This window comes from Maylandia zebra, unplaced genomic scaffold (assembly GCF_041146795.1).
Source record: "Maylandia zebra isolate NMK-2024a unplaced genomic scaffold, Mzebra_GT3a scaffold11, whole genome shotgun sequence".
Taxonomy (NCBI): domain Eukaryota; kingdom Metazoa; phylum Chordata; class Actinopteri; order Cichliformes; family Cichlidae; genus Maylandia; species Maylandia zebra.
Window position 1 is genome coordinate 3,963,223 of NW_027490041.1, and position 72,089 is coordinate 4,035,311.

Here is a 72,089-nt window from a genome sequence, read left to right on the forward strand (position 1 = left end):
GGCCCCAATTTTATGCGATGAAGCGCAACCTTTTCTCTTCCCCACCACACAATACCTCACAGGAAAACAGAAGAGTAGTACAGAGACCTAGAGTCTCTATTCAAAGGCGTACTTACTCTTTACACACATACATTACGCGCTTAAAAAAACCTGCTTTTACTCAACACTCCATCCCTTATTAAAGTTTTTAGCGGGTGCGATCCACACAGGTGTCATGATTCGGCTGTGTGGCAGGCAGGAGAGGACCCAAACGCAAACTCACGGAGACAAAACGTAAACTCAAAAACACAGCTTTAATGCTGGCAAAAGGTGAAACACAAAAACAACACTGAACTAAACTGGGAAAGCTAAACATAAAGTATACCAGGAACCACGGGGAGAATCACACACAGCATGAGGGAGACTACGACACAGAACTGAGGGAGACGCAGACATAAATACACAGAGGGTTAACGAGGGAAGTGGGAGCACACGGGGAACACAGCTGACACAGATAATCATAACGAGACAGGGCAGGAGTGAACACAACATGACGCATACTGACGAGAGACTGTCAAAGTAAAACAGGAAGTACACAGAGGTTCAGACAGGAGGAGAGAGTACGGGGAGAACACAGACATAACAGGCTGGGGGAAACATGGAATAAAACACGAAAGGGGACAAGGGCTCATGAATACATAGAGGGGCACACAGGGGGTGAGAGTCACAAAGGGAAAGCACACAGGGAACAACATAACAGGGCAACTCAGGAAACAGAACCTAAACAGGGAACTGAATACAAAAACGCATGAGAAAACCAAGAACACTGGGCCAACATGGCCCAGGACCATGACAGTACCCCCCCCCCCTCAAGGGCTGGCTCCAGACAGCCCAAACACAGAAAAACCAAACCAAACAGAAAACAACCCAGGGCGGGCGGCGGGGGCCCAGGACGGAGGGCTCGGAACAGAAAACAAAAGAAGAGCACAGCAAACACCGGAGCCCAAGAAAACAACCCAAACATAGAGCAGTTCAGGGGACCGACCGTGCGGAAGGCAACGGCGGAGACGTGGAAACAGTTCAGGGGGCCGACCGTGCGCAAGACAACGGCGGAGACGTGGACACAGTTCAGGGGGCCGGCCGTGCGCAAGGCAACGGCGGCGACGTGGAAACAGCTCAGGGGGCCGACCGCGCGGAAGGCAGCGGCGGTGGCGACGTGGAAACAGTTCAGGGGGCCGGCCGTGCGGAAGGCGACGGCGTGGAAACAGTTCAGGGGGTCGGCCGTGCGGAAGGTGACAGCGGCGACCCAGGCGATGGCGTTCAGGGGGCCGGCCGTGCGGAAGGCGACGGCGGCGACTCAGGCGATGGCAATCCGGGGGCCGGCCGTGCGGAAGGCAGCGGCGGCGACGAAGGAGACCACGGAGCAGTTCAGGGGGCCAGCCGCGCGGAAGGCAGCGGCGGCTCCCAAGTTTCAGGCGTACCGGCCGAGGCTTGGAGGGCACAGGACCAGGCGACGCTGAAGCAGAGGCTGGCCCAGGCGACGCTGAAGCAGAGGCAGAGGCAGAGGCCGGACCAGGCGTAGCAGAAGCTGAGACCGGACCAGGCGTAGCAGAAGCAGAGGCCGGACCAGGCGAGGACGAAGACTCGGATGAAGCCGGACGAGACGAGGACGAAGACTTGGATGCAGCTGGACCAGGCGATGACGAAGACTCGGATGCAGCTGGACCAGGCGATGACGAAGATTCGGATGAAGCCGGACCAGGCGAAGCACAGGCTGAAGCTGGACCAGGCGAAGCACAGACTGAAGCTGGACCAGGCGAGGATGAAGACTCAGATGAGGCCGGACCAGGCGAAGCACAGGCCGAAACTGGACCAGGCGAGGATGAAGACTCAGATGAAGCTGGACCAGGCGACGACAAGGCGGCCGCAGGTGGCGGCTGGACAGGCTCCTCGGGCCCTCCAGCTGACACGGCATGAGGCTGAACGGACCCCTCGGACCCTCCAGCGGAGACAGGAGGCTGAACGGACCCCTCGGATCCTCCAGCGGAGACAGGAGGCTGAACGGACCCCTCGGACCCTCCAGCGGAGACAGGAGGCTGAACGGACCCCTCGGACCCTCCAGCGGAGACAGGAGGCTGAACGGACCCCTCGGACCCTCCAGCGGAGACGGGTGGCTGAACGGGCCCCTCGGACCCTCCAGCGGAGACAGGAGGCTGAACGGGCCCCTCGGACCCTCCAGCGGAGACGGGTGGCTGAACGGGCCCCTCGGACCCTCCAGCGGAGACGGGAGGCTGAACGGGCCCCTCGGACCCTCCAGCGGAGACGGGTGGCTGAACGGGCCCCTCGGACCCTCCAGCGGAGACGGGTGGCTGGACGGGCCCCTCGGACCCTCCAGCGGAGACAGGTTGCTGGACGGGCTCCTCGGGCCCTCCAGCTGACGAGGCATGAGGCTGGTGTGGTTCTCCGGAACCACCAGCTGATGAGGAAGGCTGCTGGACGGGCTCCTCGGGCCCTCCAGCTGACGTGGCATGACCAGTAGGTGCAGAGACCACCGGCTGAACAGAAGGCTGAGCAGGTGATGGAGCAAATGACTGAGCTGAACAATGGGGAGCTGGCTGAGGTGCACAGTGGGCCAAGGGCTGAGCTAACGGAAACACAGGAAAATGAACTATGGACTGGGCTGCTAACAGAGCTAATGACTGAGCTATAGACTGAAAAGCATGCAGTAGTGGTGGTGGTGTTGGTTGCGGACTGAACTCTCCTGAGCCCTCAGTAGAGACAGGGACGGGTGCAGGAGCATGCCGGACACTAGCCACTCCCACCCGAGGAGTAGGTACGGGTGCGGAGACGGGCTGTGTCCTGGCTGACCTCACCCTGGGGACCGGAACAGGCACCGGCAACGGCTGGGCAACTGCCCTTCCCACCCGAGGAGCTGGTACGGGTGCAGAAAGGGACAGAGCCTCAGCCGGCCTGGAAACCAGAGCAGGGACCAACTGGGCCTCAGCCTCCCCCACCCTAGGAACTGGTACGGGTGCAGAGGTACGCTGGGCCCGAGCTGCCCCGGGAGGAGAAACACGAGCAGGAAAAGGAGCAGGCTCAGAAAAAACAGTCTTAGAAACGGCAGGCTCAGGGTCGACAAAAATAGATCTATCAAAAATGAACCCGCCGTCCACTTCATGTTTTGCAGTCTTAGTATTAGCAGTCCTTGTTTTAATAGTTTTTGAAATCCTTGGGTTAACAGTTGTAGAGTGAGCTGACTTGGGGATGACTGAACCAGACTTAACAAAACCTGAACTGACAGAACCTGAACTGAGTGTTTGAGACCTGGTGACATTGCTCACAGTGTTTCCTTTAACAGCATTTACAGCCTTAGGCGAGTGCTTATTGTCTTTGATCTCTCCCCGTTCAGAGGGAGCGAAATGAAAAAACTTTTCCCAGTCTACGTCATCATCCAAAAGGGAGACTCCAACCGTGTCTGGGATGAGTTTATTGTCCTTTTCAGTTATGGCTTCAGGTGGGATGTGTGAAAAGCAGTCATTATAACTCACCACCGGGAGTTGCTCAGCAAATGAAAAGTGACGGCGGCGTGAGCGTCGCTTCCTCTGAGGAGAGGAAGCTGACGGGGCATACAGCTGAGCCTCTGACATGCGGGACGGCAATGCAGAGGCTGGAGCGTGAGCATCCGAAGCAAAACGGAGCACTCCCACCCGAAGCGGCCGAGGCTTGGGTGCGAGCGGGGCAACAGGCGGAGGCTTTTGGCAACTTCGGGGACCTCCAAAAGCCAGCCGAGTTCTGCGGAATAAGTGCTCATAATCCGGAGCGCGCCACGGCTTCCAGCGGAGCTCCTCCTCCAGCTGGGCGAGGGCTGCCTCCTGGCGCTCATACAGCTGAGAGCGGTTTGCTGGGTCCATGTAATGGTCGTAGTCTTCTGTCATGATTCGGCTGTGTGGCAGGCAGGAGAGGACCCAAACGCAAACTCACGGAGACAAAACGTAAACTCAAAAACACAGCTTTAATGCTGGCAAAAGGTGAAACACAAAAACAACACTGAACTAAACTGGGAAAGCTAAACATAAAGTATACCAGGAACCACGGGGAGAATCACACACAGCATGAGGGAGACTACGACACAGAACTGAGGGAGACGCAGACATAAATACACAGAGGGTTAACGAGGGAAGTGGGAGCACACGGGGAACACAGCTGACACAGATAATCATAACGAGACAGGGCAGGAGTGAACACAACATGACGCATACTGACGAGAGACTGTCAAAGTAAAACAGGAAGTACACAGAGGTTCAGACAGGAGGAGAGAGTACGGGGAGAACACAGACATAACAGGCTGGGGGAAACATGGAATAAAACACGAAAGGGGACAAGGGCTCATGAATACATAGAGGGGCACACAGGGGGTGAGAGTCACAAAGGGAAAGCACACAGGGAACAACATAACAGGGCAACTCAGGAAACAGAACCTAAACAGGGAACTGAATACAAAAACGCATGAGAAAACCAAGAACACTGGGCCAACATGGCCCAGGACCATGACAACAGGAAGTGCAATCCCATCTTATAGGTCACTTTCGAACCTTCGGCTCACACAGAACCTCCCCGAGTCCACACAGGACTCTACAGGTATGAGTGTCGTTGTAAAGTCGATTTATTTCAAACGCATGATGTTTATGACTGTGTTATATTCACCTTCAAAGTAGCGCTGTGTTCTTATCCGGTGTTATCGAGTCCTGTCGCCGTGAAGCCTGTGTAAGCACCGGCCAGCAGACGAATTTACGACTGGTCTTTCCTCGTCTTCCTGGAAGCGAGCGTTGCAGTGCAGGCGGTCACGACGTCAGGATCCGAAGACTCCGTCTGTGGACAGTTGGACTAATAATATCAGTCAACTATCCGGCTCGAAGGACCAATTAAATGTCAGTGGTTTTGTGACATTTTAAGTACAATGAAGGAATACAAGACAGTCAGAGAGTTTTCAAAGAACTACGTGCACGGGTGAGAGAATGGATCATACTCACACCGACGCGCTGCAGTCAGGCTTTATTTATACACAGAAGCAGTTTCATGACATTTCCTCTTTTTCAGACTTGAGTATATCTAAAGATAGTAAAGATGTATGTGTAAACATGTGTGTGTGTAGTCTCTCTCCTTCAGAGAACAGCAAAACGGCTTTTCCTGTTACCAAGGAGCCTCTTCCTCTATTCTACAATAAGAGCAGAGTTCATGTGTCTATGCGCATGTCATAACTGTGGGGGAGAGACATAAAAATATGTGAAGACTATGTGCTCCTTTAAGCTTTGCATTATATGAGTAAATAAACAGATTATATAGTAAAACGATAGAAATAATGCAAAATAATAAAATCTCATGACATTACTGTTTTGTTTTTGTTACTCATCATTGTAGCTTGCTGTTAATGTTGTGCTAACAGTAGCGATTAGCTAGATACATTAGCCGTTGACGTCAGTGCAATTTAGTATCCAACTGTTTTCCTAACAAAACCACTGTTATAATTAAGTGAAGCTGCTCCCAGCTAATCTGAATCTTTGGCTTCTAAAATATGAGGTTCAATTGCGTGCTGCGTACATAACCTAATGTCAGCTAGACCGAAATTAAAATTGAATATATTGTTAAACTCAGTAAAATGGCGCCGGAAGCCTGTTGTGACGTGATCTCTGTGTCTGCTCTAGAAACGCTGAAATTCTGTAGATCTGAGCCGTACATTAAATACTCACATGAACCTGTACTTTGAATTCTGTATGAGCTGTATAAAATACAGCTATGCATAAGTGTTTTGAATGAATAATTAGATTAGATAACTCTTTATTGTCTAATCTAATTATATAGAAATGAATAGAAATGTGACATGAGAAGGTGTCTTTGACTGTTCCTGCATAACTTAGTTTCGGACTAGTTGACAAGTTATGCTCCGGTCATTTGATGTTTCCAAGATAGATGTTCTTTTGTAATATAGTTAAATTTTCGTTGTATATTTCATTTATCCACCATCATACATACAAGCTAAGAAGAGGTCGTTATACTAAATGGTAAAGTAAATGGTAAATGGCCTGTATTTATATAGCGCTTTACTAGTCCCTAAGAACCCCAAAGCACTTTACATATCCAGTCATCCACCCATTCACACACCCATTCACACACTGGTGATGGCAAGCTACATTGTAGCCACAGCCACCCTGGGGCGCACTGACAGAGGCGAGGCTGCCGGACACTGGCGCCACCAGGCCCTCTGACCAAACTAACAAGAGGTATCAACGCTGGGCCAAAGTTCAGCACATGGTTAAAGTTTGTAATCCAGCCGGGGTCTAAATATCACTCAGCAGCCAGAGCTGAAGCAGGTAGCATCAACACATAAATCTACTCTACCCGGTGTAGAATAAGGAGGGGTACCCGCGTACAAAGTAAGAGATTTGGAGGCATTGGTTAAACAGCTTCCACCTATAACTGGAGGAGGAGCAAGGTGGTTGCGTGAATTACGCAGGCTAACAGAAGGAGAAGAGCTTGCTATTGGTGATTTTCGCACCATTTCTGCGCGATGTATGCTCGGTGGTGGGCTAGCAGATGTAGAGGCCATAGCTCGCACAACTCGCTATGCAAATGATTTGCCTTATCCTGAAGTGCAATGTGCCTTGTCTGACGCAGTCCGTGACAAGTACCCAACCCCCAATACAGGTGCCATACCTAAAATAATTTGGGACCCCCAAAACACACCTAGAGAATTTTTAGAAAAAGCCAGAGATCAGTGGTTGTTAGAAACAGGTACTCATCCGGGTAGAGAAGGTGAACATCAAGCGTGGTTTCGTGCAGCGGTGCTGGCAGGGCTGCCAAACCAGGTCATAGAAGATCTACAGAAAAATCCAGATTTTGCCGTAGCAGATTCGGTGCAGTGGGAAAGACACGTCTCACATCGTTTACAGCTGGAGCAGGACAGGGCGAACAAGCAGAAAAAAGAGTTGGAGGAGGCACAAGCGTCTCTGCTCAAACTACAGTTGGCGGAGGCCAGAAACAAAGCCGGCGAGAAGAAGAAAGAGGAATAAGAAAAAACAGAAAAAATGATGATAGTTGCGACCCAGCCTGGTCCTGGGCCCGAATGGCCAGATAGTGGCCCGGGTCCCTACACTAATGACGGATGGCCCGCCAATGCACCAAGGCAGAACAAACCCACAGGGAATTGGGGAACCGGTGGATCGTACAGAGGGCGTGGTGGCTCAGCGGGGGGAGTACAAAGAGCTCGTAACACGGGGAATCTCAGCGATGCGCCTTGGAATGTCTGTTGGAGGTGTGGAGCAGAGGGTCATTGGAGCAGAATTTGCCCAGAACCTCGTCAGAACTATCAAAGACGAAACTACCAATCCCAGGCACGCGGAGCTCCGAGAGCAAGTGATGGCTATAGGGGAGCATATCAGGCCCCAAATCCGAGTGCAGCACCAGCCGCGCAGTATCCAGTGGCTGACTGGGGGGAGGACCAGTACTGAAGGGACCCGGAGGGACCAAACAGCATGGGAATGGCAGATCCCATGCTGTCAATGACTGTAGAAGGGACAGAATTGCCCTTCTTAGTAGACACTGGAGCAACATATTCAACCTTGAGAGCAGCACCAGACAGTGCAACGTTGTCCTGCCACACAGTGAACATGGTGGGTTTTTCCAGGATCCCGATCACTCTGCCAGTGACTGACCCAGCTTTGACAAAGCTGGGCAAGCAGACTTTGAAACACAACTATGTGGTGTCATCGCAAGCGCCAGTAAATGAAAAAAGCATATAGTTAGGGCTGGACCAGGTGACCCTGAATCCTCCCTTAGTTATGCTGCAATAGATGTAGGCTGCCGGGGGATTCCCATGATGCATTGAGTTTTTCCTTTCCAGTCACCTTTCTCACTCACTATGTATTAATAGACCTCTCTGCATTGAATCATATCTGTTATTAACCTCTGTCTCTCTTCCACAGCATGTCTTTATCCTGTCTTCCTTCTCTCACCCCAACCGGTCGCAGCAGATGGCCGCCCCTCCCTGAGCCTGGTTCTGCCGGAGGTTTCTTCCTGTTAAAAGGGAGTTTTTCCTTCCCACTGTCGCCAAAGTGCTTGCTCATAGGGGGTCATATGATTGTTGGGTTTTTCTCTGTATCTATGAAGCGCCTTGAGGCGACTTTTGTTGTGATTTGGCGCTATATATAAATAAAATTGAATTGAATTGAATTGAATTGAATTGAATTAAATCTCATGGGCAGGGACCTGCTCGTGAAGTTGGGCGCCACAATCACATGTTCAGCAGATGGATTATCTGTGACTCTGCCAGGAGGACAGCATTTTCCGTGCCTGGGAACAAATACAAAGACTCAATATTTGCTTCAAGACTGTGAAAGAGAAAAAGTCGACATCTACTGGGAGAGATTAGTGAAAGAGGATGTTCTGAGGCAATTTCAGCTGTGGAGACCCTGGATAATGAGCTTGGCAGTTTACTCCCCTCCGCGCGACCCTTACCACGTTACCCTGTTTTATGATAAAGATAATGACGACACCTATCGTGAATTATTTCAGTCTGATCTTGAGGGTCAGACGTGGAATGTGCAGACACATGACATCTACATCGGACAAGAAGGTGTAGCCGCGGCTGTGAAATTAACTGATGAACAATTGCTTTGGTATAATGTGGGAGAAAATTCTGCACCCCACATTACATTGGCGGTCCACCAAGGTCATGGTGCAGGTGATCTAGGTCCAATGGTCAGGCGAGCACTGGACGACACAGGGCGGCAAAGAACCCAAATTCCTAACTTATGTTATGCTCCAAATTGTAAAACCTATCGCATAACCTGTGCCTGTGATGATACAGTGATCTTGGAACATAAAGAAATTTCAAAAACACATGCTGAGGAGTGTGTAGATCATCCTCACGCAGTTGCTGGACTGTCAAATCTGCCCAACAGTCTATGGTCAAAAGGGCCCACGGATGTTGGCCTAGCTGAGTGTCCTCCTGTCTTGTTCCAGCTCAAGTCAAACACACCAATCTATAGATCACAGTATAAACACAAACCTGAAGCAGAGGAAGGAATTACAGAAACAATAGAAGGCCTGTTAAGGGCCGGGGTGTTAGAGCCCTCTCACTCACTGTGGAACACACCAATTCTACCAGTGGAGAAACATGGAACAGGAAAATATCGCATGGCACATGATTTGAGAGCCATTAATGAAATATTGCTCTCTGCTACTGCACCTGTACCAAACCCGTACACAGCTTTATCAGCTATCACATGTGACCAAAAGTGGTTCACGTGCATTGATCTGGCAAATGCATTCTTTTGTCTTCCTCTGCATGAGTCACTCAGAGACATTTTTTTCATACACATACAGAGGCCAACAACTCAGATACACACGTTTGCCACAAGGCTTTGCACTTTCTCCAGGCATTTTTAATCAGGTGCTTAAAGAAGCCCTGTCGTCATGTAATTTGCCTGATGATTGTACATTAATACAATATGTTGATGATCTTCTCATTGCAGCCCCGTCAGCAGCAGATTGTACAGCAGCGTCGTTCGTTGTGTTGAATAGGTTGGCGGAATGCGGCTTTAAAGTAAGTAAAGAAAAGCTGCAGTTAGTTCGCCCTGAAGTGACCTTTTTGGGCCGGGTAATCGCACACAAATCAGTGGGTTTGATGAACACACACAGAGACCAAATTCTGACACACCCAAAACCGTGAACTGTGAGAGAAATGCTTTCTTTTCTTGGTTTAACAGGTTACAGCAGGCAGTTCATTCCGGATTACGCAGGGAAAACTGCCCCTTTAATTAAGGGGCCTAATGAAGCAAGTTGGCGTTCGAAACCTTAAGGCTGAATTGCCTTGGACGCCTGAAGCTGAAGCCACATTTATTAGGGTAAAACAGGATTTGTCAAGGGCCTCAGATTTAGCCACACCCAATTATGATGAGCCATTCTATTTGGATGTTTCTGAAACAAACTCAATTGTAAATGGAGTGTTGTTTCAGAAAAAAGGGGGGGGGGTAGATATGTGCTCATGTATGTAAGTGTAAAACTACATCCAACAGAAGCAAAGCATCCTACATGCACACAACATGCAGCAGGGGTCGCTAGAATTATCCAAAAAACAGCACATGTAGTGAGAGAACACCCACTAAAAATACTTACTACACATAGTAGAGTGGCATACGTGAATTCACAAGCATTTTGTATGTCACCACGGGCACAACAGAGACTGAGCAAAGTCTTAGAGGCCCCAAATTTGACATTCACACATGAAGGAATTAACATGGCAGATTAAATGGGAGTAGGGGAACCACATGACAGCGTTAAAAGAGCACAGATTGAGTAAAAGATTAGAGAGGACCTGAAGGCCGAACCCATACCGGGAGCTGAGGACTGGTTTACTGATGGATGTTGCCACCGAGATGAAGGAGGACTGAAAGCAGGGTATGCGGTGGTTTGCAGAGTAGAAGGAGATTATCAGGTCAGAGAGTCAGGAAGGATTGAGGGAAAGCAGTCGGCCCAGAGAGCTGAAGTGATAGCCCTAGCTCGAGCCTTGAGACTAGCCAAGAACAGGAGAGTGAACATCTACACCGATTCGGCATATGCATTTGGAGCAGCGCATGTGGAGCTGCCTCAGTGGAAAAGAGCAGGATTCAGAACAGCAACCAATGCACCTATTTCCCACAAACATGAAATGGAGGAACTGGCAAAGGCCTTGGCTGACCCAGAGGAGGTGAGCATCATAAAATGCAAAGCTCACTCCCAAGGAACCAGCATGGTGGAAAAAGGAAACCAGAGAGCAGACGAAGCCGCGAAGGAGGCCGCAGGCTACAAAGGACGGAGACAAATGATACAGGTAACTCCAGAAGAGGAGATATCTGTTGACCTGATTGAGGAAGTTAAACAGGCCCAGGAGGAGGCATCCCCAGAGGAAAAGGGGGTGTGGAAAAACAAAGGAGCCTGGCAGGATGGATATTTGTGGAGGGGCCCAGACGGGCGCCCCGTGCTGACAGCCAAAATGGCAGAACAGAAGGTGGATGAGGCCCACGGACTTGCCCACGTGGGGATAGCCCAGATGGAAAGAAACTTGTGTCATTGGTGGCATCCTGAGCTGCGAGCAATGATAAGAGAAAAGGCCAGGATGTGCTTAATCTGTGGGGCACACAATCCTAAGCCAGCAGTAAAACCGGAAGTGGGTAAGTTTCGGCCCCCTGAGAGGCCGGGAGAGGAGATTGTTATTGATTTCACTGATATGATTGATTCCGGGCCTGGCGGTGTAAGATATTTGTTGGTGTGTGTAGATGCTCTGACCGGCTGGCCAGAGGCGTGGGCTACAAAAAAGGAGGATGCTAAGACTGTCATTAAGTGTTTAATTAATCATTACATTCCCCGTCATGGGTTCCCCAAAAGAATTAGATCAGATAATGGAACCCATTTTAAAAATCAAGATTTGGCAAAAGTAGAAAAAATGTTGGGCGTCCAGCATAAATTTGGAACGGTCTATCATCCTCAGTCTCAGGGAAAAATAGAAAGAACTAGAAAAATTTGCATTTCCTGCGAAAATGCAGTGTGGATGCTTAAAGCTGAAGCTGCATGCAAAAAGTAGCTGAAAAAGCTGAAAAGTTGCAGAAATTGTAAAAACTTTGCAGAAGCAAAAGAACTTTGCTAAAATGGAATAACTTAGCAGAACTGCAATATCTTAAAGGAAACATAATACTTGGCAGAAATACAATAGCATAACAGAAATATTGTAACTTACCAGAAACATGATAACTTCTCAAAAATACAAGAATTTAGGAGAAATAGTATAAGATAACAGAAAGAATATATTTAGCCAAAAATACTTAAACATTACAGAAACACTGTGATTTAGAGAAATAGTACAACATAGCAGAAATATTGTGATTTACCAGAGACACTGTGATGAACTATGAATATTGTAATTTTAAATTAAGACTATGTTTTAGCACAAATATTATAATTTGGCAGAAATACTATATTAAGCACAAATCCTATAAAAAGCAGAAATGGTATGATTAAGCATAAATACTACATTTAGTAGAAATACTATGTTTTAGCACAAATCCTATAAAAAGCAGAAATACTATAATTTAGCAGAAATACTATATTAAGCACAAATCCTATAAAAAGCAGAAATAGTATATTAAGCACAAATCCTATAAAAAGCAGAATTTGTATATTAAGCCGAAATCTTATGAAATAGCAGAAACAGTATGATTTAGCACAATAGTAATAACTTAAACAGAAAAACTGGAAAAGCAAAATGGACAGCTGAAAAAAATGCTGAACATGCTGAAGGTCCCTCAACTATACTTGTTAAATGAAAAAAATTAGCAAAAAAATCTATAACAGCCACACAATCACAAATATGTACACATAAGGAAACACACATGCACAGAGAGACACACTACCAAGATCAAATTCAGTCACCCAGTCTAAATATATTAAATTAGAATCTTAGAATGAGATTATCCCATAAAAAGGCTCTGGATCTCTGTCTCTCTCTCTCTCTGTCTCACACACACACACACAGAGAGAGAGAGAGAGAGAGAGAGAAACAGGATTTTTGCAGTCTTTTTACTGGTCTGTGACAGTGTATTAATTTGTAGGGAAAAAAACATATTGACCAAGGTGGAATCGAACCGGCGACCTTTGGTTTGCAGACCCGTGTCATTACCAACTGCGCCACTGGGAAAGAGGGCGGGCGCCTTGAAAAACAGGGTGATGAGCAGTCAGAATTAGATCGCGGTGAGAGGCGAAAAACGCCGTTTTTTGGAGTTACAAAACGTTGTGTAACTCAAAAACTAGGTGGACTAGAAGCATAATTCTTCTACTGGCTGAATCAGCGGACCTTGGTGTACTTTGACTGCGATTTTCATTGCTCTATGTACAACCGTCGCTGAGATATGACGAGAGAGGAAACGGGAGACCTCAGATATGATTGATGCACAGAGAGACACACTACCAAGATCAAATTCAGTCACCCAGTCTAAATATATTAAATTAGAATCTTAGAATGAGATCATCCCATTAAAAGTCTCTCTCTCTCTCTCTCTCTCTCTCTCTCTCTCTCTCTCTCTCTCTCTGTCACACACACACTTCTCTCTCCCTGCGTGTCTGTAAGTTTCTAGGTCAGCCTGGGAGCTGCTGAATTTGAATCCACCAATCAGAGTGGCTGTTTACGTTTTCCCGCCAAAACAGGTGCACCTTTTTACACACGCAGGCACAGAGAGGCACAGGATTATTGCAGCCTATTTCTCATAGTGACGACTCCCCTCAAACAAATGACCATAATTTCCTAACCGTAGGGGCTAGAGCGGTCATTCTTACACCGTTTTGTTCAGAAGAGATGGGGGAATCTTCCAGTGTTTACAATTTATCATTACAATATGAATTATTAAAGATATTTGACTTCTAATGCACCATAACTGAGTAGAGCGAAGCAAAAACTGTCTTGACTTGCCCTCAAACAACGCTTTGTAACTCGAAATCTGTTTGGAGTATCGATATCATTCTTTCACCGTAAGAGACAGCAGGCTTTGGTGAACAGTCATGGAAATTTTCAGGTCTCTGTGGAAATCCAACAAAAAGATATGACGAGAGAAAAAAGTGGTTCATTTCCACAGTTTGAAATCTGAAGAAATCTGAGCGAAGGATGAATTTCCTACCCTCAAACAAGTCCAACTCATTTCAGAACGGTAATAGGTGAGAAAGAAATTCTTGAATTGTGAGCGTCAGGGGTGTCTGAAGATATTCGGGGACAAGCCTCATGTCTTAACCTTGCTTCGTTAAGGAGATATGACGATTCGAATATGCCTCTCATTACAGAAATCCAGCGGTGATTTTGAACAAGCTCTCCAATCACTTTATATGGAGAGTTTTCTGACATTGTGTTAGTCTGAGGAGATTTGCGAAAATTCTATAAATCCCACAACAATGATAGTGACATTTTCTGAAAGCCAGCAAAAATACCTACGTTTTGATGTATAATTTGTGGAAGTTGAGTGAAAATTGAGCAAGTAGCAAACAGTTGTTCGGACATGAAGTGAAAATTGCAAAACCTTCAGTGACACACTGGAAGGCAACAGCATAGCAACCATAACAACACATGTATTTTGTGAAAAATCACAATTTTGCAACTCAAAACTTTAAGAGGCATAAAAGTAAAACAGTAAAAGATTTGAAAAAGCTGAATTATACCTGAATAGTCCAATAATTTGAGAACATTTTAAAGTTTGAATGGTTGTTCTACGTGAAAATATGAGGAAGTAGTTAAGTTTCAGAAACAAGCAAATTTTAGCCGAATTGCAGAAGTTTCCCATTCATTTCAATGGGACAAATTAAGCTTAATATTTTAAAACGTATAATAGTGAAAAATACCAAAAGACATAGCAGGAATTAGCAGAAATAGCAGAATATTTTAAAATTTGAACGGTGAAAATCGGCTGAAAATTGCGGAAGTAGTTAAGTGCCAAAAAGTGTACAGAAGTCCCAAGAGGAACTCAATAGTGTGGATGCTTAAAGCATCCACACAATGAACCTAAATTTGAAAAACAAATTGGCAAAAATTTGTGCGCAAACAGGGCTAAATTGGGTCGCAGCCCTGCCGGTTGCGTTGATGAACATAAGATGTTCTGTTAATCAATCCACAGGTTTTACACCATACGAGCTGCAAACCGGGAGACAGTTTCCGGCACCTTGGACGGTGGGCTCGGTTGAACGGGACAAAAAGGGGAACCGGTCCCACGCAGAATACTGGAACGAGTTAAAGGCGCTCGTGTCCAGTTTCACAAAACAGGCGGCTTGTAAAGGGCCCACAGGAGAAGGAGAGGTCCCAGACGCGAAGGCAGTGTGGCTGAGAGTCATCAAACGCAAGTGGAAGGAACCCCGCTGGATTGGTCCATATGAGGTGTCGGCTTGGATGGCGACAGCAGTCCAACTGAAGGGGAAAGGCGACACCTGGTATCACTGGACGCAGTGCACGGCCGCGCACGAGGGCTTGGTGGGGAAGGATTAATCTCCACCCAACACAGGTGAAATAGAGAGGCAGAATAAACCCTCACACCTGTGCAACGGGCCGACCGGTGGTCTACCCGGAAGGTCGAAGAAAGAAGAGCAGCCTAGGAGGAGATCGCCGCGCCAACGAAAAGGAGCGGTACCACACTGAACACCTAGAACAAGAGAGAGGCTCTGATAAAGGGCTTTGAACTTTTTACTACACCATAATATTCACATACCACCATGCCATCACAACAATCAGATACTGGTGATGAAAGAAGAGTTTTAAAAGCCATCACAATGTTTAAAATTATTATGAGTTTGATGTCAATTATGTTGCTAATCATGGCTATTTGTTTTTTGATTTGTTTGTTGCAGACCGACCCGGGACACCAGTCTGAGCACGGAGGTCATGCCAGTCCGGCGTTGTTTGATACACCAATTACATCACGCGTGATCCATAGTGATTTGAAACTGCGGGCAAGAGTGAAGCGTGAGGTCTCTGGTAAAAAGGATGAGTGTCTCAGCACATATGGTGGTTTAGAATTAGATTATGTTATTGGCTCCACAACTTCTTTCACGTTTGATCTGTGTGATGTTGTTAATTGCAGGGACGTCGGCAGTGCCTGGAGGGGATATAATGTGTGGGTCTGTTGGGATTATTCAGTGAGTACGCACTGCGAGAGGGGAAATCGTCCATATGACAGCTGGTGCCGTAATTGGGACCAGGTAAGGGGTTACACTGGGCAAAATTGGGAACCGTTAGAATCAGGATCCGAAAATGAGCTTAAACTACAGAGGGATTTCAGCCCCTCTGGAAACGCGTTAACCTTATCATTGGGGAATTGGCATCGTAAACAATCTATGTATTTAATTTTGGGGGTGGAAACAGCGGGGGTTGATCCAAAAGGGTTAATTAAGGTTAATTTCCTAGAAAAACTAATCGCGTACCGTCAGGTAGAGAAGAAATGACAACTCGTGTGATTTCCAGCCCCACCAGCTCTGTTGCATCTTTTACAGGGCGAGACGGGAGCGGGTCGTCGGAAGCTACACCAGAAGAGCACGAACCAAGGGAGAGGCGAGTAGTGTCGGTGGACTACACCACCTTGAAACCTCAGGATTTGATTGAACGCGCTACCGGGTTCAGTGACAGTAACATCTGGCTGGACTGGATAGCCCAAAATGCTAGAGAACAAAAAGTGGCTAATTGTGTAGCTTGCGCTTCTGCAAGGCCGTGTTTATTTATAGAGCCTGCACCTCTGCATCCAGAGGATTCGTGGGGCTATAATTGTATGTTGCAAATAACTAGAGGAGCTGTGAATACGGGGAACTGCACTGTGTTGTCCAGTCTATTTCCCCCTATTGGCAAGCTCACGCAAGTAGGGCTGTTTATGCCCCGGAAAGATAATTATACGTGCTTCAAGTTTTCCACAGATAAAGTTAAATATCGGTTGGGGGAAATTGACCCCAGTTGGTGTTCGGTCACCCAGACGGGGAGGACCACCAACAATGTGAGTGATGCAGCCACTCTAATTGGGACTTGGGCTAGGAGCGGGCTGTATTACTATTGCGGGCACAGGACTCTACTGGTTCGTGTTCCTCTTGGGAGCGTGGGGACGTGCGCGATGGTGAGATTAGGAGCGCCACTTATGCTAATCGGAAATAAGGTAAAATCAATTCCCCCACACAATACGCGCACATTGGCAGCCAGGCGCAAAAGACACATTTTGAGGAAGAGAGGAATTCCTGTCTGAAAATATGCATGATCACTCCGGTGTTGATAGTCCGTTGGAAGGCTGGCTGACCTCAGTGTTTGGACGGTGGAAGGGGGTTATCGCTTCGGTCATGTTTTCTTTGTCTGTTGTGGTGGGTATTATGGTTATTTGTTGTTGTTGTCTCATCCCTTGTGCCAGAAGAATGTTTAAAAGTATGTCTGTGAGGGCAGTGGACTCTGGAGTTATTACTCCAATGTCCATGATGCCAATGATGCATGTAGATCCGAATGTGTAGGCCAAGGAGGGACACAACTGTTTTGTGACCTCTGGATTCTCCAGAGGTCAACAGAGGGAATTGTAGAATAAGGAGGGGATGTTTTTCTCATTATTATCCATTATTTTAATATGGCATTATTAGTTCATCAGAAGTATATAACCAGCTTTGCATTTTACATAAATTGAAGTTTTTGACCTTATATTATCCTTTGCATTACAGTGATGGTTTTAACTTTAGTTTGATTTTTCCCTTACAGGTACCAGAATAATAACATCATTTTTCATTGCAGGTGTAACCATGATCATTCCATACACATTGCAGTTTGTTGCTTATTCTAGAGTTGTGCTCAAGTTAATTAAAGGTTAAAAGCTACAGCCAGCGTGATGTCTGGCTGATCTATGGAGGGCAAAGGCTTTGAGCTTGGAAGGCCACACGCGCTTACACAGCACTTATACGATGTTATCCTTGGTGATTTTGTGCTTAGTCATGTTTTAATATGTTTTAAGTAGAAGTAGCTGATCCAGCAATATTCATTTAATATTATATACTTGATTCAGAGCAATACACACTGATGGTCTTAATAAATGAAAGAGTCCTTGTAGCTGCCATGTTGTGTCTTAGCAGGGTACAGACGGTTCCAGGAGACGGGGGCAGTCAGCGTCTGCCCTCGGGAAGGAGACAATGTTATTTTTTGTGTTAAATAAAATTGTCAACATTGATTGTGTTACACCTGTCACTACGCATGAGGGGGCGTTCTAATACCCTGATTTCATAAAACTATGGTGATGTGTTTTTTGAGATGAGATCTGAGACTGTCTGCATACAGTGTCCATCTCCCACGTGTGACCATTAAATCATCGTTTGACTCAACCCGACCGGACCAGTGTTGTTATTGTGGGTTTTTCCTCTGGTGTCCATCCCCAATATTTTGAACCTTAACACCGGCTTAAATCACAAGAGCACCTCTGACCAAAAAGCTGTAGATTTTTCTTGTTTGCACAAATTAATCCAGATTCACATTAATTGTGTTCACAGCTCCAACAAAATGAGGAAGAGGAGGGGGAGAAACACAATTAGGTTGAATTACAATTGGATGGAAGGCGAGGACAAGAAGAAGGAAGCTTAGGATGAGGAGGAAGAGAAGCAGCAGGAGCATCTTTAGGGATCCCTATGATGTCATTGAGGTTTGTTTCATTAATATGGTCCTCTCACAAAGAACGATGACTTGTTTTAGTTCACCTACTTCCTGTATTAAATAGTGATGTGCAAAATGTTGTGAAAAAACATGGAGCAGGCACGTATACTGCATCTGCAGGTAAATGAACATCAAATCTCTAAGACAGACTGAAATCTGTATATTTATCACCCTTATGATAAAACCCATGTCAGCCATTGGTTTATGGACTTTGTATTTTGAAGCCTCAACATTTGCATTATTGCTGTTGCTATGTTGGGACCATATTAGGATGAGGGATCAGAATCTGGAGTCATGCACACTATTGTTTCATTTAGTGTGTATCCATAAGATTCGTACAGCAGATCCAAGTTGTGCCTTGAAAACAGGAAAGTCGTCTGCATAGAGGAGAACTGTAATAGCAGGCTTGTACAAAATGAAGCTTTGTGCACTCGTTTTACTTCTGTCACCCTGTTTTGATGCAGATTTCACTTGAAATCAGGCAAGAACTGGACTTATTTTTTATAATGTGTTCTTGTGAATTGATTGTGTATCGCATATGTTTGATTTGACTTTCTGCAAGACAACAGTCGTCCACTGGCCAAAAAAGTTTTCCAAATACCGCCACGTGATCAAGCCTGGATTTAGAAAAGAATAGCAAAAAAAATCCAGGCTCCTGCTTCAGATGCAATTTGTGTTTCTGTGTTCAGAGGCAGCGGCGAGAGGGGAGACCTCGGCTCATCCAGCTGTAGAGCCTGACCAGGAGGAGTCGAACATTAACTCAGCTCTTCCAGGGCACCCTGCAGACTCGGCTGTTGGCATCGGCGAGGGATGACGTGAACGCCAAACTGGAGTCCATCACAGGTCAACTGCAGGTATGTGAGTCAGACCTTCTGAGGAGGGTTTCACTTTTCTCTCTTCTTTATAATTGACTCTTTTCTCTCTCTTTCAGCTCCTTGTCTCAGAGTGGGAGGGTTTTAAGCACAAAAGGAGGAGCTTGTCGTTTGGTTGGCTGATATGGATGTCCGCCTGAGTGAGGTTGACCAGCTGACAAGAAACACCAGTGAAAAACTGAAACAACTGCAGGTGTGGGCTTGTTTTGATATGACATATATTTGATATGAAACATACGTCAGAGACATTATCCTAAACTGGACTAACAAAGGACCATGAGTACAACATGAAACATACATTACATAGCGTAAGGCTGAAGTTCATTGATCATTTTAATCATAAACTTGTTGTTGAAATGTTTTTATTGAACATGCAAACATCTGCTGATGAAAATGTGTTGATTTATTGGTCTGTTATGAAGCTATTGCTATTTCTAATGTGTTTTATCACTTTCTGATGTTTTGTTAATTAAACAATACATGTATTATTTGTTGTGTTATCTGTAGCTATAGTATTTATATGTATATTTATTTATAGTATAGCAAATATATTTAATTATTACTGTTTAAAACACTAATATGTGACATGTATCAGTAGTGATGTTGTGCTGAGGGTTAAAATGCCTTTTTGTCTTTTGGTAACTACAAAATGACAATAAACCATTAATATATGTCTATGCTGTGGTCGTATTTATTTTACCCTACTCAAATTCAATTTATGATACATTTTATTTTGAAAGATTTAAAATGTTTTTTTAAAGAACCACTCAAAAAAGGTTCTTTAAAATGGTTCTTTTAAAGAACCATTTTTAAAAAGGTTCTTTGAAAAACCATTAAAGGTGCCCCAAAGAACCATTTCTTGATGGTTCTTTGGGGCACATTTAATGGTTCTTCAATGAACCACTGAAAGAAATGGTTCTTCAAAGAACCATTGTTTGAAAGGTTCTTTGTGGCACCAAAAAAGGTTCTTCTATGGCATCAGTCTAAAGAACCACTTTTGGTTCCAGTTGGCACCTTTATTTTTCTGAGTGCAGTTTAACCAGCAGCCTTCACACCACACATCACACAGACATGGAAACTTCAAACCTCAGACTGAAGACACCATCAGAAATAAACAGATTGTGATGAAGATGAAGAACTGGACCAGTTTGCTGTGGTTTCTTCTGTTCCTGTCAGAAATAAGAGTCTGGCAGCACTTTGCTCTCCTTCCACATGTTTAAGGAGGAAGTGAAGAAGAGCGAGTGAGTCGTCTTCCTCTGTGGGCCCAACATCAGGCAGCAGCCACGTATTTTTAAAAACCCAGCACACTGCTTCAGAAACACTGAGTCCAGGTGACAGAGTCATGTGATCAGTGAGGTCTTCACTCAGGACGTCACTGCTTCAGGACCTGATTCAGAGGTTTATAAGGACGTGGATCATTAGTGCTGATGTTGTGTGAGAGCTGGTGAACCATGGGGAACATAAATAACAACCAGGCCATCAGCAGTTCTACCCCCAGCTCTAACACCTACATAATACACTATACATATAGTTATATAGGTTATAGTATGTTATATATAAACGTAGCTGAAGCAGTTTCATTTGTAGCTTCACGCTGCACTTCACATGTTTGTCCACCAGATGGCAGCACAGAGGCCTGTGTTGGAAAGCTTTGAGTAATGAAGCGTTTTCAATCCAAGCTTCAGAAAGCTTCATGTGGTCATCAAGGAAGCAACCAGGAAATATCTGCTGTGTGTAAAAACAGCAACACAAGAATCCAGGATGAAGACAAGAAACTCAAAGCTCACAAAACAGGTGGAGCTAATTTTGTGACGTGTTTCTGTAAAAACACTACAGAAGTGAATCATCAAAGTTTCCATGTGAGCTGATGATGCTGCTGCAGAGTTTCTGTGAACCTCCTGTGACCCCGCCTCCTCATACAGAGACATCTGATTGCTCTTCAACCTGCATCACGTGGACACATGTGATTGTGTGTTGTAGTATTGATCCCAATGCTGGTATCAGTCCTGGATCAATAACACTGGATGGATGCGTTCAGCATGGAGCCCTGAGCTGTGTTACAGACAAACATGGAAACTGACAGGTCTGTGTCATTCACAGTCTGTAACACTTCTAAACAACAGAGGCTGACCCAAGTGCCTCAGAGCCAGGCACGCTCACATCACAGCTCTCTAAATAAGCCAGTTTCAAAATAAGAGCTGAAAGCTGTGTTTGCTTGTGTTAGCTTATTATTGTGGAGACTAACATTCAGTGATCATGTGTTCAGACTCATAATGATTACTCTCAGAAATCCTGATCTTTGTATTTACTGTGTGTTGGATCAATAACTGAGATTCATGGTATCACACAGCTGTGCTGCTGCTGATGTCAGCACATCTGGAACAATACGAGGTATCTGCTACCAGACTGAGCAGGACGTGAGACCTGTGGACTGTTTAAAGCTGTCCCTCCACAGCTCACTCAGACCTGATCCACACCTCAGTGATATTCTCTGACTTCCTCAGTAGAGACAGAAACCATTCAGATCTGGGACCATCAGCTGACTGATGATGTCACACAGACTGTGTTTTTCAGGAACAGTGATTCTGATGTGAGCCTGCTAGCTGACAGCAGACCTGATGAAAGCACATGTTCACATCTGTGAGGACAGACTGGACTCTTTGACTGCACCTTGGTTCTCCTCAGAGGTCTGTACAGGAGCATGTCCACCCCCACTGAAGATCTCAGTCACTGTGAAACATAGAAAGCTGCTTGTGTGGCCTCTGCCTCACATGTAGATACAGCTACAGGTTTCTCTGTCAGTCAGACTGAAACAGTGTCCTGATGCTGCATCATTCAGCTCTGTGCCCCAGTCAGCATCACTGGGAGCTACCAGTGTTTCTGCCCTTTCCTGTAACACTACACTCAGCACAGGCTCAGCTGGTATCCAGTGTTGGACTTTGGCTTCAGCTGCTGTGATAGATCCTCTAACATAGATCAGCTCTGCTACATGTTGTTAGATAAGTGCAGCTGCTGTCATGTCCTGATGTTTCTCTGGCTCAGCAGCTTCTCCATCAGAGGTTCACATGGAGCTGATCCAGTATCTCCAGTAACTGTGTTCTGTGCCTCACTGGTTCATCCTTCTGTCTGTGTGACGTCAGTCAGATGTTGAAGTTAAACTCTGTAATCTTCACTGTGTCACAGAGTTCAGTGAGTCCCGTTATTCACAGTATCAATCAGATCATCAGAGAACAGCTGATCAGCAATCAGTGGTGCCAACAGCGCCTCCTGTGGTGAGAGGATGCAATAATGCAATGTAGCATTTTTCCACTCAACACTTGCAGTCATGGAAACTGTCTGTTGGATCTGTGTGACGTTGCTTTCTTGGTTAGAGTTCCTCACAAATGTCCAGATGATTCTTCTAATGAGGCGTCGACCATGTTTGCAGCTCTTTGGAAGAAAACGTCGCCCTTTGCCATCCTTACTTTTCTTTGACTTCTTCAAATGCAGCTGAACTCCAGCTGGTATTTTCTTGGACTTTGCAGCTGTTTCTGGTCATCAGTTCATTCCTGCAAACCTCTGAAGCTGAACAACAATGATGCTGCATTGCTGGCTGATCCCAAAAGGTTGATTCTGTTCATCTGGACGTTTTCAGAAACGTTTGCTCACTGATCAGGTGACTTCTTCAGTCTCAGCTGACTGCAGCTTTACAAGCTTACAAACAGCACATTTGCACAATGACTGAAAGCAGCAGCACCTGATATATATGATACTAATATAATACATATACATATATAATCCATACTAATGATGAAGGAGCTGAGCTCACAGTCCATTGTTCATTCAGTGAACTACTCAGTTTATTTTGGGCCTCAGAAATGCTCACTCTGTTTGTACATCACTGTCAGCAATAGACTCATTCTGCTGTGTGGACAGGAACACATGTGACATCACTTCCTGTTTGTTTGTGACTGAAGAGGAAGAAGTTTACAAGGAATCATTTAGAAGAGTTTCAAACATCAACTGATTGAATCCATGAATCTGAAAACGTGTTTGTGAGTGAAAGAGACAGACATGTACAGACTGAACTATCTGTTCAACAGTCAGAGTGTTTCTGTAACAGGAGACACTCTTTACACTCCACTCAGCACAGGGACACTGAGGAACCAGGAAACCAGAGTCTAAACCCAGGATAAAGAGTTTGAGTGAATGTGGTGTTGAAGGTGTGGAGGTGGATCAGAGTGTCAGAGGAGACTCTGTAGAAGGACAGAGTGCCAGCAGGACAGTCCACATACACTGCTGCTCTGTTAGAGACAGAGGAGGAGGAGGACGAGGAGGAGATGGATGTTTTTATTCTATTGTGACAGACAGACTGAGGACCATTATAATCACAGTACAGACTCCAGGACTGATCATTGTATCCAAACAAACAGTCACTGCGTCCTTTCCTTCTGATGCTTCTGTAACTCACTGATATATAAACTCTTCCTCTCCACTCGACCTCCCAGTAACAGCGACCAGTCAGACCATTTCTACACAGCAGCTGATAAACATAACCATCAAATCTGTCTGGATGATCAGGATATGACTGAACCTCCTCCACATGTGTCACCTTCCTGTTGTTGTCAGACAGTTGGAGGTTTGTGTTCACTGTGTTTGTGTCGATTGTGAGTTGACAGGAATCTGATGGAGAGAACAAACACAATCCAGCTGCAGTTATTGATCCATCATCTGTTCATTGATTGACACTTTGATGATGACTCCTGACATGATGAAGATGGTTGAATGTGTGCTGCTTTGTTTTCATGAATCCCATTAAAAACACACTTACACTTCCTCAGACCTGGTCTCAACCATCGGACTCCAGCAGGCTCCACCCTGAAAGGAGGAGGGGGGTCAGAGCAGCACAGTCAGCATGCACACATGGACATTACATGGCTCTCACACACACACTGTTACACACTGAGCTCAAAGCTCGGCTCCACTGTTTTATTCAAAGAAATCTACATTTATTTATCAGCACATTTAAAAACAGCTTGAGCCAAAGTGCTGCACAGAGTAGAGAGAAAATAGGAAACATCCACAGTAATGACTATAAAGACTGGTCAGGATTGAAAGCTACAGAGTACAAATGTGTTTCCAACCGGCTTTTAAAAATGTCCAGTGTTGGTGACGACCTGATGTGAAGGGCGACTGTTCCAGAGTTTGGCTGCAGCCATCGATAAAGCTCACCTCTGTTTTTACGTCTAGTTCTGGTCAGAAGCTGCTTATCTGCAGACCTGAGGGCTCCACTTGGATTCTTTTGTTAAAGAGAGATAAGATGGAGCCAATCCATTCACAGATTTAAAGACAACCAGATCTGGAAGTGGATTCTACCACGTACTGGTAACCAGTGGAAGAAGCTGGTGATGGGTCGTCTAGCACAGACCCACCGCTGGAAGCAGACAATTGATGAGGGAGAGAACTGTGACAGCGCCGTTCCTTCACTTGACCTCAGTCGCTCTCGTCTGCTCCCTCGTAACACTGCTCTTTATTGAGCTTACATGGATATGCACAAGTTCATTAACATATGATGTCTTACACAGGTATGAACAAAGAGTCCCAGTCTGTGCATAGTGTGTGTGTGTGTGTGTGTGTGTGTGTGTGTGTGTGTGTGTGTGTGTGTGTGTCTGTGTGTGTGTGTGTGTGTGTGTGTGTGTGTGTGTGTGTGTGTGTGTGTGTGTGCGTGCGTGTGTGTGTGTGTGTGTGTCTGTGTGTGTGTGTGTGTGTGTGTGTGTTTTCCAGATGTGACCCTGTGACCCCAAAGCTGGTGCTAAGAGTCCAGCGGTCCCCCTAACAAAGGGCTCTTATACTTAACCAGACACAGAGCAGGTGTCCTCCTACACCAGGGGTCTCAAACTCGCGGCCCGCGGGCCAATTGCGGCCCGCAGGACGATAGTTTTTGGCCCCACCTTAATATGAAAATGTAATGTTAGTTTGATAATGTATGACACTTTACAGTGTTGTGGGCGGAGCTGAATTAAGCCACCAATCAGGGTGGGATATGGATCTCAGGGGACAGCAGCCGGGCTTGATGCAAGCAGGGAAACATTTCTCAATGAGTCAAAGTTCCAGCAGCGTTGCCCTGGAGTGTTTCTTTCTTTCTGTGCCTGGCTGGCTTCCTCCTTTCTATTGGGCAAACGCCGACATTCGCCCCAGCGCGCTGCGTTCACAACACTTCAAAAAAAGTTGTTTTTTTAAGTTGCTGCCCAGCGGGACATTATACGTATATAGATTTATACACACGTCAGTGGGATTTAAAGTTATTTTCCACAGAGAGAGATCTCATATTAACTCTCACAGTGATGCGTAGGCGGCGGATAAAAGAAAAGTCATGAACTCAATGCAGCCCAATTTAGTCTGCAGTCACATAGCGACACCTGTTCATCGGCAACAACAGTCCCCGGTAACCCGGACTAATTATAGGGTCGCACCGTAATTTGTGGCTCGATGTTTTTATTTGCATCACTGCGTTTGCATTGCAGCAAACATGAACATTACATATATTTCAATATAATGTAAAAGCAGTCAAAACAACTAACATCAGAAACAGCTGATGTTATTTGTTATATGTCACGGTGTCATTTCCGCTTCTTTCTCCTGTAACAACAGCCCGGCGCCGTGAGCAGTCGCCTTTTTTGCGCTCGCTATCCCTGCACTTTCTACCATCTGCAAACGCCACGGTGTTCGTGTCGTCATGAAAGACATGAACATCGAGCGTAAAAACAAAGGAGACTGCTACCGGCTTTTTATCTGCCGATCGCCGTGCTACGGTTGCAAGAAAAAGAAGCAGAAATGACGTTCTCTACGCGTTGAGACTCACAGTAATTCCAATGCATGGCCAGACCAGTGCTCAGCAGATATTTACAAGCTGTGTGATGCCATTGAGAATGTTGGTTTGCCATGTAAGAGGTTTGTTGGAATAACAACAGATGGAGCGCCATCAATGACAGGGAGGAAAAATGGACTGGTGGCACAAAACAAACTGGAAGAGGAAGGCGTGGAGGAGGCCATTGCTCTGCACTGCATCATCCATCAGCAGGTCCTTTGCAGCAAATGCCTGAAGTTTGACAATGTGATGTCTATTGTTGTGAAATGCATCAACCAAATCAGATCCAGGGGCTTAAAGCACCGAAGGTTCTGTGCTTTTTTAGAGGAAATGGAGTCAGAATATGGGGATGTGCTCGACTTCACTGAGGTACGTTGGCTCAGCAGGGGAAATGTATTAAAGAGACTTTTTGAGTTGAGAGCAGAAGTGAAGCCTTCATGGAGAAGGATGGAGTTAGTGTTCCTGTGCTAACTGATCCCAAATGGCTCATGGACTCAGCTTTTCTTGTTGATATGACACATGAGCTTAATGTCCTGAACAAGACGTTACAAGGCCAGGGGCAACTTGTCAGTGCTGCCTATGACAACGTGAGAGCATTCTCCACAAAACTGGCGCTCTGGAAAGCTCAGCTCTCTCAGACAAACCTTTGCCATTTCCCAGCATGCAAGGCACTCGTGGATGCAGGCACACCATTCAGTGCTGACGAGTATGTTGATGTCATTTTGAGGCTACAGGAGGAATTTGATCACAGATTTGCTGACTTCAAGACACACAGAGCCACCTTTCACATTTTTGCGGACCCCTTCTCCTTTGATGTGCAAGATGCCCCTTCTGTTCTTCAAATGGAGCTCATTGAGCTGCAGTGCAACTCTGAACTCAAAGCAAAGTTCAGGGAGGTGAGTGGAAAAGCAGACAAGCTTGGACAATTTTTGAGAGGATTGAGCCCTAGTTTCCTTCGGCTTTCCCGAATGTTCAAGCGGACCATGTGCCTTTTTGGTAGCACATACTTGTGCCAAAAGCTCTTCTCCACTTTGAACTTCAATAAGTCCAAGTACAGGTCCAGACTTACGGATGATCATCTTCAAGACATACTGAGGGTCGCAACTGCTTCCTCCCTCAGGCCAAATCTGGCTCGGCTATGCGAGAGGAAACGCTGCCAGGTCTCTAGCAGCAAGGAGTAGGCAAGAGAAGCCATGTTCAGAAGAACAGTTCATTTTCTACAGTGTTCCATTCATGTTCAGAAGAAGGTTATAGAACTGTTAATACAGACATTTCAATCTAAACACAGCAGATATAGAAAACACACAAGTTCACTGACTAAAAATATCTTATTATTATTTTATTTATGTATTACAGATTGATTGATTTTCTTATTAATTCTTAATTTGTTTATTTATTTTTCATATTTTGTGTTAAAAAATAAAAATAAAGAGATTTGAGAAGATTGGAATTTTTTAACCATGCCTTTCTTGTGGAAAACCTAATGCGGCCCAGCCTCACCCAGACTCTGCCTGTAGCGGCCCCCAGCTAAATTGAGTTTGAGACCCCTGTCCTACACCATAAATCAGTAAGAGAGGGTACGACCTCTCTCATGGCCCCAAGTGGTGTGTGCATGCCAGAGCACTCTGGAAGGCACACAGAGTCTTTACAGACTACAAAGGATCAAACCTCTATCATCATGCAATCGATTATACAACTCTAAGCATATATGAGTAAATATTTCTAAGCATAAATGACAATCAACAATATAAACCTTACAGCTGGTTTTAATAACAGAATTCATTTGTTTCTCAAATGAGAAAGAGCTATCGAGAAACACTCCTAAATCTTTAGTTCTGAACTTTTCCAGTGGGCCAAGGTCAACATTATCTGCCAATGCTAAATAGGCTGCCGTTATTAACTAATGCTAATTTGATGTGAATTAGCATTATGCACTAATGCTAACGCTTACTTTTTAACAATGTCAGTAGCTAATGCTAACACTATTTCCCTTAACTTTATAACAATGTGAACGGCTAATGCTAACACTCTTTTTCCTAGCATTACAACGTCTGAGCTGCTAATGCTAAGTAGGCCGCCATTAGCACCTACGTCTAATTTAAGGCAAATATGCATTAAATTCAAATTCAAATTCAAATTCAAATTCAAATTTTATTTGTCACACACACACAACCATACACAGTATGACATGGGGGTGAAATGCTTGTAGCTGTACAATGCCCGACCATTAAATGACAGAAGAAAAGTTTTACAATATTTACAATTTACTACAAAAATTTACAAATTAACTTAGGAATTTACAGTAAAGAATGTGCAAATAGCAGAAGAGATTATAAAGATAAGGATTATAAATTATAGGAATTATAGGATTATAGGAAATGTGTGGTGGTGCGTGTGGTGACGTGTGTGAGAGGCCAGTCTTATAGTGATGTGTTTGGGAGAGTCCAGTCCTACACCTGGTTCAGGGCCCGAATAGCCTGGGGGAAGAAGCTCCTCCTCATTCTCTCTGTTTTGGCCTTAAGGGAGCGGAAGCGCTTCCCAGACATCAACAGTGAGAAGAGTCCATTGTTGGGATGGGAGAGGTCCATCATAATCTTCCTAGCTTTGGACTTGCACCGCTTGGTGTAGATGGACAGCAGGTCAGGGAGCTCTGATTGAATGATGCGTTCTGCCGAGCGCACCGCTCTTTGCAGATGTCGTCTGTCCTGCTTGGTGCTGTTCCCAAACCAGGTGCAGATGTTTGACGTCAGGACGCTCTCGATGGTGCAGGAGTAGAAGTTCTTGAGCACCTTCAGTGGCAGATGGAAGTCTCTAAGTCTTCTGAGGAAGAAGAGACGCTGGCGGGCTTTCTTAACCAGGGTGTTGATGTGGCAGGACCATGACAGGTCCTGAGTGATGTGGACACCCAGGTATCGGAAACTGTCCACTCTCTCCACTGGCGTGCCACTGATGATGAGGGGTTTGTAATTCCTCGCCTGCTTTGTAGTGGAGTCCACAATCAGCTCCTTAGTCTTGCTGATGTTTAGGAGGAGGTTATTCTTCTGGCACCAGGTCTCCAGGTTCCTAATCTCCTCCAGGTAGGCCGTCTCGATGTTGTCGGAGATCAGGCCAACAACAGCAGTGTCGTCAGCAAACTTGACAATGGAGGTGGTGTCTGATGTGGCTACACAGTCATAAGTGTACAGTGAGTACAGCAGGGGGCTTAAAACACAGCCCTGAGGCACTCCAGTGCTGAGTGAGATGGAGGGGGAGACTTGTTTTCCTACCCTCACTGATTGGGGTCTGTCTGTGAGGAAGTTGAGGATCCACTGACACAGTGATGAGCTGAGTCCTAGATCCGTCAACTTGGTGAAAAGCTTAGAGGGAATTATTGTGTTGAATGCTGAACTGTAGTCCACGAACAGCATCCTAACATAATTCCCTGTGCCAGTGTCCAGGTGACTCAGGGATGTGTGGAGCAGGTGAGATATGGCATCGTCTGTGGAACGATTAGTCCGGTAAGCAAACTGAAGTGAGTCGATGGTGGCAGGAAGTGAAGAAGTGATGTGATCTCTCATCAGTCTTTCAAAACACTTCATCACAATTGAAGTCAGTGCTACTGGACGGTAGTCATTGTGGCAAGCGGGCTGTTGTTTCTTTGGAACAGGGACAATAATGGACCGTTTGAAGCACGTGGGAACCACAGCTTGGGCCAGGGAGAGGTTGAAGATCTCCGTGAACACCGGTGCTAGTTGATCAGCGCAGGCTCTAAGGACCCGGCCAGGGATTGCATCTGGTCCTGCTGCCTTCCTGGTGTTCACCCTCCTGAAGGTGTTCCTCACGGCATGCTCTGTGATGACGAATGCATTTTCTTCACTGGTGCACTCCGAGCGCGCGCAGCCGTTTGTTGTTTTAATTGCTGCGGCGTCGAAGCGAGCATAAAACGTGTTCAGCTCATCAGCCAGTGAAGCATCGGCATTCATCATTGAAGAAGCTGGTCGTTTATAGTCCGTTATAGTCCGCAGTCCTTTCCACAGGCTCCTAGAGTCGCACTGTCGTAGCTGTGACTCTAGTTTTTCCCCGTAGCTCCGCTTTGCCTTTCGGACCGCGCTGCGCACGTTGTAGGACGCAGCCTTGTATAGGTCCATATTACCGGAGACGAGCCCTTCATTGTAGGCAGCGGTGCATGATCTCAGAGCGTCGCGGATGTTTTTATTCACCCACGGCTTCTGGTTGGGAAACGTTCGGATGATAGTTCTTTCTGCTGTGTCGTCCGCTAGTTTCCCGATAAATCCCACAACCGCTTCCGTAAACATGTTGATGTCATCAGAGCTGCGCCGAAACATGTCCCAGTCTGCGTCATCCAGTGCGTCCTGCAGCGCGGCCACCGATTGGTCCGTCCAGCGAGCAACCTCCCTCCTGATTGGTGGTTTTAGCCTTTGTTTGTAAGCAGGTATGAGGAAGATGGCGGAATGGTCCGATTTTCCAAATGCCGGCAGGGGTTGAGCCTTGTAACAGTTCTTGAACGGGGTGTAGCAGTGGTCTAATGTCCTCGTGCCCCGGGTGGGGCAGTTGATGTGCTGGTGAAGGTTGTGAAATGTCCGTTTGAGATTCACTCTGTTAAAATCTCCCATAACAATGAGTGCGGCATCTCGGTGAAGTGTTTGTTGATGTGTGAGAGCCTCATGTAGCTCACATAAGGCAGTGTCCGAGTCCGCGTGAGGCGGAATGTAAACAGTGCAGGCAATGACCGCAGTGAATTCCCGAGGGAGATAGAAAGGGCGACACTTAACGATCAAAAGCTCCAGATTGGGCGAGCAAGAGCGTGTGAGTGGGGAGATGTTTGTGCTGTCGCACCATCTGTTGTTCACCATCAAACACACTCCACCACCTCTTTTCTTCCCCGACTCCATTGTCCTGTCCATGCGGTAAACCGAAAAGAACCCCGTCGGCTGCACGGCGTGGTCTGGTATCGCTGGGTTCAGCCAAGTCTCGGTGAAGCAGAGGAGGTTGCAGTCCCGAATGTCTCTCTGGAACTTGATTCTGGCTCTGAGGTCATCAAGCTTGTTCTCGATGGATTGAACATTGGCTAGCAGGATACTGGGCATGGGTGCGCGGTGTGCGCGAGCCCGTAGCCTGTTCCTGATGCCGGCTCTTTTACCTCGAGGCCGTCGCTTAGGGTCGCGTCCTTTGTTCTCTCTCAGGATCTCCTTTGGCCACGTTGGGTCCGGAGTTAAACATGGTGAAATGTTCGTGTACTGCAGACCAATAGAAACCAAAGTGTCTCTACTGTAGCGGATTTGTGTGTTTTGCATGATGCCCATGCAAGATTATCACAGATATAGCAAAAAGTGACGAAAAACTGCAAAAAGTGGAGAAGTTAGGGCAGAGCATCCAGCACGGCAGCCGACCTCACCGGCGCCATTTTGATTTGTATTAGAAGCTAATGCTCATATCGTTTTCCTTTGCTTTATAACAATGTGAGCAGCTACTGCTAAATAGCATTAGCTAATAACAGCAGTCTAATTTAATGCAAGTTAGCCTCATTTGCATTATGACGATGTGAGGAGTTAATGCTAAATATGCTGCCATTAGCGGCTAATTCTAATTAGGGGTGAATAATTATTACCAGCTAATGCTAATATCGTTTTCTCTTTTTCCTTATAACAACTTGAGCAGCTAATGCTAATTTGATGCAATTAGCATTATATTAGTGAGCAGTTAATGCTAAGTAGGCTGCCATTATTAACTAATACTACGTTGACGTGAATTAGCATTATGCGCTACTGCTAATACTGTTTTCCCTTACTTTTTAACAGTGTGAGTGGCTAATTCTAAGTACGCTGCTGTAAATAGCTAATGCTAATTTAATGTGAGTTAGCATTATCCAATAACACTGTTTTATTTTACTTATTAAAAATGATAGTAGCTAATACTAATACTCTTTTCCGTTGGGTAACAACAATGTGAGGAGTTAATGGTAAGCAGGCTGCTTTTAGCGGCTTACTCTAATTAGGGGTGAATAATTATTAGCAGCTAATGCTAATATTGTTTTCTCTTCCCTTTTAACAATGTGAGCAGCTAGTGCTAATTTGAGGTGAATTTGCATTATATTAGTGAGGAGTTAATGCTAAGTAGGCTACCATTAGCAGCTAAAGCTAATTTGAGGTGAATAAGCATTAGTAGCTAACGCTAATACCCTTTTCTCTTGTGTTATAATGATGTGAGACGTTAATGCTCAATAGGCTTCCATGAGTGACTCCTTTCCCTTGTATTATAAAGATGTGAAGAGTTTATGCTAAGTAAGCTGCCATTAGCAGCTAATGTTAATACTGTTTTCCCTTGCTGTATACGACTTAAGCAGCTATTGCTAAGTAGGCCACTTTGCTCTGCTAAGGATTTGTGTGACCATGATGGAAACTCTGATAAGCTAATGCTGCTAAGCTAATGCTGTTTATGGGCCCTGTTAGAATCAATATTTCATTCTCATTTTGTTGTTTGAGAATAACAGAAAAATGTGCACTTGAGAAAAAAAATTATTGTGAATTCAGCTGTGAATGTAGAGTTTGTCATTATTTAAGCTTCCATTTCCAAATGTTAGCTGACACTTTATTAGGTACACTGGCATCTATCTCAGGTACACCTGTGACCTAGATGTTCCTGCAAACAGATTCCTTGGAGACCCCCTACATAAATATCCACGTTCTATCCAGCAAGACTAGTGTGTCTGTCCCTGAAAATATTCCTGCATGTGTGATTGTTCATGTGTCATCTGCAGGAAACAAACAGGAAGTGAGTGAAAGACACAGGAAATGTTTCCAGCTCTTCCTCCTCTATCAGACATTCTTCATACCTGAGAGTGTCCAGTCTCCAGCCTGGATCCTTCAGTCCAGCCGACAGCAGCTTCATTCCTGAGTCACCTGGATGATTGTAACTCAGGTCCAGCTCTCTCAGATGGGAGGGGTTGGAGCTCAGAGCTGAGGCCAGAGAAGTACAGCCTTCCTCTGTGATCAGACAGCCTGACAGGCTGCAGACACACAAAACAACAATCTGTCACAATAACATCGATCCATTTACATTCATTCAATGTAACTGTGGCGGAGGCGTGGCCCTGGGCGCAGCTGCAGGGGAGGAGTGGAGCGGAAGGCTCAACGGGGCGGCGCTGCGAGGCCGGTAAGAGCAGCTGATATTGTTTATGGACTGATGATGGTCTCCTCCGCTGTGTTTATAGTGAGACGAGGAGGAGCGGCCAGGAGAGATCAGCTGGGCTCGAGCTGTCAGACGGTGCGACTGAGTCAGCTGTCAAAATACAAAACATCAATAAAGGTGGGAGTTGGCTATACCTGCCTGTGTGTGCGTGTGTCTGTGCCTGGTGTACTCCACAGGTGGTGCCGAAACCCAGGACAGTGCCGGTGGGGAAATGTCCGACCCACAGGCCACGCCACCCGCCCAGCCTCTGCAATTCTTGGCGCAGATGCTGGCGGAGATGGCGACGATGAGCCGGGATCAGGCGGCCGACATGCGTGCCCACCTGGCCGCGCTGCGGGAGCAGACGGACCGACAGACGCAAGTTCTGGAACGGCTGGTCGGGGCCGCTGCCACGCCGAAGCCCTCGCCACTGTCGGTGGCGGTGCCCCGGATGGGGGACGGGGACGACCCACAAGTTTTTTTGGAGACCTTCCGTGCCACGGCGGAGGCTTGGCAGTGGCCGCGGGAGGAGTGGGCTCCGCGGCTGCTCCCCCTGCTGTCCGGGGAGGCACAAACAGCGGCCCTGAGTCTGCCTCCGGCGTCGAGGAGCAGCTTCCCGGACGTGAGCCGGGCGGTGGTGGACAGGCTGGGGCTCACCACCGAAGACCATCGCGGGCGGTTCCGGGCCTGTCGGCTGGCTACAACGGACCGACCATTCGCCTGGGCCCGGCAGCTGTGCGACGCGGCGGTGCGCTGGCTGCAGCCGGGAGCATCGGGGGGCGAGACGAAGCTGGTGGACAAGGTGGTGCTGGAGCAGTTCACGGAGGGATTGCCAGCGGAGACGGCGAGATGGGTCCGGTGCCACCGGCCCGCAAGCCTGGATGTAGCGGTGACGCTAGCGGAAGACCACCTTGCCGCTGGAGCAGGGGAACCCGGGGACGCCGGACGGAGGCCGAACAAACAGGCCCCAGTGCCGGCCCCGAGACGCCGTGTGCCGGCACCAGGGCAGGCAGAGCGGCTGCCGGCGCTGAGCCCCACTAACCCTTTCGCGGCGTTGGTGCCGTCCAGGGGAGCCGAGCCAAGTGGAGCCGCCACCGAGCCACGGAGGGCCGCACAGACGCCGGGGCTGGAGTGTTGGAAGTGCGGGCAGCCAGGGCACCTGAGGAGGGATTGTCCGCTCATGGAAGTGGGGCAGGTGTTTCGCGTTGCTGGCGCCCCAGCACCCTCCCCCGATCCAGGAGGGACATACAGTATTCCGGTAAGGACTCGAGGGGGTATACGCCAGGCGTTGGTGGACACGGGCTGCACGCAGACCCTCGTACACCAAAGCTTGGTTCGCCCCGGGGCATTGCTGGAGGCAGAATGGGTGGAGGTGAGGTGTGTGCATGGTGATGTTCACAGGTATCCCATAGTGCCGCTGTTGTTAAAATATAAGGGCAAAACACATAGGGTTCCCCGGAGGCATCTTCCTTGGGGGGCTCAACCCGGGGTAGCGGTCACGTCCGGTTGGGGGCTCTGTTGGCTCTCAGGTGACTGTTTCCTCGCGGCTGCGTGCAGCGGGGCTAGGGGAGGGTCTGTGCTGACGGACGTGGGTTACTGACCTGGCAACCTGGCTGCCCCTGGGTGGGTCCGGGATGGGCGTGAGGTTCTGGGGGCGCTCCGTCTCTGGGCTGGGGCCCGGGCCGGGCCTCGGGGGCTTGGGTCCTGGTTGGTGTGTTGCCGGGGTTGAGGGCGGGTGGGTGCATGGGGGCCCGGCCCTGGAGCAGGGTGCCGCCGGTGCATCGAGCCGCCTGGGGGGCTCTTCAACTGGTGGGGGGGATGGTCACATCTTGCAGGAGCTTTCTTCTCTTCAGGAACTCTCTGCAGGAGGGGGAGATACAGGAGAGGTGGAGGAAGATCTCAGCCTGGGCGTTTACCGTCTTATGTAGTCTGGAAGATGAGTGGATGGTGGGGTGGGTGCAGTTTTCTCTGTGGTGGGGTTGGGTGGACTGTCCAGGGCTCTGTGGAGCCGGGGGGCACTACTGCACTGGGCCCCGGTCTGATGGGCTTGGGCCCCCTTTCCCTGGCGGGTCGCGAAGGGTGGGAGTGCCTACTGGGGTCAGCGGGGGAGCTGGCCCCAGGGAGGGGTTACCTGCCCCTCCCTTCCTTCCCTCCCCATCTCCAGCTGCCTCCCTCTTCCCGCTCCTTCACAACCACCCACACATGCAGGGCCTTGGAGTAGGGGTATGTCACCAGGGTGCAGAGGAGGCTACCCCCCCCCCTCTGTCCCCTTCTGGTTGCCTCTGCCTCAATTTTATCCCACAACTTAGACATTCACATTATTCACACTCTCATTACACATACATGTAGGATCTTGGGGGTGGGCACAATCACGGAGTCCAAATTACCATCAGGGTGTATACCTCACCCCTGACGTCGTTGCCCACCTCTCAATTTTAAATACACTTAGTCATTGAGGGCTAGCAGGAGGGACTATACGCTTACCTGCTGCTCCTTGGCAGGTAGCTCCATGCCCTCCTGGGTTTTAATTGCACCTTAGAACACATATGCATCAACACTACAATGAGCGGGTGGAGGGAGGTTTGAAGTCTTCTCCCACCCCCATTCTCTTCGGCCTGCTGGAGCGGGAGGGCTAGTAGGAGGAGTTGGTCGTCCGACTGCGGTCTGGGGTGTGGGGCCTCCCTGCTGCTGCGGAGTCAGGGTGGTCTGCCTCTCCCCACCGCAGGGAAAAGGGTAACACCACCTGGGTCTGGGTGCAATTTCCCCCTCCAGGGGCAAGGGTACCTAGACCCGGTTTGTAGAGTACGCTTGGGGAGTGTGATTGTGTGTACAGCGTCTCTTTATGTCTGTCTCCACGTTGGTTGAGTGTGGAGTGAGTGCACATGAGAGCATGAGGGTGGGAATGGATGTTTGTGTCTGTGTGTGCCTGTGTGTCTATATGTCAGGTTGGGTATCAGACGCCACCTCTCTGGGGACACCTCAGGCCCTCCAAGGTTTGGAGGCCTATCTCCACCCACCACCACTTCCCCTGCCGGTGGCGGACTCCCTCAGGTGTCAGTGTGCTGGTGGTTCTTTGTGTCTGGGGGTGGGCGTCCGGGTACACACCGGCTCACTCCTTGGCGGCCGCTTGTCGGGGCCTGGGGCCTGGGGCTCGCTCGGGCCCCCTTTGGAGGTGGGGTGCCCCCGGCCTCTCGGCCTGGGGCTCGGTCACTCAGGCACAGCTGGGGGCCGGCGGAGCTCACGGGCGCGTCACTGCAACTCCCCCTGGCTTCTGCTCCGCGGCTGCTGGGCGAGCCCTCATCTGGGACTCTCCTTAGCTCTTACTGGAACAGTGGCGCGGCTGCCCCTCTGTTGGTCTTCCATGGTCTCTTGTGTTCTGGGGGCCTCTGGATGTCTGGAGTTTTGATCTCCTCCATACCCGCTTCACACCCTGGAGGACGGGGCTGTGGCCCCCCCACACTCCCTAGCAGATCATTACATGGAGAAACCTTTGGAATGCAAGCATGCTGATCCACACAGGTATGCACACAGGTGTACACATGGGTATTCACAGACGCGGACTAAAGCTTTCTTGGCTGCTGCCTCAAAGCACACTGTGCGCTGTCTAACTTGCGTGCTGCACAATATCGTTTATTATTTAGTAACTATTGATATCTATGACTAGCTAGTTTATTGTGATGGTGCTTTGTTTTCTCTATTATTATGTTGCTCTTTGTTGTTTGCTGTCTCCTCTGTTTGTTTTTTTTGTTTGTTTTTTTTTTCTCCATACAGGTGACCCAGGAGTTGTTCCCCCCCCCCCCCCCCCCACCCTTCTCACCGTCTCTTCTCCCCTTTGGTTTTCTTTCTTTCTCTCCCCCTCTTTCTCTCATTCATTCCCCCTGTCCTATTTATTAAAAAAAATGACAAAGGATGAACTAAAGCTCTGCCATCACGTAATGTCGCATACTGCTGTTTCTGATGTCATTTAAAAAAAAAAAAAAAAAAAAAAAAAAAACCACATAGAGTAACGGCGGCGGTTAGCCCGCGCCTGTCGCACCCCCTGATTCTGGGTACCAATTGGCCGGGGTATCATCAGCTACTGGGGCAGTACGCGGGGGTGCGATCACGACCGGAAGCGGGGTGTAGCGTGTGCGCGGCATTCAGCGGTGACGCGGGGTCGTCCGACACCGACTCCGGGGGGAGGAGCTGGCGGGTCCCTCACGGGACGTCCCGCCGGCCCCGGAAGTGTCCCCCATGGGTGATTTTCCACTGGAGCAGTCTCGTGACAACACCCTACGCTCAGCCTTTGACCAAGTGATGGCTATTGATGGTCACGTGGTGCGCCCTGAGGCCGCGCAGACCTACCCGCGTTTCGTCTTATTAAATGACCAATTATATCGAGTGAGTCGTGACACTCAGACAGAGGAAACACACACCCAGTTGTTGGTGCCGCAGGGCCGCCGGGAAACGCTTTTCCAGGCGGCCCACTATAACCCCATGGCAGGGCATATGGGCTACGAGAAAACTCTGGAGCGAATAACGGCACGATTTTATTGGCCGGGCATCCGAGCGGATGTGCGCCGCTGGTGCGCGTCCTGCCCGGACTGCCAGCTTGTTAACCAGCCGGCCATACCGAAAGCGCCTCTGCGCCCTCTCCCCCTCATTGAGGTTCAGTTTGAGCGCATCGGCATGGACCTCATCGGGCCGTTTCACCGGAGTGCACGCGGCTACCGCTTTGTGTTAGTCCTGGTGGATTACGCAACGCGGTACCCGGAAGCAGTTCCGCTGCGCACCATCTCTGCAAAGAGTGTGGCACAGGCACTGTTTCAGGTCATCTCCCGAGTCGGGATCCCGAAAGAGATACTGACTGACCAGGGCACGTCGTTTATGTCTCGTACACTGCGGGAACTGTACGAATTACTGGGCATTAAATCTATTCGGACCAGCGTCTACCACCCTCAGACTGACGGGCTGGTGGAGCGGCTGAATAAGACTTTAAAGTCCATGATTCGGAAGTTCATTAACGAGGATGAACGCGATTGGGATCACTGGCTAGACCCTCTGTTATTCGCAGTGCGGGAGGTGCCCCAGGCCTCCACGGGATTTTCTCCCTTTGAACTGCTGTTCGGCAGGAGGCCACGTGGGGTGCTCGACCTGATTAAAGAAAGCTGGGAGGACAGTCCGAGCCCCGCCAAAAATGAGATTCAGTACGTGTTGGACCTGAGAGCAAAACTCCACACTTTGGGGAGGTTGTCACGGGAGAATTTGCTCCAGGCTCAGCAGCGTCAGCAACGCCTGTATGACAGAGGAGCTAGACTCAGGCAATTTTCACCGGGAGATAAAGTGCTTGTATTACTCCCTACTTCCAGCTAAAAGTTGCTCGCCAAGTGGCAAGGACGCTTTGTGGTCACACGGCGAGTCGGGGACGTGGACTATGAGGTCGCTCGGTCGGACAGGGGAGGAGCCACGCAGATTTATCACCTCAATCTCCTCAAACTGTGGCGTGAGCTTGAAACCGCTTCTCTGGTGAGCTTGGTGAAGGAGAGAGATGAGTTGGGGCCTGAGGTGCCAAATTCTATCATTCCCACCTCCCTCCCTTGTGATGACCATCTCACACAGGCCCAGAGAGCGGATGTTGTCGCGTTGCAACAGCGTTTTGCGGACGTGTTCTCCCCCCTGCCCGGCCGGACGTCCCTCATCGAGCACCATTTCATGACGCAGCCCGGCGTGACGGTGCGTTCACGGCCCTACAGGCTCCCGGAGCATAAGCGGAAAATCGTGCAGAGGGAATTGGCGGAAATGCTGAGGATGGGAGTAATAGAAGAGTCGCACAGCGCCTGGTGTAGCCCCATCGTTCTGGTGGCGAAGAAGGATGGGTCTATATGGTTCTGTGTCAACTATCGCAGGGTGAACGAAGTGTCACGCTTTGATGCCTACCCCATGCCTCGGGTCGACGAGCTCCTGGACCGGTTAGGCACGGCCCGCTTTTTCACGACACTGGACTTAACCAAGGGCTATTGGCAGATTCCCTTGTCTGCCGAGGCCAGGGAGAAAACAGCCTTCTACACTCCGTACGGTTTGTACCAGTTCGTGACTCTTCCGTTTGGCCTGTTCGGGGCCCCGGCCACTTTCCAGCGTCTCATGGACCGGGTACTGCGTCCGCACACAGCGTATGCTGCCGCCTACCTGGATGACGTGATCATCCACAGCGACACCTGGGCGGAGCATGTGCTGCGGGTGGCCGCGGTCCTGGAGTCCCTGAGGGGGGCGGGGCTCACGGCCAATCCGAAGAAGTGCGCGGTTGGACGGAGGGAGGTGCAGTATCTGGGGTACTACCTGGGGGGCGGGCAGGTGCGTCCACAGGTGGAGAAGACGGCGGCTATCGCATCCTGCCCGCGCCCCAGGACGAAAAAGGAGGTGAGACGGTTCTTGGGGTTGGCGGGTTACTATCGTTGCTTTGGGCCGGGGTTTGCGCAGCTAACCAGCCCCCTGACCGATCTCACTCGAAAGGGTGCCCCGGATCTGGTCCAGTGGACGGGGCCGTGCCAGGCGGCGTTTGTGCAGGTGAAAAAGGCTCTCTGTGGGGAGCCGCTGCTTCACACTCCTAACTTTTCCCTCCCTTTTGTTCTGCAGACTGACGCCTTGGACAGAGGGCTGGGAGCCGTTTTGTCCCAGCAGGTGAGGGGGGCCGACCGCCCTGTCCTGTTCATCAGCCGGAAGCTGGCGGAGCGCGAGCGCCGGTACAGCACTGTGGAGAAGGAGTGCCTGGCCATCCGGTGGGCAGGGACGCTCATTCACCCTCTGTTCGGACCACGCCCCGCTGCAGTGGCTCCACCGCATGAAGGATGCCAACGCCCGGATACCCGGTGGTATCTGGCGTTGCAGCCCTTTAAGTTCAAGGTGATCCATAGGCCGGGGGCGCAGATGGCAGTGGCCGATTTCCTCTCTCGCTCGCAGGGGGGGGAGTTGGCTCGGCCGGACGGCTCCCCGTCCTCGAACGGGCGGTGGGGGTGTGTGGCGGAGGCGTGGCCCCGGGCGCAGCTGCAGGGGAGGAGTGGAGCGGAAGGCTCAACGGGGCGGCGCTGCGAGGCCGGTAAGAGCAGCTGATATTGTTTATGGACTGATGATGGTCTCCTCCGCTGTGTTTATAGTGAGACGAGGAGGAGCGGCCAGGAGAGATCAGCTGGGCTCGAGCTGTCAGACGGTGCGACTGAGTCAGCTGTCAAAATACAAAACATCAATAAAGGTGGAAGTTGGCTATACCTGCCTGTGTGTGCGTGTGTCTGTGCCTGGTGTACTCCACAGTAACTTTATTTATAAGTGACAATACCCAACAGACAACAACAGTCATCTGAAGCTGTTTAACAGAGTAAGGTAACAGCCTCCAATATTAGAGAGAAAGCCCCAAACATCAGACAATCGACTGTGAGCAGCAGTTGGTGATGGTGGGAAAAAGAACTCCCTTTGACACAAAAATCCTCCCAGTGAAAACAGGCTCCAGGAGTAGCATCTACCATGACTGGTTGCAGGGTGAGGGGAAAGAGAAGAGATGAGCTCAGAGAGAAAAGAACAAAACACAAACTAAGGAGAGAGAAGACAAAAGTTAAGGACATGCAGTAGTGACATATAAAAGCATCAGGAGTGAAAAGAGAGCATTCAGAGCGTTTGTGCTGCTCCCTGATAACAGAACAATAGTTCTGCTGCTTCCTGTTCTGGAAACACACATTTATAAATGTTCACTTGCTGTTGATCAAAGGTATGTTGGTGGCTCTGGACGCTGAGGGAACTTTGTAAAAAACTAGATCAAATGTTAACGTCCTGGCAGAGGCAAAGAACTTTGATTTGATATTTGATTAGATTCATGTTTCAGCTCAGACTGACAGAAATATTTGAACTGCTGCTGTGTTAAAGGGAACACTGCTGTTAGAAAGCACCTGATCTGTTTCTGCACACTGAATGTTGCACTTCTCATACTGCAGTACTATTACAATAAGTACACAATACACTACTTTTGAACTCATGATTGAATGTTGCTGTAACAAAGCCATTAATGTGATTCAAAGTGTTCATGGTTTCCCAGCACAACAAATGATTGCACAAGTGTGACTGATCCACTTTCTAATGTGTGTGTAGCCCACACTGTGTGTCACTGTGTCACAGGTGAGTCTGTGTGTCCAGGTTCTATGAGGACAACAGGATATAGTGACTGAGTCCAGCAGCTTAAAGTCTGACTCCATCCTCCATTTAAATAACTCACAGCAACAACTGAATAGCTTTGCCTTTGTGTAGCTGACACTTCATTTTAATGTCCTTCTATTCTGGTTCATCTGGTCTCAGTTTCTATAAGCACACAGGTTTCATCAGGGACTCTATGACCTCAGTAATCTTTGCTGGGCCTTAATGCTCTGAACAAAGCTGCACATCACAAGACTAAATAGAAACGAATCAGTCTTTCATTCTCACTGCTGTTTGACTTCAGCTCTCAATGTCCCACCATAACCCATGGAAAGAATTACTGTCCATCCAGGCTGCTGAACATGGAGCTGAAGAAGGTGGAGTATTGTGAGGGCTGATGGAGATGATGATGAGGAATCCAGGAGCAGTGGGTGGATGGCAGCATCAGCATGAAGGATCAGTGTGAGAACACATCATCATCCACAAAGGAAACCAGTCTGAGTGTCTGACGCTCTTGTTAGAAAGACGCAGTCCCAGCAGTTAGCTTGTCTGCTAGTTAGCTGAGAGCTAACTGACTTGTACATTGAATACCAAACTGTGTAAACCAGGGGTGTCAAACATATGGCCCGTGGGCCAAATCCAGCCCTTGAGATAATTTCATATGTCAAATATTGATGAATTTTCAGGCTTGCTGATAATCAATGTGAGCACGGCTGAGGTTTTATTCTGATGAGCAAACCCTGTGGCCAAACACTTTCAGAGACAGACTGGGATCATATCATTATGTGAAAGAGGATGGAAATGTCCCATAGACAGCAAGGGTAGTGGTAGAGACCAGTACACAGAGAAATGGGAGCTGTATTTAAATGCAAGCGTGTCAGGAAAGAGTGAAAAAGCAAAATGAGCAGCATCTGGCTGCATTTCAGTGATATTGGAGACCACAAAGCTGAGTGCAACATTTATATAACAGATATACAGGAGACGCTGAGAGTAGAACTGATAAAATTAGGAGCTGGCTAAAGTGAGACCCATTTTTATTTCCACCCATTTTCCATTGTGGAGGACAAAAGGTTTCAAACTGGTCCAGGTCTTAAACCTCACGTGTTCTTCCTAATAGCAGTAAATGGATAAAAATAAGGCTTTTATGAAAACACTGAATAAAACTTGTTGCCTTTAAAAAGACTAAATGTACAGTTCAGTATTGAATACTACATAAAATAAACTATATATAAAGTGTGTCTGAATGGCAGAGATGCAGAAATATGTGCATGTAGCACAGAGCCACGGCTCAGTGTCTGAATGAGTCTCACAGACCTGAATGTGCTGTTGAAGCCATTTATAATTATAACGTAATTCTTTATTCGTTTGATCTGCTCCTTACCACAAGTGACCAGACGTAGAAGGTTTTGGACTTTTAACTATATTTTCTTACGTTTTACAACTTTTCTTACTGTTAAAAACCTCGTTATGGCCATTCATGCTGTACAAAGTAATTAGACATGTGTGGTATCTACAGAAACGTCAGAATCTCAGCTAAAAGTTCACAAAACCATCTCAACAACCACCAAACAGCTGAAACAGCAGGTGAACAGATCACACAAAAAAGATGTAAACACAAATCCCCCTGATCATCTGTTTTTTAAACATGAAGCGTAGTTTTGGACGTTCATTTACTGCTGGTTCAGTGAATTTTGGTTGGACAGTGATGAAACCTGCAGCCTCAGAATCTGTGAGAAGTCTGCTTTCAGCACGCAACAGCATTGTTGTGTTGTGTGCTGTGGATTCACCTCTGCAAACTCATCACTGTTTCACCATCATGTTTCTACTTAGACAATAACAAAGGAAGCAGTTCCCAGGAACTACTTCCTGTCTTGTTAACATAAGAGTACGTTGCCCTTCAAAACACCTCCACTTCTCCTCTTATTAGAGGAATCAACAGAATATCAACAGAATGTGTCAAAAAATCAACTAGGGCATGTGTTTGATTAACAAAGTAGTAATATGTTTACATCACATGAACAAATCATTTTTATGCTCATTAAATGATTAATTCTTTTTTGTTGAATATAAATCAAAGAAAACTTTGATGAGTTAAATTCGTTCATGGCAATCCAATGAGAATGAGGTCCATCAAACCAAAGGCTCTGATAGCGTCATGTATTGCGCATGCTCCACGCCCACCGGATGCGGAAAGGTCCGTTGAGAAGTGAACGAGCGCACGTGGAGTGACTTCTTTGGCATACCTGATAGTGAGGTAAGCAATATTTCTTGATATATTTATTTAGGTTAGTGGAGTGAGAGATAAATACTATTAGTTAAAAATTTTTACCTGTGTAGTGTGGAGATTTATATATAGCAGGGAGGTTGTAGACCCAAACATTTTTCAAATGTAAGTCGGTGAATTTAATGTTTTTTTAAAAACTTAACCGGAGTCGCTAATTGTTGCAACAGAGCAAAAACTGATGAGGTTATTTTGGTAAGTTCGTTTTTTTGTTTTTGTTTCTGTTGAGTTTGAATGAGGTTTGTTTCATGGTTATCTGCATTGGTAGGACTGTTTTTCTTCTCTGGAGTTAGCTAACTTTGAAGAGCGGGAAAGCCGCGTAGAGCCGTAACGTCTTCGCATATAGCTCCATGAATGAAGGGTTACTTTCTGCTTAGCCGGAGTTGGTGATTGTTGGTAGTAGTGGTAAGACTGACCGACATGGTTTGGGTGATTTTATGAGTGTTTTATGATGCTCTAAAATTCCTGTTTTTGTCAGTGGAATTTAGTCGCGGCAACCGCATTAACTGGATTGATGAAAGGTTTAATTCAACTAAACCAGCGTTTAGGGGAGTTAATAACAAGGAGTAAGATAAAATCTGTCACAATAATTGCATGTGCATTTTCTTTTTTTGTAATATATTCACTTAGTTTTTGAATTCAGAATGATTTAGGTGGATAATTGTTTGGGTTATAGTTTCTCTGGTGCTCTGCATTAAGGCTGACTAACGATGCGTTCACACCGAACACGATAGATGCCTCTAGCTGATCGCGTGCACATTTGCACCTCGAAGCGCGTCCAGCATGAACTGGTCGAGCTTTATATGCAATTTTCACGCGTATGAAGAAGAGATCTGGGAGGAAGTAGTGCCAGACGGTATGTTATTAAAATGGCAGCTGGCAATCTAGCGTTTGAAGAAAGAGTCTCCCTTCTCTATTTGCTGTGGAGAGCAGAGCAGTGCCTAAAGGACGTCCTCACTGTACCTGGGTCCATCAGGTCTTCCACAAGCGTGAGCAGTTTGGTGAGTTTCACCACTTGCTCCAGAAGCTCCGTCTGGATGACGGCCGCTTTCAGCTGTACCACCTTCTGTCCCTTGCCGAGTTTGAGGAGCTGCTGTCCCGCAGATTTTACCAGCTCGAGCGGTAGACGTGATAAGCGCGAATGCACAAAATGCACCACACAAACTGCAGTGCGTATTTTACTTCGCGCTTCAAAGGCGTCAGTCGTGTGAAGTAGGCAGAAAAGCGTTTTCTCAATGCAAATCTGCTTCCAAAGTTTAGCTGGACCTCCAGTCGCGCTTCATCGTGCTCCTCCATTGACTTTACATGTAAACCTGAAGCTCTGGTCGCGTCTATCGCTTTCGGTGTGTACACACCGTAACAGTCTTCACATTTCACAGTATGTAGATATTAACACAAATTTGTCAGAGTAATAACTTTGTTTAAATTAATTTCTCTCTCCAGAAATACATCACAAAATAAAGCCACATTCCCATGCTCTGAGATTCTTATGCACCTCCTCAACAATACATGGTAAGTTCATGTTTGCCTTATTATTATTATTATTATTATGTTATTTATTTATTTATTTTTTGGATGATGCAGAAGTTTAATCTCCTTGACGTTTTCTAATGCATATTTCATTTTTTATCAGTGACGTGTATGTGGCAGTGCAAGCATTGTGTTACCAGAGAGAGCAGCAGGTACAAATTACTTCAACATTATAAACTACATCATCATTACGGAATAGGTCAACATTATCTGTGCATATATGTTAATTGTCCGTGCACATTTAAGACTTGGAGTGGACTGAACACTCATTTCTATAAAGCTCATTCATCTCAGTTTACACAGACAGCTTCAAGTTCAGTAACTTTTAAGTGTGAGTTATGTGACTGCAGTGACGTCTTCTCTGAGAGAGATTTTTTTGTCCATATTGGAACACATCTGCGAAGTAACGAGACAGTTAGTTGTGTGTTTCTTGGTTGCCCTTTCAAGACAAATATTTACAATACATTTTATACACACAAAAAGAGGAAGCATCATCCACACACACTTAAAGATTTTAAAGCTAGTGTAGTTACACGTGTGGACCCAGTTCAAGTGATAGAGTCCTCTGATAACGTAAGGGCTAGCTGTTCTGAAGATGTATCCTATGGTGAATTTGAAAGTGAGTCAGTGACAGAATGTGATAATAGTGCTGTTGAAAATCAGCCTGAACTAATTGAACGGAAATTAGCAGTAATATTGTTGAAATTGGAACACATATTTCATGTTCCAGCAAAAGGATTAGATGAGTTCTTAGAGGAGTTAGTTTTTCTGTTGAGTTCAGCTAGTGTACCTCTGACAAAACGTACAATTACAGAAATTTTTAAGAGCCATAACCTCCATATTAGTCAGGCTGTTATTGAAGAGCTTGCAAATTCTGTATGTGTTTCTAACCCTGTGGCTAAAATATTGGGAAAGTGTGGCCCTCTTGCCACTCCTTATAAAAGAAAACTATACTACATACAAAATTTTAGGGTTGTAGAGCCTGTTGAGTATTTTTTATCGATAGACCAAAGGAAGTCATTTTAGTACATCCCTTTATTACAGCTATTGCAGGAAATATTGAGTCACAATAAATTGCTGGATAGAGTGATTGAAGAACAAATAGCTCAAGAAAATAGAGAGAATCTGAATGGTGATCAGAGGGTTTACAGATCTTTTCGAGATCAGAATCAGAATCAGAATCAGAATGGGGTTTATTGCCAGATGTTGAGGTTTACAGCATTAGGAAATTGCTGCGGTGCTTCAGTGCAAACAATAAGAATTAAAGTGCTATGTAGAAAGAAAGATATGTGCATGAGATATACATGAGATATATGGGGAGCATTATAAAAGAAATAGCTTTCTAGATGGTGAGAAGTTGAGAATTTCTATTAACCTTTATATTGATGATTTTGAGGTTTGTAATCCTCTTGGGACCTCACGGAAAAAGCACAAGCTTTGTGGTGTATATTGGGTCTTGGGCAATTTACCACCTGGTTCTCATTCAGCCCTTTCATCCATTTATTTGGCAATCCTTTGGAAGAGTGAAGATTTGAGGACATTTGGGTTTGAAAAAGTCTTTGATCCACTTTTGAGAGATCTGGTAACTTTGGAGCAACATGGTGTGTTCATCAGTCAGTTGAACGAGTGTATTAAAGGAACTGTGAGCTGCATCATAGCTGACAACCTAGGAGCCCATGGGCTGGCAGGTTTTGTGGAAAGTTTTTCTGCTGAATACATATGCAGATTCTGTACAGCTAAAAAATCTGAAATAAAGTCAGTGACTGCTGGTGATTTTTGAGCGTAGAACACCGGAACTTCATGAATTCCATTTGAAGCGTGCACAAGAAACAGCAAGTGCTTGTTGTGGAGTTAAGCAAGATTGTATTTTGAGTAAGAATCTGAGCCATTTTCATGTCACTGCAGGCTACCCTCCAGATGTAGCACATGATCTGCTAGAGGGCATAATACCAGTGGAGCTTGCGCATTGTTTTTCTTTTTTAATCTCTAAAAAGTATTTCACCTTAGAAAAACTTAACAACTTGATCCAAAATTTTGAGTATAAATGGGCAGATAAAACCAACCGGCCTCTTGCAATTCCCCAGACTTTCTCATTAAAAAAAATATTGGTGGAAATGCACATGAAAATTGGTCTCTACTTCGTTTGTTGCCTCTAATTATTGGTCCACTTGTTCCAGAGGATGAACCTGCATGGCATATTGTTTTGGATCTGAAGGACATTGTGGAGCTTGTTGTAGCCCCTGTCCAGTCTGATGAGTCGATTTCATACCTTGAGTGTAAAATCAGTGAACATCGTCAGAGATACCAAGAACTTTTTCCAAACAACAGTCTTCTCCCTAAACATCATTATTTGGAGCACTACCCTGCTCTGATTCGGCATTTTGGGCCTCTTGTCCACAAATGGACAATGAGATTTGAGGCGAAACATAGTTTTTTTAAACAAATTGCTCGCCATACAAACTGTTTTAAGAACATACCTGTTACACTGTTACACTTGCCAAAAAACATCAGCTCGTGATTGCCTCTGACTTGCACTCTTCTGACCATAAGACACCTTTAATGGTAAATGTTGGCTCATCAGTACCAATTGATGTTCTGAAAAGTGATATCGCAGTAGCTATAAAGCAAAGATTACCAGATGAAACTGATGTCCATATTACAAAAAGCGTGTCATACAATGGCATGAACTACAGCACAGGAATGATAGTTGTTCATGGGCAAATATTTGGTTTGCCAGAGTTTGCAGAAATTCTGCAGATTTTTATTTTGCATGGCAGAATATACTTTTTTTGTAAAAAAGTTCTCTGCTTGGTATCGAGAGCACTTCAGAGCTTTTGAGCTTGACATGTCACATGCGACAGAAGTGTCTCTGATTGAGCATGGGGAACTACTCGATGACTACCCGTTAGCTGCCTATTCAGTGGGAGGCCTGCGTCTGGTTACTCTGAAGAGAGACACTAAATTGCAGGGTAAACAGGAGTGATGTTTGTAAGTATTTTCCCCCTATATCACCTGGTACAGTAAATAATACATCATACTTTGCAGACCAATTGCTACTTAATTTATTGAGAGTAGATTTCTTTTAAGCATCTTATGCAAGAATCGTCATTAATTAGAAGAATACAAGACTGTGGCGAGAATAAGGCACGGCGGGACCACGGAGTATCATTCAGAGCCATCTTTATTCACATCCCACCACAACAATCTCCAAACCCCTGAGTCCCCGTGTTTTTAACTAGGTGGGCATGATTAAGGATGCCGTGCAGGTGCGTCCGCCCTCCCTGCACGGCACCGCAGACCACGCCCCACCACATACCCCCATCGCCCGATTGAGGCCGGGGAGCCATCCGGCCGAACCTACTCCCCCACCGCCAGTGGGAGAGAGATTCAGCCCGGACAGCTGGCACCCCCAGGCCCCGGCCAAGTGACGGGGAGGTGCGAGTTCAGGCGGCCGCCCGCGAATCCAGCGGCGCAGGCAAAGCTGGTTCGGAAGTCGGACACGTGACAGGTGCACCCGGCACGGCCGGCACAAGTGTGAGCCCCAGCTCACAGGTGGCTGGGCAGAGGTGTGGCGTGTACTGGCCTCTGGTGGTGGTGAGGCCGGTCTGGCGAGCACAGCGATCTCAAGCGTGGCGCATGCCTCGCTTGAGGGCGAGCACAGCGATCTCAAGCGTGGCGCACGCCTCGCTCGCCAGTTCCACTCGAGCAAGCTCCCCTGGCACTGGGACCTCCAGGTCCTTGCGCGGCCCCTCCGTCACCGCTGTCGCTCCCTGCTGGAGCAGCCCATAGCGCGACTCCTCCATCACTACTGCTCCCTCCGCCGCCACTCCTGGCTCGAGCAGCCCCTCGTGCAGCTCCTCTTTCTCCAACCGGCGCAGACCCTCGCGCACCTCGTCTGCCACCTCCGGTTGGAGCGGCTCATCCACCACTCCCGGCAGGAGCAGCCCTTCACCTGGCTGTTCCCCCTCCTCCGGCAGGCGCAGATCCCCGTGCGCCTCGTCTGCCACCTCTGGCTGCTGAGGTGCCTCACGCGGCTCCTCCACCGCTTCCCTGTCCTCGGGACACACCTGTGGGGGTGGCGCCCACGCCCAGAGCAGCGCCGCCAGCTCCCCAATCCTTTCCAGGTGGCGCTCAGACTGGTCCTGCAGCTCTTCCTGCTGGCGTCGCACCTCCGCCGCCTGCTCCCGCTGGGCGGCCGCCATTCCGGCCACCCCCTCCATTCCCTGGCTCCGATATGGACCCGCCGTGCTGCCTCCTGGGATTCGGCACCAATGTGGCGCGAATAAGGCACGGCGGGACCACGGAGTATCATTCAGAGCCATCTGTATTCACATCCCACCACAACAATCTCCAAACCCCTGAGTCCCCGTGTTTTTAACTAGGCGGGCGTGATTAAGGATGCCGTGCAGGTGCGTCCGCCCTCCCTGCACGGCACCGCAGACCACGCCCCACCACAAAGACAAATCTGGAAAATGCACTATTCACTTCTCCAGTAAAAAAATTCCTCCAGGCCAAGGTGACATCATCAAATTATCTTTGACATTAGAATTTGTTACACACACTCGCACAATAGTCAATGAGTACATCTTTATTTATTTTTTAACACCTGGAGGCGTCTTAAAAATGCATCCACCTTTGTGCTTAACGACAAAAAATGTCCATTCCCCAAAAAGTGCTATAAAAACTTTATATATTCATATTTTTTTTCACTTTAAATTGGTCAGTCTTTTAAAACTACTTCTCCCTGAAATATTCATATAAAGTTTTAATAATATTTTCGTTGTTTTAACCCTTTAAATCCCAGTTTCATTACATGAGCGCCCTGTTTTTTTAGCCCCAAAAAACAAAAAAACTAAATATTTTCCAAAAAAAACATTTGAAGTAATATTTGATTGTTACTATAATTAGGCCTTTAGATGGACTAAAGATTGGCACCAAGAGTCATTTCGATCGCCTTTTATTTTTTTTCCAGGAGCGCATTTCATAAAATGCACACTATCGACCACGCCCAAAAAGTGCAATAAAAATATTAAATATTAATTTTTTTTTCACTTTAAATTGGTCAGTCTTTTAAAACTACTTCTCCCTGAAATATTCATATAAAGTTTTAATTATATTTTCGTTGTTTTAACCCTTTAAATTACAAAAAAACTAAAAAAAAAACTAAAAAACTAAATATTTTCCCAAAAAAACATTTGAAGTAATATTTGATTGTTATTATAATTAGGCCTTTAGATGGACTAAAGATTGGCACCAAGAGTCATTTCGATCGCCTTTTATGTTTTTTTTCAGGACCAGAAAATGGTGTCCAGGCGGCAAATGCTCCTCCTCTAGGCCGAAATAAGTGCATGTTGCCGGGGTAAGTCGCGACGATCACCGGGGCACGATCACCGGGGACTGCTTTTTCCAGCCCACACGTCCGATACCACGTGACAACAAATACGTAATTTCCTGTTGACTAAAAAAAAAAAAGCACCCTCTCATGGTCCTAGGGACCAAAAAATGGTCCGCCCGACCAGCGGGCGAAGCCGCTGCTGCACGCCGGAAAAGAGGCGTCATTTCCGGCAGGTCTGTCCAAGCAGCCCGCTGTTTTCCAGCAGAGGTCAAATGTGAAGCAAGGGCGCCACCCGTTGGACAAATAAAAAAATTACAACTCTAAGGCCTGTAGTCCAAAACGAAACCTAAGCTGGAAACCTGACGATCCCTTTGACCGTAATTTTTCTGGCGTGAAAAATAGCGTTTATAATGGGTTTCAATGGGACAATTTTTGTCCAAAGGCACAAAGGTGGATGCATTGCTGTAGCTTAGCCATTTTAGGCTAATTTAATGAATTTACACCACAATTAAACAAGTAAAAAAAAAATTCTTTGACAAATTTGGCTTTAATCCACTCAACACAGTGAAAATGGTTTAAAACTAAAAATTCAAAAGACAATAAATGTCCTTAAGACCCTCCAGGGGTTAAATATTTGATATTTGTCCAGGTCAACATGATGGCCCAGCCCATAAGACTGAGGATCATTCTCGGAGAACATGATGCCAGGAAACTAATTTTACCAGCTGGGATATCAGACTCCATTGAGGAATTGTGTCAGGAAATAAAGACAAATTTTGGAGTGCAACAGGATTTTCGTCTTCAATATCAAGATCCTGATTTCGGAAATGATTTTGTAAATCTGACTGCGATCTCTGAAATTTAATGATAAAGCAACTTTAAAGGTTGTATACTTGGATAGTGTGCAGTTGCAAAGTTTTACAGAAGATGGAGTGACATGTCAACCAGTGCGAAGTCCAACACATTCCTTTTCAAGCTCTTCAGACACAGACAATACAAGGCCCGTTTCATCGTCAGGTTCATCACCGTCTACAAGACTGTCAGTGTGGCCAAGTGTCTTCACAGTCCCTCGTTTCAGCTATGAGGCTGAACTGCAACTTGAAAAGGCCAATGCTGAGTTCATTGCTGGTGGAACTCATTTGACCCCCTCACCAAAACTGAAATCCCACCTTTTAGAAAGGCTGGCTGAAGAAATAATAAAATGTAAAGTCTATCCAACTGACAATGACCTGAATGAAGTTGCAGAAGCCCTTGTCAAACAGCATCCTTGTCTGAGGGAGCAGGGATCCTTTAATGGCTGTTATGGTTGGAAAATTAGCCTCAAGTATAAAATGGCCAATGTCCGGACCAAACTGAGAGGCCTGGGCTGTGCTGAGGTGTTGGTAAATTCACTAAAGAACAAGGCCCAAGACAAAAGTAAGGCAGCATTGAATGTGAAAAAGCCTAGAAGAGCAGAAGTCAATTACTGTCCGCAGTATCCAAAAGGAGAAACCACTGACAGCCTGGAAAAAGAGAGAATTGCACTGCTTTCAGAGGTTCAGAAGAGAAACAATGACAATATAGTGACAATGAAAATGCAGAAGACTTTTTCGTACAGAAGGCAAGAAGTTATTCAAGGACAGCCCTTCATTGCAGATTTTAAAAGCAGATGGCCAGCTCTGTTCACCGAGAAAGAGGTGCATGTCCTATATGTCTAACTTTTAGAGTGTGTTTATGGTTGACCAGTTATTTCTTGCTTCACTAATATTGACATAACATAGTGATAAAACAGCTAATAATTCCTGGTATGTCCTTCCTCTGGTGCATATTATAAGTGCATTGTTCATGTTTTTCAGATTGACAAGGAATTCCTGCGCATATCGACAGTACCGCTGCTATCTAGATTCTTTTATGAGCTAGACTTGTACACTCCATGCATGATGGAGCTCTTTCGAGGCAAAGGTGGGGTGGCTGGCCGAAAAATGAGACACATCATGGTGGCCATCTCCAAGGTGAGTTAGATCTGTGCTTAAGAACTTTTTATGCCCATAATCTGGCAATTTTATGAGCAAAGATATCTATACATATGGTAGGCAAAAGTGCTAAGACGTTTTCATATTTTATACAAATTATATAAGCATCAGTCTTATATTAATAAGTAATTGATAAAATCGTATGGTTAATTTTGATCAAAATGGAAAAAAAACAACAAAAAAAACATTAGTGTTTAGTTGCCTCATTTTGTGTCTGATTTGGTTTAGACAGATGTTTTGAGGTGGCTGTAGCTCAGGTGGTAGAGCAGGTCAGCTACTAATCAGAAGCATGGCGGTTTGGTCCCAAGCTCCTCCAGTGTGCATGCCAAATATCCTTGGGTAAGATACTAACCCCAAGTTGCTCACTGATGCATTCATCGGAGTGTGAATGTGTATGAATGTTAGACAGTAAGCACTAAACCCGGTGGTGCCAGTGTTCGACAGCCTCGCCTCTGTCAGTGCGCCCCAGGGTGGCTGTGGCTACAATGTAGCTTACCATCACCAGTGTGTGAATGGGTGGATGATTGGATATGTAAAGCGCTTTGGGGTCCTTAGGGACCAGTAAAGCGCTACCGGTATATAAATACAGGCCATTTAAACAGTTTAGAAAAAGTGATTGGGTGAATGAATTGTTGTATAAAGGCAGCATTGAGTGCTCCAAGTAGAAAAACGCTATATAAGAACCAGTCTATTTACCATGTGGCCTTTTGGACTCTTCCAAACTAAGTATTCCTTTTTCAAACTGCTGCCTAAAAGCTAAATATTGTCATTATGGATTCCCTTTTTTCTTAGGATGACACAATACATACAAGACGAGCATGCATCCTGAAGTCCTTGTGTGTCTACCTGAATGAAGACCATGAGAAACTTGTGAAGGAATATACGGTCAGTTACATTCACAAGTTGTTCTGTGTTATGTAATTTGCTCCAGGAGTTATGGGTAATTTCGATATATGAAATGGTAAAATGTGACACCACGTGTGAATAAAAGATATTGCAATTGGTCCTTGTTTTGTTTCATGTCAAATTTCTGAGGTGTGAAACCAGAGACATAGAATTTAGTAAATATATCAGCATATTCACGCTGATTGCTGAATTCCTTTTTTTTTTTTTTTCATATCTAGACTCAAACAAATGTATTATTATATTTTACGTCACAGAACACTGAGGCCAACACTGAAGCCATGGAACAAACTGTGATGGGAGTGTATGTCATACATCAGGAGGGTGCGGAGCCTGGAGATGACCCAGAGAACACCGGTGTCCTGATTGAAGGCGTGGAGGTTCTCACTGGTTTGAGGAGCATTGCAATTGCTTGTGCTCTGTTATTTGGACTGATAAACTGTCTGAACCTAAGCTACCCACCGGAGCTCAAATGCACTTTTGAAGTCTTGCAAAAGATTATCATGAAGCTGGATGGACAGAGGTTGTCATCCAAGGCACAGTTCCTAAAAAACAAGCTAATGGGGTGAATGAGCTTGAAACAGACTCAGGCAAGCCAGATTTTTTTTTCAAGGTTTCTGCAATGCAAATATGTGTTTACTGTTTTAAAGTTTAAAATTGTAAGTTATAAAATGTTCATATAAACTATGTGGTTTGCTCTGTGGCTATTACACAAAGATTGTTCGTCCATAACTTAAAGTCTTATACATTTGAAGTGTAAACACTGATTTTTGCCAGATAGCAATTGTTACAAAGGCAAATGCACACTGGTTTTCACAAATTGTTTGAGTGGAGCAGTTATACTCAAAATTGAATGTTTTCTCCACACGTTAAATAGCATAAAGTCACTATTAATGGATACAGCCTGATTAAATGGAGGACTAATGTATGCAAGCAACATTGTAATGTTGTAATGTTATAGTAATGTTGAATATTATGTCTGAGCTTTAAATTGTGTTAAAATTCATATTGTTGTTTGCAATGCATATTTTACTACATTTTACGAAAGTTGCTTTGGGGATAATATTTTTTGTCTGCAAACATTCAACAGACTTATTTCATTTTTATTATTAGGGTTATTTTATTGTATTTTTTCTTTCAGTCAGCATGTCTTGATCTGGAAGTTCTGTGGTCTTGGTATGAGATGGTTAAAGGGGAGAAAGCTAGGCTGAACTGGGATCCTGCCAACTGTTTTAAGAATGTTCAAGCAAAATAAAAGAGATGGTTTTGCAAGTTATCATTTATGTATGTTTCATTAATTTAATTAAAAGTAATGTTTACATAAGCAATACAAACACTAACTGAAACATGATTGGTGTAAGTACTACAGACATAAATTACATTTGTTCATTCAACAAGATTAACAAACAAACAAATATTTTACTAGTTCATGTAACAAGACTGACTTTTGATGTGCCAAGGAGTTTAAACAATATAACATGAATTTAAATTAATTTAATTAGACTAACTTGGTACAAACATGTTAACTGAATAAAAATCAAATTAACTGAATGTTAATGTTTAAATTATGTTACACTTACAAACATATTTAGTGTTGAAACAACACCATCAAGATGGATTGATATAACATGATTTGTTTAGTTGGAATATAGGTGGCAAGATGAAATTAAGTTCATCCAATGAATTATTTTTTTGAGTGTAACATAGATCAGCTCTGCTACATGTTGTTAGATAAGTGCAGCTGCTGTCATGTCCTGATGTTTCTCTGGCTCAGCAGCTTCTCCATCAGAGGTTCACATGGAGCTGATCCAGTATCTCCAGTAACTGTGTTCTGTGCCTCACTGGTTCATCCTTCTGTCTGTGTGACGTCAGTCAGATGTTGAAGTTCAACTCTGTAATCTTCACTGTGTCACAGAGTTCAGTGAGTCCCGTTATTCACAGTATCAATCAGATTATCAGAGAACAGCTGATCAGCAATCAGTGGTGCCAACAGCGCCTCCTGTGGTGAGAGGATGCAATAATGCAATGTAGCATTTTTCCACTCAACACTTGCAGTCATGGAAACTGTCTGTTGGATCTGTGTGACGTTGCTTTCTTGGTTAGAGTTCCTCACAAATGTCCAGATGATTCTTCTAATGAGGCGTCGACCATGTTTGCAGCTCTTTGGAAGAAAACGTCGCCCTTTGCCATCCTTACTTTTCTTTGACTTCTTCAAATGCAGCTGAACTCCAGCTGGTATTTTCTTGGACTTTGCAGCTGTTTCTGGTCATCAGTTCATTCCTGCAAACCTCTGAAGCTGAACAACAATGATGCTGCATTGCTGGCTGATCCCAAAAGGTTGATTCTGTTCATCTGGACGTTTTCAGAAACGTTTGCTCACTGATCAGGTGACTTCTTCAGTCTCAGCTGACTGCAGCTTTACAAGCTTACAAACAGCACATTTGCACAATGACTGAAAGCAGCAGCACCTGATATATATGATACTAATATAATACATATACATATATAATCCATACTAATGATGAAGGAACTGAGCTCACAGTCCATTGTTCATTCAGTGAACTACTCAGTTTATTTTGGGCCTCAGAAATGCTCACTCTGTTTGTACATCACTGTCAGCAATAGACTCATTCTGCTGTGTGGACAGGAACACATGTGACATCACTTCCTGTTTGTTTGTGACTGAAGAGGAAGAAGTTTACAAGGAATCATTTAGAAGAGTTTCAAACATCAACTGATTGAATCCATGAATCTGAAAACGTGTTTGTGAGTGAAAGAGACAGACATGTACAGACTGAACTATCTGTTCAACAGTCAGAGTGTTTCTGTAACAGGAGACACTCTTTACACTCCACTCAGCACAGGGACACTGAGGAACCAGGAAATCAGAGTCTAAACCCAGGATAAAGAGTTTGAGTGAATGTGGTGTTGAAGGTGTGGAGGTGGATCAGAGTGTCAGAGGAGACTCTGTAGAAGGACAGAGTGCCAGCAGGACAGTCCACATACACTGCTGCTCTGTTAGAGACAGAGGAGGAGGAGGAGGAGGAGGAGGAGGAGATGGGTGTTTGACTCTTATTGTGCCAGACATGACGAGGACCACCATCAGAGCAGATCAGACTCCAGGACTGATCATTGTATCCAAACACACAGTCATCACTGACTCCTTTCCTTCTGATGCTTCTGTAACTCACTGATATATAAACGTCTCCTCTCCACTCGACCTCCCAGTAACAGCGACCAGTCAGACCATTTCTACACAGCAGATGATGAACATCAAATCTGTCTGGATGATCAGGATATAACTGAACCTCCTCCACACAATGTGCCTCAATGTTATTGATATTATTATTATCATTATTATATAATAATAAAAGCTTTATAATAAAACCACTAAAAACCTTTATTCTAGCGCAACTGGTAAGCGAATTTGACTTTCAAAATAAAAGCACAAAGCACCAAAACGTTGACTACAAAAAACAAACAGTAATGTACAGCTTAAACAATTTACAATCATGACATAGATCTTGACGAGATAAAGAAATAATCCAAATTATATACAATGTAATCATGCCAACAGTTACAACATGGATGGAGGATCTGTGTAAGCGCTGAGGATCGTCCTGATGGACAGAACAGAAGGAGAGTGAGACAAGTGAAGATATACTAAACAACACTGTGACATGAACTGAGCCACACACAGTTTGATTCACAGCTGATTGACACATTATTTGACCACGAGCAATCTTTTCTGCTTTGACGCCGTCTTTGTAGCCAGAAACCAGCTCTCTCCTCGGCTTCCTCCACTACACGCTTCCCCCACGCTGGTCTCCTCCATCACTATAAAGGAGAGAGTCATGAGCTCCATCACCCTCACCTGTGCCGTCCAACGTCCCGCCACCAGCCTCCACTGCAGCAGGCCAGAGACCACACCCCTGCCACAATAAGTAAAAGTATATCCTTGCTGTACCCTTAATGCTAAATGTGCTAAATTAACCGCTGCCTTTGCCCCTTTGGGATTATTCTTATGTCACTGGGATGTTGACCTTTGACCTTCACATTAGAGAGATGGGCAGACATAATTAGTGTATGAATTTTAAAGTAACAGGTAATAAAGAGAGTGTAGCAAATGTAGTCAGGTTTATTACTCTGTATCACACATGAGTGCCCGAGGGAGGCGGGGCTGACTGGGGAGACACAGGAAACAGAGAGACAGGGCTGACTCGACATGAAACGATGAAACGTGGGACACGGGAACAGAAACTAAACACAGGCTGAAATGAACACTGAGGGAGGGAGAACTAAGATTACTGAGAGCCTGATAAATAAGAAGAACAAAAAGCAAGAAAAACAAGAGTCAAAGAAAACCAAAAACACAAAGCATTGGGCCAGGACCCACTGCTGTGACATTTATATGTGATAAAAACATTAAAAACTGCTCAGATGTTGAAATCTTTCTACGTATACTTTAGGTTCAGCTCTGCAGCCTGGTATTTGGTTAAGCATGATTCAAACATTTGATTTTGTTTAACTGGTTTTAATTATAGTTACTTTTTGTGAACATTTGTTGCAGCATTTAAAAATACATCATTTATTTTCAAACTTTTATTTGATTTAGAGCATCATATTTGACCAACGTAAATGTTTCAATTTCATATAAAATAACTGAAACAGTGAACTAAATATCTGAAATCTTTCCTTCCTTAAAAGTTATAATACTACTTAAGTTATAGTGCAAACGCTTAAGCAACAAATATACTTGATGCTAATTAATTAATATTTCCCTTTGATGTTGCAACTATGTGGTCACTTCTGTCTTTAAACAAAATAATATTTTCCAGTTACAGAAATCATAAAGTCCAAACTAAAGTGCTACTGTTGCTATATGCATTTTATATAAATCATGGATGATGGTCCTGACATGAAGGAAGAGAAAGTTACAGGTTGCATCCTTTGACTTTGTCTCCGTGCCTTTGGGCGATTTTCAGAAGGACAGATGTTTCTGTTCAATTCTTAAATCAATTTTTTCAAACACAAACACTATTTTAAAGCTTCTAGAGAGTAAAATATTAATGATAATTATAATAACAATAATAAAAACAAAAGCTCTCAGATCCATCAAACCAAGCAGCAGAAAGAACAATAACTGAAGAGAAAACTTTAACCTTGTAGACTTCATTATGTTCCAGCTGCTCTACAGACGCTGTGACCTCGAACTTAAGCAGGTCGTAACGTATGTGCAGCTCAATAACTTCATAATCAGACCCTGTGGTATTTAGGCAGCAGAACAACTAAGAATAACAACTACAAATAATGTTTTTAGGTTTCTGTTGTACTGCAAGGTTCTGTACAGGAGAACCAAACCAAGAGCAAATATTACGTCTCATTTACACCTGAGCACGAAGAGCCATCAACATTTAGCAAATTGAATTATCTTTGTTTAGATGCAAGAAGAATCATATAGAAATGAAAAAGTAGAAATAGAAATCCAGAGCAAAGATATCCTCTAATTCAGCGTAGCACATGTGCAGCTGCTGCGATTCACGTAAGCATTCGGCTCGTCGCTGTTGCAGATGTTTCTCTCGCTGTTCTGGCTCACAGCGCTGCAAACACAAAAATAAATATCCCCAAAGGTGTGAAAGGGAGCTAATTAGTAAGAGTATTGTTACTCTCCGCAGGAGTAGTCCAGCAGTAGAAATCAGTCCAATAACAAGGTGTGTAACATCTAGCAGGGTGACAGAAAAACCCAGGGTAACTTCTAAGGACCTCAACGTCTCTCTCACATTGTGTTTTTTAAACATGCTTCCATTTGTCACTTCAGTCTTTACTCTGAAATACAGGAAGAGAAATCATGGCTGAAAGAATTTCTCATGAAACCAGGGGTGTGGTCCAACAGTCAGTTTGGTGAGGAAGGTTCCTAACTGAGAGAAGTGACCCAGAAGTATCTGTGTAGCAGCCACAATGAATCCAGATCATGAGCTTTATTAACTGATCAAAGTCTCTTCTTTCATCTTCTGTATCATTCAGTTTGCATTGGTAATGCCCATTATTGTAATGCTTTTTTAAGACGAGCAAAACTTTATTTCACTTTGGGTTAGCTGGGATAAGTGATGGATGGAGGGAATTTTACTTCAGCCACAGAAATCCTAAACAGGAAGGAGGAGCAGAGTTACAGTGGATCACTATCCAGCAGGGAAACAAGGTTTATTTCAATTTCTTGGCCATGAGTGAGATTTACTGAGTGGGCAAATTAGGGAGACGACACCATCAGATCCCGAGCCCTCCATGTGTTAATCAAGAGATCCATAAATAATGAATAAATTAGGAGCTAAAGCTGAAAGGACAGTTTATTTGTACCATCTTCACGTGAACACATTCAAGAACATCACAGATGAAGAAACATTAAAAACTTCCACACTACATAAAGCAAGAAAAATAGTTTTTCTTTCAGGTGGTTTCAGAAAAACAGAAACATCAAACATCTCCAAGACTCTCTTTGAAAGAACTAAAAACCTTTGTTCTCATGGTCCAATCATGAGTGAACTCCCCGATGAAGCCTTGTGTGCTAAAACATGTCAGAGTTTTAAAGGTTAAACATGAGTTTCCAAAACGTTTTGCTGGAGAACAATGAACTATTTGACTGAGTTTCAATCATTTACAGACGAGCAAAACCGGGACAGAGAAAAAAGGACAAAACTGACTCAGTAAAAAACAGAAAAGAAGATCCCATGTAGATCTGTATTATGTAGAAGTTCAGCCCAGCAACCAGTTCAGTTCAACACAAGTTTAAATGATTCTATCTGAACTCTGTGGAGCCTGATCTCAAGCTTTTTGAGTCTGACACAGAAACCAGAGGATCTTTCTGTGTCTTCAGATTCACTGTGATCCAGTGATGGGAGTGATTTCAGCCCTGAGTGATCGCGCTGATGTTTGCACAGAGCAGACAATGAGGTGAATGTTTGGGCACATTGGTAACAGTGAAACAGTTTATTAGTAACGTGGGATCGTTTGTGTGCAGAGTATGAACTGAGATTCCTGAAGCTCTTGTCACACTGGTCACAGCTGTAGTTTCCTTCCATGTGTGCACGTTCATGCCTGTTACGAGTACTTGAATGTGAGAAGCTTCTCTCACAGTGTCTGCACTTGTGTGGTTTCTCTCCTGTGTGGACTCGTTTGTGTGTTTTAAGCTGACCTTCAGTGGTGAAGGATGACCCACACTGATCACAGAGGTGCTTTTTAACCCCACTGTGAATCAGTTCATGTTGTTTTAAATCACTTGGTGTGGTGAAGCTTCTCCCACATTCTTTGCAGTATTTCAGTTTGTCTCCAGTGTGTCTACGTTGATGTACTTTAAGGGTCTTTTGCTGACTGAAAGTTTTTCCACAGAGGTCACAATGAAAGTCTTTCCCACCACCACAGTGATGACAGGGTTGAGAACTGGATCCATCTGTGTGGCTCTGCTTCTAAAAAAAGACACAAAGACAGTGTAAGTCAGTCCTTCAACATTTGTATCCTGAACGTCGCCTGAAATAAAGAGCATCTCTGCAGACGTCCAACTACATTTGACTGTTTCAGTTAACACACTCAGTTTACTGGGCTGCAATAACTACAATACTACCACCATAATACTACAGTAATACTAAAATCATAACTGAAAGGAAAATCTGAATAATCACTCAGAGCTGCTTTTCCATGCAGTAGAATTGCTAACATGCTAACACAGTTTAATGAGCAGAGTTGTTCCAAACAGTCAGGCTAAAATGACAAGATAACAATATAAATACATACCTCACAGTAGCTGCACTTGTAGAGTCTCTTTCTGGTGTGGATCTGTTGGTGTTCTCTCAGGTGATGTGGAGATTTAAAAGTCTTCTCACACAGGTCACATCGATAAGGTCTCTCCTCAGTGTGGGTAAACATGTGTCGTTGTAACTGTGCGTCTGTTGTAAAGTATTTGCCACACTGTTCACAGCAGTACACATCATGTCTGGTGTGAATGCGTAGGTGTTCATTTCGGTGCCCTCTTTGGCTGAAAGTTTTTCCACAGATGTCACAGCTGTATGCCTTAATTCCAGAGTGGGTAACTAGATGCTTCTGTAAGTGGCTACTGTGAGTAAAAGCTCTGCCACACTGATCACAGCTGTACGCTTTAACTCCACTGTGGATGAGTTGGTGTTTTTTTAGGGAACCCTTCAAGGAAAAAGACTTTCCACACAAGTCACAGCTGAACGGTCTCTCTCCAGTGTGGATGACCTGATGCTGTTTTAGTGAAGCTTTCAGAGTAAAACCCTTCCCACACAAGTCACAGCTGTATGGCTTAATTCCAGAGTGGGTAACTAGATGCTTCTGTAAGTGGCTACTTTGAGTAAAAGCTCTGCCACACTGATCACAGCTGTACGCTTTAACTCCACTGTGGATGAGTTGGTGTTCTTTTAGGGAACCCTTCAAGGAAAAAGACTTTCCACACAAGTCACAGCTGAACGGTCTCTCTCCAGTGTGGATGACCTGATGCTGTTTTAGTGAAGCCCTCACAGTAAAACCCTTCCCACACAAGTCACAGCTGAACGGTCTCTCTCCAGTGTGGATGACCTGATGCCGTTTTAGTGAAGCCCTCACAGTAAAACCCTTCCCACACTCGTCACAGGTGTGTTTTTTCTCTCCCTTTCTTCTGTGAGGTTTGTCGGCCTCCTGAGAGCACTGACTTCTGGCTCCATGTTGGTCCTGCAGTGACAGAGATACAAACAGAGGCAGTGAGTGAAATGCAGTCGTGGAACAAACTCAACCTTCAAACTCCATTAACAATAGTTTTAAACCTGAAGGTGGAGCATGGCACCAAACACCTTAAAGGTCTCTTATCCCCACCTGCTGATAGTTCTAACACATTACATCCAACCCGCTGTTAAAGATAATTCATGACTGTTCAAACACTAAAATCATGCACACACACACACACACACACACACACACACACACACACACACACACACACACACACACACACACACTATTTTATAATTTAGATTATTTTGTTGTTTCCTATTACATATTTCTATAATTTGTATAGATTTATACAGAATTATTCAGTGATAATAAATCCTATGTTTGTTTATTCTAAAGGAACCCCGTTAGCTTCCACAACAGATGTTGCTCGTCTTCCGTCAAATACTCACATAAAATATTACACAATGAAGTGGATTCAAGATATCCACATAATTTCACTCTTACATCCACAGTGAGGTTTCACAATTGTTCAAATATAAGCAATCAATATTAATAATAATAATAATATTTCTCTGTCAGCCTTCTCGGTTACGAATCGTCTTCTGCTCCTCTGTCATGCGGCGTCCCACAGGGCTCAATTTTAGGGCCACTGCTCTTTTCACTGTATCTATTGCCTCTGGGTTCTATCCTTAGAAGGCATGGGATCTCATTTCATTGTTATGCCGATGACTGCCAACTTTATTTGCCACTAAAACACAAGGATGGCATCTCCATAAAACCTCTCTTGACTTGTGTCTAGATGACATTAAAGCTTGGTTGGCTCTAAACTTTTTAAATTTTAATGAAAAGAAAACAGAGCTGTTGGTGTTTGGACCCAGTGGTCCCTGTGAGTCCTCCCCTGTTGTTTTAGGATCCCTGGAAGTCTATTTTAAATCTGTGGTTACTGACCTTGGTTTTAAGTTGGACAGTCAAATTAGAGCAGTGGTGAAGTCCAGTTTTTATCATTTAAGGCGACTGGCAAGAGTAAAATCTTTTCTTTCGAGGCAGCACCTTGAAACAGTGATCCATGCTTTTATTTCTTCCCGCCTGGACTACTGTAACTCACTTTATGTGGGGGTCAGTCAGTCATTGCTCTCACGTCTGCAGCTGGTTCAAAATGCGGCTGCACGACTCCTAACAGGAACTCGAAAAAGAGAGCATATAACCCCCGTGCTGGCCTCTCTGCACTGGCTGCCTGTGTCTTTTAGAGTTAATTTTAAAATTCTTATGTTTGTTTTTAAATGCCTACACAGTCTTGCCCCGCCTTACCTCTCTGAGCTTCTTCATCCCCACATACCCTGTCGGTCTCTCAGGTCAGCTGACCAGCTGCTCCTGGAGGTACCGAGATCCAGGAGGAAGCTCAGAGGGGGCGGGGCCTTCTCTATTGTGTCTCCAAAGTTATGGAATGATTTGCCCATGCACGTTAGAGAGGCCCTTTCACTGTCCACTTTTAAATCACGTCTTAAAACCCACTTTTATTCCTTGGCTTTTAACCTCAGTGAGACTTAGTTTCTTTTTTAATTGAAGTAGTTATTTAATGAATTCACTCTTCTTTTATTTGTGTTTTATTTATATCTCATGTAATTTTATTTTACAGTTCCAATGTACAGCACTTTGTGTCAGCTGTGGTTGTTTTAAAGTGCTTTATAAATAAAGTTGATGATGTTGATGATGAATATCAATAACATTGAGGCACATTACACAAATTTCAAAAACAAATCATGTCTTACAATATTTACAACAACTAAAAGCTCTGTAAATCGGCTTTTAAGCGTTCATTGAAGTTTTGAATAATTCTCTAATTTTTTAAGGCAACTTATTCCACTTAAAAGTTGCTCTAAATGTAACAGTTTTACAAAACGTTACTTTTAACTCGAGCATTTACTAAATTGCAGCTTGTTGAAAACTGTGTAATATGATGATGTATTTCATCTGGATACTGCAGCTGAGCAGAATAAATGTGGTGTGTTTAACAGAATTGCTTTCTTTAGAACTACAAGTAAGCGATAGAATATTTTAGCCTGTACAGGAAGCCAAGAAAGGTTATTATGCATTTTATCAATATTAGTATAGTATGAACATCTTCACACTAATCTGGACGCCTTATGCTGGACTAACTGAAGTGTGTTAAGATCTTTCTTATTAGCTGCTGACCAAATGATTGAACAATACTCCAGATGAGACATTACTAGTGCATTAATGACATCTTTCATAATGAAGAAGTGATACACAAAGAGCATTTCAGAATCAGAATCAGAAAGGGGTTTATTGCCAAATGTTGAGCAGGTTTACAACATTAGGAAATTGCTGCGGTGCTTCAGTGCAAACATAGTGTCATAAAGATATAAAAATAAGAATAAGAATTAAAAGTGCTACGTAGAAAGATATGTGCATGAGATATATACATGAGAATAAGAATTAAGAGTGCTACGTAGAAAGATATATACATTAGTGCAGGTGGTGATCAGTGCCAAACATGGAATGATGCAGTGACACAGCGTAGGGTCATGTGATAGTGGCGGGGACAGTCATATGGTTATTGTTCATGTGTCCAACAGCAGAGGGGAAGAAACTGTTCTTATGGCGAGAGGTTCTGGTGCGAATGGACCGGAGCCTCCTGCCTGAGGGGAGCAGGTCAAACAGACTGTGTCCAGGGTGAGAAGGGTCAGCTGAGATCCGAGCTGCACGCCGCAATGTCCTGGAGGTGTACAGGTCCTGCAGGGATGGGAGTCTGCAGCCAATCACCTTCTCAGCAGAGCGCACAACACGCTGCAGTCTCTGTTTGTCCCTGATAGTGGCTCCAGCGTACCACACGGTGATGGAGGAGGTGAGGATGGACTCGATGATTGCAGTGTAGAACTGCATCATCGTCCGTGTTGGCAGGTTGAATTTCTTCAGCTGCCTCAGGAAGTACATCCTCTGCTGGGCTTTCTTGATGACGTAGGTGATGGTGGGCTCCCACTTCAGGTCCTGGGTGATGGTGGTACCCAGGAAGCGGAATGAGTCCACAGAGGTGATGGGGGTGTCAGACAGGATGATGGGGTGGGAGTGGGGCTGTGTGCTTCCTGAAGTCCACAAAAATCTCCACTGTCTTCTGGGCATTCAGCACCAGGTTGTTGTGGCTGCACCAGGACACCAGACGTTCAACCTCCCTCCTGTAGGCAGACTCATCCCCGTCCGAGATGAGTCCAATAACAGTGGTGTCATCTGCGAACTTGATTAGCTTGACAGACTGGTGGGTGGAGGTGCAGCAGTTGGTGTACAGAGAGAAGAGCAGAGGAGAAAGAACACAGCCCTGAGGGGAGCCCGTGCTGATGGTCCGGGAGTCTGAGACATTCTTTCCCAGCCTCACATGCTGCTTCCTGTCCGTCAGGAAGTCAGTGATCCACCGGCAGATGGGATCAGGCACATTCATCTGGTAAAGCTTGCCTCGGAGATGGTCTGGAAGGATGGTGTTGAAGGCAGAACTGAAGTCCACAAACAGGATCCTGGCGTAGGTTCCTGGGGAGTCCAGATGCTGCAGGATGAAGTGTAGGGCCATGTTGATGGCGTCGTCTACAGACCTGTTGGCTCTATATGCAAACTGTAGGGGATCCAGGAGGGGGGCCGTGAGGGTCTTGAGATGGGAGAGAACTAGGCGCTCAAATGACTTCATGACCACAGATGTCAGAGCCACGGGTCTGTAGTCATTTAGTCCAGTGATCCTAGGTTTCTTGGGGACAGGGATTATGGTAGAGGACTTGAAGCAGGCAGGCACATGACATGCCTGCAGTGAAGAGTTGAAAATGCCAGAGAACACTGGGGCCAGCTCGTTTGCACAGTGTCTGAGGGTGGCAGGAGACACACCGTCTGGGCCGGGAGCTTTCCGAGCATTCAGACTCTTAAACTGCTTCCTCACATCTGCTTCATGAATATGAAGAGTTGTGGTGGGAGGAGGTGGTGTGAAATCCTCTTTTGTGTGGGGTGAGGAGGGGGGTGTTGTGGGTGAACAGTTAGAAGGTGGTGATGGCTCTATGGAGGGGGGAGAGGTGGGGGAATGAGTGTCCAAAGTGCCTCTATTGTTGGGGCCGTTGGAGGTGTGAAGGCTGCCTGATTGCTCGTCAAAACGGCAGAAGTCGTTGAGGGTGTTGGCTAAGAGCAAGTCATCAGTGGAGTGGGGGGTTTTAGGCTTGTAGTTTGTGATATTCCTAAAACCTTTCCACACAGAGGCCGAGTCATTCTCTGAGATCTGCTGCTGCATCTTCTCAGAGTGCTGATGTTTAGCAATGTCCACTTCTTTAGTGAACCTGTACTTGGCCTCTCTGTAGCAGTCCCTGTCTCCGCTTCTGAACGCCTTTCTCTTTTCCAGCCACAGCTTTTTGAGTTTAGGAGTAAACCAGGGTTTGTCATTGTTATAACTCACCCTGGTGCGTGATGGCACAATGCTGTCCTCACAGAAGTGGATATAGGAGGTGACAGTGTCCGTAAACTCATCCAAGCTGTTAGAAGCAGCCTTCATTGTGTCCCAGTCTGTGGTCTCCAAACATGTGCGAAGCTCCTCCACAGCCTCGTTGCTCCACAGTTTTTTAGTCCTCACGACAGGTTTGGAGAGCTTCAGCCTCTGTCTGTACGCGGGGATCAGGTGGATCATGACGTGGTCAGAAAGTCCGAGTGAAGCGCAGGGCACCGCGCGATAGGCCCCGCTGATCGTGCTGTAACAGTGGTCTAATGTCCTCTCCTCTCTGGTCGGGCATTTAATATACTGCTTGTATTTCGGAAGCTCATGGCTCAGATTGGCTTTGTTAAAGTCCCCAAGAGCAATGATGAGAGAGTCCGGGAATGTCCGCTCCATGTGGAGAATCTGCTCTGCGAGTGCGCCCTGAGCTGCCTGCGCATCCGCGTCTGGCGGGATGTAAACAGCGGCCAGGATGAATGAAGCAAACTCCCGCGGAGAATAAAACGGTTTGCAGTGAATAAAAAGGTATTCCAGAGAGGAAGAGCAGTGCTGAGCAATCACTGTCACATCTGTGCACCAGCCACTATTGATATAGAAGCAGACCCCTCCACCTTTGGACTTACCGGATAGAGCGGCCTGCCGGTCCGCTCGCAGAAGATGGAAGCCCTCCAGCTTTAGCGCGCTGTCTGGGATGTCCTCACAGAGCCACGTCTCCGTAAAACATAAGACACAGGAGGAGGCAAGGTCTCTATTCATGCTTCTCATCAGGGCAAGTTCGTCGACCTTATTCCCGAGTGAGCGTACATTAGAAAGGAAGATCCCAGGAAGAGCCGTTCGCAGTCCGCGTCTCCTCAAACGCACGAGTGCGCCGGCTCGCTTTCCTCTCTTTCGGCGTCTCGCTTTCCTGGTCAGAGTCTGCAGTAAATCTGCCGCAGATGCGACAAATATTGGAAATAAATCCACAGGTGTTGTGGTCCTGTAGTTAAGGAGCTCTTCTCTGGTGTAAGAGTATCCAGAGGAGTGCCCAGACACAGAAGAAATGCACAAAAACAAAACAAAAGTAACGCACTGAAGCACCAGGCATCCATACGCGGCGCCATCTTGGTTCGTCTATAGCCATAGCGATGCGTTCATAGCCATAGCTATGCCTTGTCGGCAGAGTTATGTGACATTAGTGATGTTTGTACTTTCAGCGTTAACTTGGTTTTAAAGCCTTTAAAATATACGCCGTTCAATAGTCGACCTTAATCTGACAGAGAATGTGATGATTTTGTGGATAATTAAAGTCAGTCATATATCCACAAACACAATAAGCTGAAAGTCAGTGATGCTGCTCGGTTTGCAGTCCTGAATAGGGATGGGTATCGTTTAGGTTTTATCCGATACCGGTGCCAAATCGGTACTTTTGAAACGGTGCCGGTGCTTGAACGGTGCTCAAACCGGTGCTTAAAGAATGGAGAACACAAAATTGGTCCAAAAACCTCTCATGTTCAGCTGGTTCACCAGGCCATCAGACTGCTGAACACATCATAGACACCTCAGCTTCACTACTGGAACTTTAACATTATGCACTCCATACTGTACAGTAATGCCACTGTTTTGCACATGTCTCAACTCTGTATATTTTATATATTTTATTTATTGTTTACTCTATTTAATTTGTAAAATATGTCTACACACACACACACACGTAGGAAAATATTTACTATACACATCCAGAAATGCATATACTATTATATATTGTATATATATTTATTAGTTTCAGATGTAGCCATTCTTGTATTTTGCTTGTTTACATTATTGTATTTTGCACAACTCTGTTGCTTGTGAAGCTCGCACACAAGAATTTCACTCACATGTGCTGTACCAATGTACCTGCACATGTGATGTGACAATGAAAGTGATTTGATTTGATTTGGTTTTTGTAAAAAGATAATGTTAGCCTTTTCTGCAGCTATAGGGCATATATGGTATCACTCTTGGCTGGAAGCAGTGCTTAATCGATGGAAAAAACACAAACTTTGTCCAAAAACCTCTCATGTTCAGCTGTTTCCCTCTTTTTCTTTGGTCATTTTAGCCTTTTTGGCCAGGGTGAAGGGAGTATCTGCCATCAAACAAGAAGACAGCTGCATGTAGCTATGATGATGTTTGCTAGTTCACCTTACATGCATTAATTTAATAACGTGGTTAGCCTACTCAACGTAAATTACACACTAACAACATTAAGCTACTCACGCAGAGAAGAACGGCTGCTGCTGCTGCCATCATCATCCGTCATCATTTCTGCTACACTGGCAGGGCTAGGAGCCAGGACTCTCCTCTTCGTGTTTTTAGGTATGTTGCTAACTCCGGGTCCGATAACAGGCACCACACCGCAGTAGATGCGCTCGGTGTGAGGTCTTGCAGCAAGCTATCAAATACAGCGCATTTCTTGGTTTTTGGGGGAAAAAAAACGCTATGCGTCGCCAGGTGTTTCATCGGATTTGAGGAGTTACCTCCTTTGACATTATCATCTTAAAGCACTTGTTGCAGGCTGCTGAGTTTGCATCTTTTGCTGTGAAGTACAGCCAGACTTTTGACCGCTTCGCCTTGGGCATTTTTAATCTGTAGCTCTGCATAAAAGAACGTACGTACCTGGCCCCGCCTACTATCCTCGGAAACGTAAAATGATTGGCTAGAAGTGTATCACAGCTCAGGAAAAAAAAGCATTGAAATAAAGCACCGAAATGTGCGCTGCTTTTCGGTCTGGTTACTACCGTTTATGTCAGATGGCACCGGACACCGGTACCCATCCCTAGTCCTGAACATCACGGCACAAGCAGGATCCACTGCACTGTTAATGTTAGCTGTGTTATATTGCTGCCTCTGTTCGGTGGTGTCGAGCCAAACGCACTTTAACGTGTGTTTGAACGAGCTGACGGTTCACTCGTTAAGCTGAAAGAAAGATGCTTTAATCACAGCAGTCACACATGTGTCCACTGCACCATCTGGAACTCTTCTTGTTTACACTCGTAATAACACAAACACTAAATCCTGCTTCTCTGGTGCTGTTGTGTAGCAGTGTGTACACCTGAGACTGTCACCTGTCTGTCCTGCACTCTCTCTCTGTTTCTTTCTCTCTGATTGTGGAATAAAAGTATGAACATGTGTTTATAAGTTACACTTGTGTTTGAATCCTGCAGCTTATCACACATTTGATTTCCATGTGTGACGACTGCAAGTGTCCAGAGTGAGGACAGACTGAGGGAGCCACTGCTGCACATCATCTGTGAGGCTTTGCAGCCCTGATGATCCACCAGGACAAACTCAGCAGTGTGTGAGGAAGAGGAGGAAGAGCCAGCAGCAGCTGACAGATGGAGAGAATAGACAGACTGTTCCCTGTTTGTGAAGGACTGCTAGGAAAGTTTAACATAACTGTCTGTGCTGAATCAGTCTTATTAGGTAATGTTCAAATAATGTGATCATCCCAGTGTTTCCAGTGTGGGAGAAAGTACTCAGAGTACTCAGGGCCTTCAAGTTACACACTATGAAAGGCAGCAACAAGTTTAATGTTCAGAAACCTAAAGTCTGTATCAGCAGCAGAATGGAGCTAAAATAAATGTTGGTTTCAGTTCTATGAAGCTTTGAGTATTTTGGATCAGTAGCTGCTGTGTTTGTTGCATCATATTGCTGTAACTGTTTATATGCTTTATATATTCTGAGCTAAGTTGATCTATAGTGTTACATCATATTCTATAAGGATGTTATGTGTTTGTAGACTTTCTGCCCAGTTTGACCCATTTAGCAGAAGTCAGCCTGTTTAAGGCTCTGATATCTATTCTGTGTGACTTACAGCAGTTATGACATGGTCTGATTTTCTCACCCAATAAAGGAATATTTCATATATCAGTCGACTCTTCATTCTATCAGACACAGTTATCACAGCTCCTACATTTGCTTTTTACACATATATGTAAGCATTGAGCCACATTTAGTAGCAACATATTAAAAGAACAATATTTGTCTCTTATATATGATACATCTGTATACACACTGTCACAGATACTTGTCTGTGAGTGAAGTGATTAATATGATAACTATAATATTGGCCATATTATATTTACATTACCACAGTGAGATGACTTTAGTCTCATGAACAACATCAGCTAATTGTTATTTACAGCTAATCTTAAACGACTGTTCAGCACAGAAATGAAGCCCAACAATCATGTTTCACAGTCCTGTGGTCTCAGCCTCAGATACTCATCAAATCACACAGAGCTCATGTAGAAACAAATGAACTAAATATGTTCTCCTTCATTTCTGTCAAACAAAGCTGTATGAAACGTTTCCAGCTGTTAGTATCATGGTTGCTAGGCAACCTGGGCAGCACGACAGACGCTAGACGTCCCATTTCACGAGCCTACGAGCCTCGCACTTCGGCCTTAGCGGTCTTTGAGTACGCGGCCCTTGAGGACTTTAAAGCTGCAGAATCTGAATCGGGATACAGCCATGATGATCTCCAGCCTCGTGCTCGCCAACATTCTCACCTGAGTTAAGAAGACGATCACTGAAATGGTCTCAGCAGGTCCTTTGATGACAGCAATGAAATGCAGTGGTAAGGCTTTTTGGGGATTAAGTTCGTTTTCATGGCAAAGAAGGACGATGCAGTTCATCTGATCACTCCTCATAACATTCTGGAGTGCAGGCAAAATGCTATTATAAAAACTTAAGCAGCAACTTCTCCAGGTTCCAATATTTATGCAATTCTCAAACCTTTTGGCCACGACTGTATAACCTCTTCTGAAGTTTAGTGGCTATTATACATGGTTATGCTCAGGATGTGTCGGCCAGTTTCCACTGGAAACGCCTTTTGGTTAAACTGTCAGCGAGGAATTTGCATTTGCACTGTTACATTTTTATATAACTTTAATGCACATAAACAACAGCTGCTTGTTTCAGTGAAAATACATTGATGGCTTTTTAATAAAGTTGTGCAGCTGTAAAGTATTTTGTCTGGTGTCAATTCTATCGTCAGCTACATCGTTATGGCAAATGTTCAAATGTATATGGTGATAAATATCTTTGGTCATATGGTCCTGCTCTGTCTGTCACCTTCTGTGTTGAGCTCATTGTTTCCTCTGTAGTGGCTGAGCTGAGTCCAAGTAGCTGAAAATGTTCCTCTGCTGCTCCGTCAGACTCTCCTCCTCCTGCTGATCAGCTGGGACACAAAACAGATCTTTGTTAGGCTCCACACTGCACTGAAGAGTCAAAGTGTCTCATATGTTCATCTGACAAGTAAAAGAACACATTTTTGTTTCCCGAGGTGGGCAACTTGTTGGAAACAAACACAAAAGCTTTGAGCACTGATACCTGCCATTGCTGGCATTGAAAGATGCAACGCCAGCAATGTGGATTGTCAAGACTCAAACCAATCATCAAGCAAAGACAACAGGGATCATTTGTTTCTGTTTATTTAGCATTCACAGCATTTGTAGTTGCCTTCTGTGCAGGGGAAGTCCACGCACACTGTGTGGTACCGCCATCCGCAGAAGGTGCATTCAACCTCTGTAAGAGAAACGAGATTGTCTGAGACTGAAATGATATTCACTAAAGAAGTG

The 72,089-nt window shown here is 45.6% G+C and overlaps 4 long non-coding RNA genes across 4 annotated transcripts in view; 2 read left to right on the forward strand and 2 right to left on the reverse strand.

Moving 5' to 3' along the window:
* The first annotated feature begins 17,959 nt into the window (after nt 1–17,959).
* Nucleotides 17,960–19,150, forward strand: LOC143415854 (uncharacterized). Its single transcript, XR_013096282.1, has 3 exons — nt 17,960–18,185; nt 18,886–19,050; nt 19,128–19,150. It is a non-coding gene; the product is annotated as an uncharacterized LOC143415854 (long non-coding RNA).
* A 1,865-nt stretch (nt 19,151–21,015) lies between these two features.
* On the reverse strand, nt 21,016–32,929 carry LOC143416022 (uncharacterized). The gene is made up of 3 exons (XR_013096446.1): nt 32,748–32,929; nt 23,879–23,925; nt 21,016–23,730 (listed from the first exon to the last, which is right to left on the reverse strand). It is a non-coding gene; the product is annotated as an uncharacterized LOC143416022 (long non-coding RNA).
* A 12,029-nt stretch (nt 32,930–44,958) lies between these two features.
* On the forward strand, nt 44,959–53,647 carry LOC112436240 (uncharacterized). The gene is made up of 4 exons (XR_013096303.1): nt 44,959–45,029; nt 45,151–45,199; nt 53,187–53,279; nt 53,555–53,647. It is a non-coding gene; the product is annotated as an uncharacterized LOC112436240 (long non-coding RNA).
* Nucleotides 53,648–61,049: 7,402 nt separating this feature from the next.
* The window catches only part of LOC143415972 (uncharacterized), a 21,798-nt gene continuing 10,758 nt past the window's right edge, over nt 61,050–72,089 (reverse strand). The window contains exons 2-3 of the long non-coding RNA XR_013096399.1: nt 71,584–71,689; nt 61,050–62,015 (exon numbers count right to left, since the gene is read on the reverse strand). This is a non-coding gene — a long non-coding RNA (uncharacterized LOC143415972). The remainder of the gene's footprint in view (nt 62,016–71,583; nt 71,690–72,089) is intronic.